Source organism: Mesoplodon densirostris, chromosome 13 (genome assembly GCF_025265405.1).
Source record: "Mesoplodon densirostris isolate mMesDen1 chromosome 13, mMesDen1 primary haplotype, whole genome shotgun sequence".
Classification (NCBI taxonomy): Eukaryota; Metazoa; Chordata; class Mammalia; order Artiodactyla; family Ziphiidae; genus Mesoplodon; species Mesoplodon densirostris.
Window position 1 is genome coordinate 71,961,398 of NC_082673.1, and position 72,089 is coordinate 72,033,486.

A 72,089-nucleotide genomic window follows, 5' to 3' on the forward strand; every position below is an offset into this window, starting at 1 on the left:
CAACTCAAAAAAATTCCCCAAATGCTGGTATAACTGGAGATGCACATGGAAAACTAGTGCCATCAATGGGGTGACATTATGGAGAGGAATGACTTCTATCACAGTGGTTCTTGAGGCTTGGGAAGCCAATGTGGCTAGGATGCTGGGAAGTGCAAAGCTTCCTGCTCCAGATTTTGCCAGGTGGTTGTGCCCTCTTTTAATTTCAACTGCAATTATAAGGATGATAAAATGGAAAAACAAATATTTGTGCAATGAATGGGAAAAGCCAATTAGTTCTGCACCAATGAGAAATAACGCAGAACTCCTCGCGTCTTATAATAAAATTGGCTCTTTCCACATACATTTTTAAAATGCATATATACTGTCCAAATGTACTTAGAAATTTAAATAGCACTGGGATAAAATATATTCTGCAAGTTTTTTTTTTTTTCTTTTTTTTTGTGGTACGTGGGCCTCTCACTGTTGTGGCCTCTCCCGTTGTGGAGCACAGGCTCCGGGCATGCAGGCTTGGTGGCCATGGCTCACGGGCCTAGCCGCTCCACGGCATGTGGGATCTTCCCGGACTGGGGCACGAACCCATGTCCCCTGAATTGGCAGGTGGACTCTCAACCACTGCGCCACCAGGGAAGCCCCTGCTAGTTTTATTAAAAGAAATCAGCAATAAAGTTTCTGAATTTTAAGAAGAAAAATAATTATAATAGGATCTAGGTGTATAATAATTTAGTAAATGTCAGAGTTGTGTTTTTTTGCTACCATAATATGTTCTCACATGATCTTCTCTTCTCTCTTGCTGTCTCCACCCGCATCCAAAGGAAGCATAGATATATCTAAGACTTAACCAGTTAGCAGTGCAATTTCAAGCTTAATACCCCTGCCAGCTCCATTTTTTTCTTTTTTTTTTTTTTGCAGTACGCAGGCCTCTCACCGTTGTGGCCTCTCCCATTGCAGAGCACAGGCTCCGGAGGCGCAGGCTCAGCGGCCATGGCTCACGGGCCCAGCCGCTCCGCGGCATGTGGGATCTTCCTGGACTGGGGCATGAACCCGTGTCCCCCGATTGGCAGGCGGACTCTCAACCACTGCGCCACCAGGGAAACCCTCCAATTTTTTTTTTTAAGGTAGGGAAGTCCAGTCTATTATAGCTTTTTCTCCGACTTAGTTGAAACTTGACAACTAGATCTGAAAGTACTTTGTGTTTTTTTTTCATATTTGATAAGACAAAAATTTCCTATGTGACTACAGGCTGGTTTTATATATGAAGTATTAATGTGGATATCCTTTATTTACTAAACAGTTACTATTAGCTTTATATGTGAAATTCATTTTATATAAATTATTGCATTTAATCTTTATAACAGTTCTATGAGAAAAACCTAATTATCCCCAATTTACAGATAACAAAACAGGTTCAGAAATCTTATGATAACCCAGCTACTGAGGAGAGAGATACACAAGTCTACATGAGTGCAAAAGGTTTACTCTGATTCACTAGTAAGTACATTACTCTGAATGTAATTCTTACTAGTATCTTCTATCCACCCATCCATCCAATCATCCATTCAATCATTCCTTCATTTATTAATTTCTAAAAATTGTATTATTCACCCATGATATACCAGATACTGTGTACCAAGAACTGGGGATACAACAGTGTGAAACAGCAAAGCCCCTTCCCCCAAGAGCTTACATTCTTATAGGAATAGGTGAGGCCAGAAACAAAAAACAAAGAAGGTAACACAGATAGTGATAAGGGCTCTGAAGGGAATGAAGAGTGCACCATGGAGGAGAGAAACTGGATACGGCTGAGACCCCGCTGCTTTTCACAAAAAGATCTGAGAAGGACTCTCTGAGGAGGGGATATCTGAGCTGAGACCCTCAAGATGAGAAGGTGGCATCCACATTCAGGGCCAGAAGGAGGAGTGTCCCAAGAAGAGGATACAGTCTTGGGGAGGTGCCTAAGAGGGCCAATTCCAGGTAATGGAAGCTTCTCTTTTAAGCGCCTATTTAAAAAACCAGGTAACTAGTTCAGTGGAAATGATCCACAATCAATACCACACCATGCTGCTTTCTAGAAGAGAGGTCACTGGACTAGTCCTCTGGTTTCTGTTGATTACATTAAGGCCAGTATTACATCTTCAGGTGTTCATTTTAGATAACTCTCAAGTCTATTTATTGTATGTACCACATTTGTTTTTGAAACTTAGGAGAAAGGAGTCTCATGTGCAAGTTCTTGGGGAAAATGATGGGCAAGTCACACTTCTAATTAGTCTTTTCACATTACTTAATGTCTTAGTTAAATTACTTTTTTTTGGTATCCTTCCCATTTCCTCTCATCTACTGAATAATAATTTGCTGAGTGTTTGTAAACACTATGCTGAAGAGTAATAACTGAAATTCTCCATAAAAGAGATGTGCAATGTAGAGTGACAAGGATAATTTGGCCCTTAGGGTGTTGGAAGAGATATTATATCTTGTGCACTACCATTACTTCCGCAATAAGACTAAGCCAGACGAGATTCACCTTCTTGTGACATTTCCCTGAAAGACAGGAAAATATCTGGACTCATATGACAAAGTAAGCATTTCATTTTAAGTTGTCTAACTCTTCAGAACAACGTTATAAGCGTCAGTGTCTGTAATTTCAGGCTCCAGAGAGTGAGATTTTCTTTTAAAGCCGTGAGCAACTGTAAGATAACACATGATGTGTGATACTGTTTTTGATTGACAGAGCCAGATCTGATAATCCAAGGGGCTAAGATAGGAGTTCTAATTTTTAATGTTGGCATGGAAAGTGACTGGGGCTGGTGATATTCACCTTAATATTCACTCTGTTCAGGTTTTGTGAATAAATGCTATATATATTCTTCAAGTATAAATATGTTGGCAGTCCTGGGACATGTTTGCTGGTTTGTGATGACCTATAGTATGTCACCCAGTACGGTACCGAATGGATTGCTTTGCAAAGGCAGTTCTACCCTCGATTATACATTCACAGAGAGTAGTAATTTGTCTGTATAATTCCCTAGAGCTTAGGATAAGCTTGGAGCTTAGCTATTAGCATCAGGAATTTCATCAAGGCTTGGGAAGAGGGGAGGATGAGATGGATGCCAAATGTTGGGTTGAACAAAAAGCTGAGGTATCTCGGAGGGCTTTTTGCTTTCTTCTTTAACTTTCCTCCCAACGAAAAGCAACTGCTGGGAATTTTAGCCTGTTCAATTTGCTGTTAAACAAGACATGAGGTGGGGCATGGACCTGGACCTGCTGACTTGTGGAGGTCGTGGGACAGGAGCCACAACCATCGAATCATCTTGGTCCAGTAGGTGGAGGACAGGGCTGGCAGTCTCCCAGCAAGAGCAGAAGGAAGGAAAAGAGCTTTATTTTGATGCTACCTTAGGATTCACCAGACAGCAACCTCATAAAAATCGGGCAAATTTGGTGGATAGAGGTGTGTGTGAAAGAGTTTTTAGGTCAGTGAAACTACTGTGTATGTTACTATAAGAGTGGACACATGTCCTTATACATCTGTCCAACAAGAAAGATACAACACCAAGAGCGAGCCCTAATGGAAACTATGGACTTCGGGTGTACTACAGATGTATCACTCTGCTGGGGATGTTGATAATGGGGGATGCTACAGGTATGTGGGAGCAGGGGGTATATGGGAAATCCGTACCTTCCACTCAATTTCTCTGTGAACCTAAAACTGTTGTAGAAAAGAAAGTCTATTAATAAGTAAGAAATGACATGTAAATAATTAACTGTTGACAGGCTTATAAGTCATTCCTAAAATACACATTAAGTTGGACTGTAAAAAAAAAGTTCGTGCATGTCTGCCCATAAATGCACAAAGAATTCCATGAAGATATTCAGGATATTCTTAAAAATGGTTTATTCCCTGTATCTTAGCCTAGGATCTTAGGTAGGAGGACTTACTGTCCATGTCTACCTTCTTAAATTTTAAAGATATTTTGCTGTGGATATATGTTACTTTTTAAATTAAAAATAGGCTAGAATTTTTATGTAGGTGGTATTCACCTTAAGGTATGTTTCTTTGATTTTTTTTACATAAATGACTGCTCAATACTTAATGTGAGTATTTAACAATATTAAATACTTTGGAAGTGCTTTTTTATATCTGAAAGAGGATGGGGATTATTTTTACTCAGAAGAGTCTTCTGAAGTAGCTTAGTACTGTCATTCAACATTTTCTGGTTAGGAAATTGGGGAAGAAAGACGCAAAAGTATTCATTGACACACTGAAAATTTGTAAAAAGGACAGAATTAGAACTCGCAGCAGCCAAATCACAAACTGGGCGCATTCAGCATGACAGCATGGTCAGTGTAGCAGCAGCATCAGTTAAAAACGGGCGGCTGGGCTGGATGCAGGTGTCAGATAAGCTAGCCCTGAGGGGCAATATCCTCAGACAAGAGTCCATCACAGGGAAGTATACCATGCTGTCTAAGCCATTAGGCAGAAATTAAATAATTGCATCTTCCTAGCAAAGAGTTTGAATTAGTAACAAATGACCATGTGGATTAGAGTGGAATGCCTGAGGCCTGTAATCTGGCCAGCCAATAGTGGAAAGGGTATATTTGAGCAGACAATGAATCCAGTGTGTTCAAATATTAGGTCTAACCAGTCTACCTCAATTTAGTTGGGGGCCTGGTCTTTATTAAAAAGGAGAAATGACTATGTATGATAAAGCAGATTAAAAAGAACTATTCCTGATATATTTTGGATAGTAACCCCTTATTGGATATATCATTTGCAAATATCTTCTTCCATGTGGTAGGTTGTCTTTTTGTTTTGTTGATGGTTCCCTAGGCTGTGCAAAAGTTTTTTAGTTTGATATAGTCCCATTTGTTTATTTTTGCTTTTGTTTCCCTTGCTTGAGGAGACGTAGCTAGAAAGATATCGCTAAGACATGTCAAACAGCATACTGCCTGTGCTTTCTTCTAGAAGTTTTATGGTTTCAGGTCTTACTGTAGCAGTGTTTACAATAGCTAAGATATGGAAATAACCTAAGTGCTCATCAGTGGATGAATGGATAAAAAAGATGTGGTACATGTACACAATGGAATACTAAGCCATAAGAAGATGAAATCTTGCCATCTGTGACAACATGGATGGAAATAAGGGAAATAAGTCAGATGGAGAAAGGAAAATATTGTATGATTTCACTTTATATGGCATATAAAAAACAAGCAAGCAAACAAACAAATGAACAGACCAAACAAAAGCAAACATGTAAATACAGAGAACAGAGTACTGATTACCAGAAGGAAAAGGGGGCAAGGGGAGGATGGAATGGATAAACGGGAACCAACTATATGATGCTGAATAGAAACTAAATTTTTGGTGGTAAGCATGCTATAGGGTATACAGAAATCAAAATATAATATTGTACACATAAAACTATATAATGTTTAAACCAATGTTACGTCAATGAAAAATAAATTGAAAAAAGAACTATTCCCCATCTGCTGGCAGCAACATCCATAATAACAATGTTTCTAAGAAGTGGTGGAGAACTAGTACTCACTGGGACATTACATTAATCATAGAATGGATTTCTCCTTCTGTTTCCTTCAGCTGAAAATGGCCAAGGGGCATTTGAGTTTACTATTTACCAGCTTTCTTGGAAACTAACTTGTGACTAGGAAATGCAGGTTATGACAAATCCCATTCTAGCGAACTTGTATCAAAAACTGTTCGTACTGTTTTGTCATGTTGATTTTTGTTGCATAAATAATATTTAAAATATAGGAGGACATTGATTGCCAGTGTCTGTGTCTTGGGGATCATTTTTGTAGCAGTTTAATCTGAATGTTTATACTGTTTAAAATGAAATGCTTATTCAGTGAATGATGAAGTATCACAATTCTGGTGAAGACTCAGAAAAATCTTAGTTTCAGATTCTGAAGGGTAAAGAGGAATATTAGGCACATAAAAAATCTGTTGCCAAACAGAATATTTTCAATGATGTGTTATGTGTTAGCTTGTTATAATTAAATATTTTTCTTCTCTTTCAGAGTTAGCTGACGGTGGAGCAAATGGAAATTCCCATCTTTTTCTCACTGACCAACATCTGGGTGACTGAGAGTCTTGGGGTGCAAAAGGTAATATGATGCCTCACTTGTCTTACTGGATGCAAGTTCAAAGAACTCATCCCCTGGTGGTGGTGGTGAAATTTGCTACAGTTGGATTAGCAGCATTTAAAAATGTGGACTGGGCTTCCCTGGTGGCGCAGTGGTTGAGAGTCTGCCTGTTGATGCAGGGGACACAGGTTCGTGCCCCGGTCCGGGAAGATCCCACATGCCGCGGAGCGGCTGGGCCCGTGAGCCATGGCCGCTGAGCCTGCGCGTCCGGAGCCTGTGCTCTGCAATGGGAGAGGCCACAACAGTGAGAGGCCCGCGTACCGCAAAAAAATAAATAAATAAATAAAATAAAATAAAAATGTGGACTCACTGGATGCAAATTCACTGATACCAAAAGAAGAGATGAGTTAGCTGTGATGTCTTGTGGTTGTGCTTCCAAGCAGAAAACCCTGCTGCTGTCCTCTGATGCACTTTGGGTTTGACATAAAAAGTGATGGCTCAGCCTTTCAGAGGAAAGCTTCGAGGCAGCTTTTGTCTTATCTCCTGGACTGTCTCCTGAGGCAGGCTTGTCAGCTTCGAGTCAAATAAATCCAGGCTGTGAGATTCGGAGGAGAAAATGAGCTATGCCTTTGCTCTCTTGGCAGTCATCTGGGGACTTGCTGTGAAAATCCTTTGCCTAAGATGAATTATCAACCCCTCAAGACTTTCACTAAAGGAAAGTAAACTGTACTCATGAAAATTAAATGGTGGCATTCCAGATAATGACAAGAGGGTGCTCTCTCTCTCTCTCTCTTTTAAATTCAGGAATTCAGTGCTTTGGTTTTCAGTGATGCTCTGTGCATTTATAGATCAAGGAGCTGGAATATTAGGAAGAGTGTTTTTGTCTGCCTTTCTTTTTTTTTTTTTTTTTTTTTTTGCGGTATGCGGGCCTCTCACTGTTGTGGCCTCCCCCGTTGCGGAGCACAGGCTCCGGACGCGCAGGCTCCGGACGCGCAGGCTCAGCGGCCATGGCTCACGGGCCCAGCCGCTCCGCGGCATATGGGATCCTCCCAGACCGGGGCACGAACCCGTATCCCCTGCATCGGCAGGCGGACTCTCAACCACTTGCGCCACCAGGGAGGCTCTGTCTGCCTTTCTTATTCCAATGCCTTAAAATCATGGCTTAGGTCCTTGGAACCTTTTCCTGCTTGCCAATGTAAATAAAATAAAGAAGAGAGACACATACTGTGGTGAGAATATGGAGTCAGCAGAAAACTGCTTTGGAGTTTGCAAGACACAGTCAACTATATCTAGCTCAGAAGGTGCATTTAAGGGTTAATTAGTTTAAGTTGCAGAATATTTGGAAAAGGAAGCATGAGGCATGGAGACTAATCAATAAAATATACACTTCGTAAACAGTTTAACCACCTAGCCCCAATATCTCTCCCCACCGAAACAGTTTATTTTTATATTATTTATTTGCATCTATCAGCCTTAATAAAATATTTCTTTTATTGATTTAGTATCGATATTTTATCAAGTCTTTCTTTTCTCAACAAATACAAGCTGTATTTGCACTGGAACATTTCTATAGATCGATCTCTTTAAAAATAAAAATGCCCCCCCCAAAAAAAGAGTTAGTGCCAATTTATCAAGAAGAAAATAAAACTCAGATGGCTTTCAGTCCATTTTCAAGTAAAGTATGAAATATCAGGAGATGGTTTGTGTTTTATACATGTTCACTTTAGATTAAAATGAAATTTTTATAATGTTCTTTAAAATACAATCCAATTAAATTTCCAGTGTCTTTGTTTACAAGTTCCTAGATGGAACTTTTGAAAAGCTCATACTGTAGTAATAACCATAAAGCCACCTTGCTAAGAAAATGTTACCCAACTTAGAAATAATGTCTTTATAGTCTGTGTGGGAATACGTAAATCCAGAATCTTTAGTAGGTGGTTATACTGATTGAGTCTGCATTTTCTCTTCTGTTGTGTCCTCTTTATTGAGGACACATTCTGAATGGCACTCTACTACCAAGTGGGGAGCATAAGGCAGGCACAAATCTATTATTTGAGAAAGTTGAGCCCTGAGAATTTGAGGCAGCTATTCAAAGTCATACAGCTGATGGCGGGTTCAAGTTCCCAGGTCTTGTTTTCAGAAACCTCTACTTCTATTCCTTGAGTAATTCTTAGCCTCTACTAAGGCTGGGGTCAATTTCTCAGGGACAGCCAAGGTATTATACTTAGACTGGCCAAGTACATAGCAACTCACATCTAGATAAAATTGGTTACATGGCAGATACTATGCTGAGAACTTTTATACACAATATCTCTTCTACTCTTCACAAGAAGTCTGTAAGATGGATTCTATTAATGTCCCCATTTTACAGATGAGAAATTGAAAACAACAGAGGTCAGGCAACTTGTTCAAGGTCATATATGTAAGAAAATGGCCAAACCAGAAACTGAAACTAAGTCTGTCTGTACATTTGAAAGTCCATACGTTAAACCACTCCACTCCATGGCCTCTACACATAAACAAGAAAGATAGAAACCGTATGAAAATCCACATTTATTATTTAAAACAAGCACATTTTCAAATGTCTTTTTAAGGAATAGTCATATGCAAACAATGACAAGATGAAGTATTCCTGAAATACGAGTTTAAATTTTGGGAATGCAAACAGTGAGGACTCAGTACTTTAGTGTGTAGGGATGATTACAATGGTTCTGCATAAATACACACATCCTTTCCGCAAGTGAAATACCAAACTATGTGTAAGACGTGTGTAAATTATTCTTGCATACGTATTAGCTACCACTTGTAAAATCCTATTAAGAAATTGTTGTCGACAATAGCCAGCACTGGGGAGCAGAACAAGGTCTTTGGGTGTGTCAGTTATGTTCTCGTGGCTGACAGACTATTTATTCCCAGAGTTAACTGTTATAAATTGTATGTTGCCCCTTCAGTTGCTACAAGCTTGTGATGGAGAGTGGGCAGAGAGGACAACCTGTAATTCAGGATGGTCTGGAAGCTGGTTGCCTAGGAAACTGGGATGAGCAGCAAATGCCCACCAAAACTGACTTGTCAACAAGATAGGGGATTTTCTTTTTTGATCTGCATTGCTTTCTGAATACAAATTTTGTGACTCATGTGGAGTCTGATTTGGGCCATTAGCCCTTGGTGGGCTGTGTATGCTGAAGTGGGCCAAAGGTTAGTCAGGCAGGATGGGAAATTTTTCATAAACATTGTGCTGACAAAGTACTGGGGGGAAAGGGCATGATGGTGCAGTTAAAAAGGGGTTTATAAGATAAGCTAGTCAACTAGATGAATATTTTACATAACATGCTTACAATTCTTACCATAACTTTACATCTAAATTTGTAGTAGCAAAACTTACTTTTCTTTAACATAAAAGTTTTATTTGTTGTAATCCACTGTTCCCTGCTCTTATACCAGAAGCTTTGATTTATAGTAAAGTAGTTACCTCCAAGGGTAGCATTTGGAAATTCACAAAGCTTTGAGGAAAACAGTATCTAATTTCCCTATAGTTTTAAAGCATGCACACTTTATTTTTAAATGTATCACACATGTACACATATACATTTTATAAGTATGTATACAGGTGTGCATATATATTTAAGTAGAATCGCATGAAATTGCTGATTTTAGACTATATTGGGTCTACAAAAATGGCAATTATATATATATATATATATATATATATATATATATATATATATATACTTCAAATTATAAACAGGAGAGATCATAGAATACATTTTTTTTCTTGTCCTTTTTTGCTTGGGGTCCCATTTCCTCTTTTCCCAGCTCCACCTTACCCTGTCTATATCAGCCCTATCCTGCCCTTCTCATATATCCTCACTCTATCCTTGCCTCACAAACAATTCACATTAACAAACTATCCCTAGTATATATCTTCATAGTCATAGAATCATAAACATATGTGCAGCTATATACAGGCTAGCGACCAAACTTGTGGTGTGGAACCTCAAACTTCCAGATTGCTTTTCCCCTGTTGAAATCTATAGCCAAATATTCTCTTTCCTGCATTTAAATAATACTTATCTCCTCTGCTTTGCACTAATCTTTAATGGATTTCAGCCTAGTTTTACGTAGTTTCTTCACTTTTTGACACTCATTCACTTGAATTCTTTTTCTATTATGTGCTAGAAACTACTCACAATTGATTCAAGCTGTAAAGTATGGCAACACATCACACGATAGATTAGTAGTTGTTTTCTGGTTTCTTACTTTTGCCTCCACAGAACAACCTATTATTTTGCAAAGTTAAGAGTAAGAATATAAGAGAAGGAAATACTTTACTAGACCCAGAATTTCTCCTGCAAAGAAAAATGGCCTCCCAGAGCCATTTCTACAGTTTCCATCTGTCACAGCAAAGTTAATGACCAGGTAGGCAATGGGGACATATGAAAAGACCTTAGAATTTATGTTCCAGAGGAGAGTGTTTGAAATCTTAAAATCGACAAGAGGTACAGCTTCACGGCGGATATGACAGAAGACCTGGCGTTCTCACGCTCAGCCAAAGGTGACTTCTCCCCTCACTGCCTACAGCCATTGCCAGGGAATCCCATTTTCCTCCAGGAGATAATATTTATTCTACTAGGTCATTGTGGGCGATCTCTGCTCAGCCGTATGGGCAGATTCCCAAGATGCTGAGCCCCTGGACCACTCCAGGACTACGCCACTCTGAATGCTCTCCCTAGGGAGTTAGTGTCAACAGGTGAAGAAGGAAAGGGGGACTTCGAGGGGGAGGGTCTACGCCCTCTTCTCCTCTCTGCACTCGCCTGCCCCTGCATGCATCTCTATAGGTCTTGGATGCTCTCTGGCCCACATGTAAATGCCTGCCGTGTGACGAGGCTGTTGTCCTTGGACTACAGTCCTTTCTCTTATTTGGAAAGGGAAGTTCTTTGTAAGGAAATAAAATTCATAGGAGTGTGGGGGTTGAAGGGCTCTTGGGATCAACTCAGAAGAGCCCATTTCTAAGAGTTGTGATGGGTTTGCCTGGTAGGGGTTCCTTGGGCTGGTCTTTTGTCCTCAGCAGAGGGTACCCTGGCCAGGGAGAACACAGCTCATTCTGGCTCTTTTGTGCTTGAGGGCTGTTATTTATTTAGAAGCTGAGACCGCCCTTCTCCCGTCTGTCAAAAGGGTTTCAAAGCTGCTACACCAGGAACTGTTTCAGATTAGAGACTTCAGTAACTAATGATCCATGTCCTCTTCACTAGTGAAATCCCCAAATGGTCCTAGGAGAAGAGAAGTAAATCTTGACAGCTGCTTAGAGGGCATTTTGGAATTAAATCCTAGGAGAAATGCTTTTAGGTTCAGAGACAGACCTCCCCACCCACCGCCAAAAAAAAAATTAAACAAAAAAGAAAGTTAAAGAGGAGGGAAAAGATATTAGTGTACAGAAAGGCAGCTGTTTGAGCTCGCCCAGGTGTGCTCTGAAGACCAAACCCCTACAGCAGCAATTAGGGGGTAACCCTTGAGCTCCTCTACCTCCTAGACAGCACAGTGGAGTCAGATGGCGTGGGAAGTGTGCGCACACGTACACACACACGTCATGTGATCCTACCTGCAGGAAGGTAGTTTCTGTGGGTGAGAGAATGAAGCCAGGTAACATTCCAAACAGACTGTAGTTTTAGCAGATCTATCAAGAACATTGACGTGGGAGGCTTGTTATTGTAATCCCGGAAGGCTTTTCATTTTTTCTTTGGAAAGTGGTGTGAATAATCGTAATGCTGTTTGCTTCCAAAACTGGACAGTTAGTTAAAGAGCAGCAGCCGTCGCCACAATAACAGCACCACCACCACCACCAAAATCTTTTATCCTGGCCACCATGGAGTTTCTTGAAAGAACTTATCTTGTGAATGACAAAGCCACCAAGATGTACGCCTTCACACTAGACAGGTAACAGACATCTGATACTGCTTCACAATTCTCTGTGTCTTGAGTATTCACTAAGTCCCTAGATCCTACTGCTTCAGAATTGGAAAGTTTTGCTGTTGCAACTTGGGGGCGTTTTGTAAAATTTTATAAACTGTTGGCCAAGTTATATAATTCTTATCCTGAAAAAGGCAATACTCTGTCTAGTTGATTTGCTTCCTTAAATATCCTGAGTGTACGAAGGACATATTTTATTAGTATATTTTTCATCTGTAGACTTTCTTCTAAAAAACAGACATACACAATCTGATGTGTTTCCCTTTCTTTTTCTCAATTATTCACACTTTTAAGATAGATAGTAAATTTTATTAAATTATATTTAGAAAGAATTAAGGCTTTTCAACTATGTGGCAAATTGTGGTCACACTGATCTTAAGCTAATTGCTATTTTCTTAATTATATAATATCATTATCACATATACTCACCTATAATAAATATAGCTAAGCTTAATGTTCTACATAGCTCTAGTTCTTTTTACTATCTCCCACAGTTCCATGTGCAATATATTCATTCATTTCCCCCTTATTTAACAATAATTGATTGAACATGTGTATATATACTGGAGACTAAAATATTCCTAGTCCTATATCTCTGTCCTCTTGAAAGCCTGAGTCTAATGTGGAATGCATATAAGAAACAGGCAATTACAAAATAGCATGTGTGTTATTCTGGGGGTATACAGTAAGAATTTCTCAAGGGAACCTAGGTCTTTGCTGGACTTTGGGAGTCAGAGAAAGCTGTTCAGAATGATAGGCTGAGAACTGAAAAAATAAAAAGGAGTTAGAGTAGGGTTAGGGAAACCCTACATAGGAAGTAGGATTTAGGAAAGTTTTCCTGACTGAGATAATTTCCTGGTAAAGACAGAGACAAATAAGAACGAGACTTTGGTGCATTTGGGGAATTCAATCCAAGTGGGGAGCAAAGAGAAACAGACTCAGAATACATAGATAAATGAATGAGAATCTGAAATAAATTCATGTTAGAAGCAGAATTTAAGAGGATACTTACCCATTAATAATATGTGTAATGTTTTTGTGTGTTTCATGAAAACAAATTAATATCCCAAAGAGTAGCGGCATTGCGTTTGATAGCATCGAATGTTTAAGCAACTGCAAAGGGACTTTTTCTTAGGATATCTATAACTTTGCTTAAAAAATATATATGACAAAGAGTCTAGTACATCTATTATCTCACACTGTAAGAATTATTTTTCTAAGAAAATAATATTAGATGTGATTTATTGAGATCATAAATGACAAAGCCTCACATTAGGTCAGGCAGAAATTTTTTTTTTTTTTAATGGCTCACGAGCCCAGCTGCTCCGCGGCATGTGGGATCTTCCCGGACCGGGGCACGAACCCGCGTCCCCTGCATCGGCAGGCAGACTCTCAACCACTGCGCCACCAGGGAAGCCCCAGGCAGAAATTTTGAACCACAAATTGTTAACACTGTGGACACTATTAATAGAGCATCTCTACGTTATTAAAATAGCAGGATTTCCCTTCTCATGAAACTAGACCATTAGCACTCTGTTATGCAAATAAAGCCAACTGTTTATGGTTATAGGGTCTCATTCACCTCATGAATTGGTATGGTTTTCAGGATACAGTGATGATAAAAACTGTCAAACTAATTTTTATTTTTTTTCCAAATAAAAACAATTGAACCTAGATGAGATTATTTATCCTGATTCCTCATTTCACCAGTTAGGAAAGTGAATTCCAGAGAGACTAAATGCCACTTTAAAGGCTGGCTGTCTAATTATGGCAGAGTTGGGGTGTGGACCACGCCTCCTGTTTGTGAATTTTGCTCCCCTCCCCATCTCCTGCACACACACTTTCACCATGTGGCCTCCTGGGTCCTTAATCTCTTTCCTCCTGAGCTCATATGAACCTTGATCCCCTCACTAATTCACTTTTCCTCACCTCTCCCAATCTCCTTTCTCATATATTTTGTTCTATCTCTATTTCAGAGGTAACTTTGTCCCCTGAAGGTCCTTCTCTTTTCTCCTTCCTTCTCTTTTTTTTCTACTTATCATCAGCTTTCTATTTAAGTTGTTATCATCTGTTAAGAAACTTATCTAGAAGGAATCTGTATTCTCTAATTACACAACAAGAGTGCTTCAGTTATCTATTGTTGTGCAAGAAACTACCCCCAAAATGTAGTGGCTTAAACAACAATCATTTTATTAATCACAGTTCTCGCTCCACGTGGAGTTATCGAGGTTTGCTTGTGAGGCTGCATTCTGCTGGTGTCTGGGATGTGCTAGAAGGTCAAGGATGGCTTCACTTACTTGTCTGGGGTCTTTGTGTTGGCTTTGATTGGTCTTTGTTCTCCTTCCCATGGCTTCTCTCTCTGTGTGGTGTCTCATTTTATCAGATTAGCTTGGACTTTTTATATGGCAGTTCAGGGGAGAAAGAGAGCAGCAGTGGAATCTGACAGGTGTTAGACAGCCTAAGACCAGAACTGGCACAGCACCATTTTTACCACATTTGATGGGTTAAAGCAAGTCCCAAGTCTGAGATTCAAGGGGTGGCACAGTGGATTCCATCTCTTGCTGGCAGGTGCATATAAGAGGACAGGAATTGTTGGACATAATTTTAGAGACATGTTACCACAGGAAGTAGTAATATTAGGCCCTGTAGGTACTACTGTGTAATCTCTCCCCCACCAATCCCTCCAATTCCCTTTCCAGTGATGTGATTCCCTATGCTTGGGCTCATGGTAGCAAAGAGGTAGTTGTATAAAGTTGACCTACATACTCAATATGGTTTTCTTGGTACTGGAAACAAGCTTTTCTTTTTCCCAAGTGGTATATTAAAGAAGTGCAGGGAATGTGAGGGCAGGACCAGATGGTAGGGACAAAGTACTGGAATCTTTTCAATGTGAAGCCTTAAAGTGTGTGTGTGTGTGTGTGTACGTGTGTGTGTGTATGTGTGTTTGGGATGGCAGGACTTCTGGAATGGTGGTGTAAGTAGCTCAACGGACCTCCTTCTCCGGTGAAACATTTTTACCATTTTACTGATAAGAATGATACTAAAAAAAACTCCAACAGTTTAGTCTCTGGAAATTGTCTTAAGGGCATACAGCAAACTGAGATTTATTCAAGAAAATCTACTAAATCTCTGTAAAAAGCAAGAGTCTGTGGCATTTGAGCCATGATCTGCCCCACTAACCTCTTTCCCCTCCAAGCTTGTTGTGATGGAAGTTCTACTCTGGTTGGATGTGGCCAAAAGACAGGGATCTCTCTCCTCCCAGCTTCCAACTGGGGCTACAGTTCACCCCTAGAGCAAAGGGCTGCTGGAATCTTTAATTGCCCCAGCTCCATATTATAGAACCTGTATTCAATGCAGACATGGCCAAGAGGACTGGGGCCCCCTTCCTTCACCCAATCCCTACTCATAGTCCAGGAGCAGCAAGCTGCTGAACACCCCTGCCCTGGCTCACACATAGGGTGAGGTTCTTCACCACCCACTTATGGAGCAGAGGTGGCACTCCAGGATAAATGGGTCACTGTTCCTTCTCTCAGTTTTGGGGCAGTGATGCAGAGGTTCTGCCCATGGGAGAATCAGGCTATAAGAACAGGGTGTTATGCATCTTTCCCTTAGAGGACTGATGATACATCAGCTAAAAGTTTATTTGGAACAGAACATGGGATATTTCAAGCATAAGGGCACTGTCAAAAACAATGAGGATTTTGCTGTTGAGCAATCAAGAGCAGGCTGGTTGCTTCATCAGAGCAATGAGCTAAATGGTAGACCAGTTAGAAGTTTAACAGAAACAGCTAGGGAAAGACACGTAAAAAGAGCCCTCCTGGAGTTGGCACAAGCCACAAAGATTAGCCTCAAATACTATCCCTGTAAGGAGGCTCTTATGGACTGAATGTTTTTGTCATTCCACAATTCATATACTAAAACCCTAGCTCCCATGTGACTATACTGGAAACAGGACCTTTAAGATGATTAAGGTTAAATGAGGTCATAGGGTGAAGTCCTGATAGATAGAACTGATATCTTTATAAAAGAGGAAGAGATACCAGAGAACTCTCTCTTTCTACCATGTGAGAACATAGCAAGAAGATAGCCATCTACAAGCCAGGACCACCAAAACCAGAAACCAAATTTTCCAGCACCTTAATAATGGATTTCTAGCCTCCAGAACTATGAAAAAATAAAGTTCTGCTGTTTAAGCTACCCAGTCTGTCGTATTTTACTATAGAAGCTAGAGTAGACTAATACATGGCCCAACTTTAATTGGATAATATTGTAATTTATGCCTCAGGATACTGTTGAAAACATTAGAACAATCAGCAAGTGATTAAGGAGGACAAGAGCTGAGTGTGATACCAACACAGGCAGAGCAGCCAGAAGTTTAACAGTGATAGCATGGAAAAAGACAGTCAAAGCAAACATGATTAAAATGATCACCATCCCTGGGAAAGGGGGTAGGGGGAGGTAAGGATAACTGTGCACATGCCCAAGGCTGCACTCTCTGAGGAATGGCAACAGAGGCTACACAGCAGGGAAGGTCAAAGAATATACTCCAATGAACTAGACAAGCCAATTCACTAACCAAATAAAAAAGCAAACAAGTAAGCAGCAACAATAACAAGCCCACTGGGGATCAGTATTCAGAATTGCTACAATATATTACCTAAAACATCCAGTTTCCAGAAAAATATGACAACCTATGCAAGGAACAGGAAAGAATAACCTATAAACAGTGTAAAGAGCAGGTAATAGAAACTGCCTTTGAAAGGGCCCCCATGTTGAACTTAGCATTCAAAGATTTAAAGCAGCTATTATAAATATGTTCAAAGAATTAAAGAAAATCATGTTTAAAGAATTAAAGAAAGGCATGATGACAATGTCTCATCACATAGAGAATAACAGTAATAATAGATAGAAATTATAAAAAGGAAGCAAATTCTGAAGTTGAAAAGTACAATAAATGGGGGATTCAGCAGTAGATATGAGCTGGCAGAAGAAAGAATCAGTGACTGTGAAGACAGGTCAATAGTTATGCAACATAAAGTACACAGAGAAAAAGGAATGAATACAAATTAACAGAGCCTCAGAGAAATGTGGTACATAGTTAAATGTCCTACCATATACATAATGGGAATACCAGAAAGAGAGGAGGCAGAAAAGGAGCAGAAAAACATTCAAAGGAACACATTTCAAAATTTGGTGAAAATATTAATTTATACATCCATGATAGTCAACAAACTCTAAGAAGAATCAAGGCAAACAGATCTATACTCTGACACACACATCATAGTTAAAATATTGAAAGCAAAACACACAGAAAAATCTTGAAAGCAGTAAGAGGAAAAAAGACTCATCGTGAGCAAGAGTTTCTCAGTAAGATTAACAGCTGACTTCTGTCAGAAACAAAGGAGGCTGGAAGGCAGTGGGACGGCATATTTAAAGTACTGAAAGAAAAAACAAACCCTGCCAATCAATCAACTTTTATCCAACAGAACTATCTTTGTAAAATGAAGGTGAAAAAAAGAAATTCCCAAATGAATAAAAATTGAGGGGCTTCCCTGGTGGCGCAGTGGTTGAGAATCTGCCTGCCAATGCAGGGGACACAGGTTCGAGCCCTGGTCTGGGAGGATCCCACATGCCACGGAACAACTGGGCCTGTGAGTCACAACTACTGAGCCTGCACATCTGGAGCCTGTGCTCCGTAACAGGAGAGGCCGCGATAGTGAGAGGCCCGTGCACCACGATGAAGAGTGGCCCCCGCTCGCCGCAACTAGAGAAAGCCCTCGCATGGAAACAAAGACCCAACACAGCCAAAAATAAATATAAAAATAAATTTTAAAAAAATTGAGAGAACTTTTTGCTAGCAGATTCATTTTACAAGTAATAGTAAAGGAAATTCTTCAGGCTTAAAACAAATGACACCAGCCATGAACTGGAGTCAACACACAAAAAAATCAAACAGCATCAGTAAAGGTAATTATGTAGATAACTATAAAAGACAGAATATTTACTCTCCTTTTTTCTCTTAATTGATTTAAAGATAAATCACATACAATAAAATGCATGTAATCTTTGATGAAATGGAAAACTTCATAGAAAGGTATCAGCTACCAAACTCGAGAGGAAATAGAAATCTGAGTAGACCAATAACAAGTAAAGAGATTGTATTAGCTTCACACAAAGAAAGCCCAGATGTCTCACTGATGACTTCTACCAAAGATGTAAAATAGAATTAATATCAATTCTTCCAAAAAATAAAAGAGTGAACATTTTCCAACTTATTCTATGAGTTCAATATTCCACAGATAGAAAAACAATAGAAATGAAAACATAAAATAGAAATGAAAACATACTTCTCCAAAACCTTGTATACAAATTTTCAAAGCAGCATTATTCATAACAGATGAAAAAATGTAAACAACCTAAATGTCCATCAGATGTATATCCATACAACTGAGTATTATCTGGAAATAAAAAGCAATAAAGTACTGATGTACTGATATTTGCTATAACATGGATGAACCTTGAAAACACTATACTAAGTGAAAGAAGCCAGTCACAAAATCTAAATAATGTATGATTCCATTTATAGAAAATGTCCAGAATAGGCAAATTTATAAAGACAGAAATGAGATTTGCGATTTCCTGAGGTAGGATTGTGTGTAAGGTGACTGGGGATTTACTGGGTATGGAATTTCTTTTTGGGGTGATGAAAATGTTCTAAATTAGATTGTGGTCATGGTTGTATGACTTTGTAAATATGCTAAAACCCATTAATTGTATACATTCAATGGGTTTGTGGTATATGAATTATATTTTAATAAAGCTGTTTAAAAAAGGGTGGAGGGCTTCCCTGGTGGCGCAGTGGTTGGGAGTCCGCCTGCCAATGCAGGGGACATGGGTTTGTGCCCTGGTCCGGGAAGATCCCACATGCTGCAGAGCAACTGGGCCTGTAAGCCATGGCCGCTGAGCCTGTGCGTCTGGAGCCTGTGCTCCGCAATGGGAGAGGCCACAACAGTGAGAGGCCTGCGTACCACAAAAAAAAAAAAAAAAGGGGGGGTGTGGAACATTGGATAGTGGGTCTGGGACAAGAAATTACACCTGTTAGGTGAACATTTCTATTCCCCACTCCCTCATAACATTTAATCAAATAAACGGTCTCCATATTTTGCTCACTATACTCTAGCCTTCCAAGCAACAACCAAAATGATCATTTTAGAAATGTGAACCACATAATGTTACTTCCCTAGTCAAAACTTTCCTACTTCCTCCTTTTACATTTTGAAGAAAATGAAACCCTTTACAATGGCCCACAGAGTTCTGCATGATCTGACTTCTGCCTACTTCTTTGACTTCATCCAATTTCACTCTCTCTTCATGCTACAGTGGCCACTATGTAGTTTCCTTTCTGTTCAAGACAAGCTTCTGAACAAGACAAGTTCTTTCTTGCCTTTGGGCTTTTGCACCAGCGATGCCCTCTGCTTGTGATGTTCCTCCTTCCTGTGGGTCTGCTCCTGGTTATCTTTTAAGTTACCGTTGAGGTATCACCTACAGAGGTGCCTTCCCCTACCACTCTATTTCAGGTAGACTCACCTTTCCTCTCCCAGTCACTGTCCATGATACTACACAGCCTCTGTTACTATCAGCTGGTTCGCTGTGTTCCCCTCTGCTAGGATATAAGCTTCTTAGGTCAAGAACTTTGCTTGTCTCAAAGGCATGGTATCATTAGCACCTCTGATGGTGCAGGCATACAACACATTTGTTGAATGAATGAATACATGAAGTGTTGGAAATGCATGGCGGGACCTAAGATTTTATCTCCTCTCCCAACAGGAGGAGTGATTTAAGGCTCTTGGGAAAGGTAATGTGAAAGTACAAAAACAAAGTGATTTTATATAGTCAACATGTGAAGTAAGAGTGTGAAAAATATTACCAGCTCCACTTAAGAGATATAGAACCAAAGGGGTTTGACTTCTACCAACAGACAAAAATATGATACAAAATTTTTTTAAAAAATGCTTCTCCAAGATCACAAAATAAAGCTCCATTTTCTAATTCTTATTTTAAGGGATGAACTCTAAGTTCTAGGCTATTGACATCAACTTTTGTAATATTTCCCTATTTTTCTTCTCTGGTTCTTCCCGTTTTTTCTTTTTGATGCTACAGTAAGTTTCTTTGCTCAGTCGTATTGTTCCTACTCTTCGAAGCGTCAGCCATATTTGAATGTGTGGTGACCTCTGGTGATTTATTCTTTGAAAGTAAATTCACATTTCATATTTTGATGCATTCTAGCATTTGCTTTTTAGAACCTTCGTTTTAAAATTCTTCTTAGAATTTGCATCACTTTTCAGATCAAGAGCCTGTACTGCATCTAGAGACACTTAGACCACTTCGCTCTTATGAGATGATGAGGAATATATTTTAACTTCAGTTTTTTAACTTCTTTTGGAATCATAGACTCTTTGGGGAGCCCAGCGAAGATGGTGGACTCGCATCTCCCCTCATAAAACACATACATACACACATGTGAACGCACTGTATCCAATTTCAGTCCTGTTTTGGATTTCTGGCTTAGTGCTTCAAGGAACAATCTCAGCTCAAAATGTACCCAAACTGGTTAATCTTAGGTCTAGGACAAGGTAGCAGCATTTAAAAGTAAAAACTGGCCAGGTTTCTTGCACTTTTCCTCTTGTGGCATTGCTCACAGGCTGTTCCCCTGGTGGAATTCCTGCCTTGGTCTGCCTTCTAAACTGTTCCAGGATAAGTTCTCTCTCAGTCACTCACCACCTGGTTTTCTCTGCCCACAAGATTCATGAAAAATAGAAAATAAAGTAAAGCTTCATATGGCCAGCGTGGTCATATGAACAATGCCAGAATATTTGGTGACCCTGTTCTGCTCATACTGCCTTCTCAGCATAAGGAAAAAGGAAACCTCCACCATGTTTTCTTATTAGTTCTCTGGCTCCTCTGCGTCGATGACCATTGGTGACTAACACGACTACCTTATATGGTTGTTTATTATCAGGGTATGTATCACATTACAAAGGTGAAAATTTATAGGTATGAGTACTCTATGTGCCTCTTGACAAATAGTTCTTATTCCAATATGAAGATTACTTAGAATTGCTCAAAATCCTGGGTGCTATTAACATCATCGGCAAAAACATTCTGAAGCCAATTTGGCAATATACATCAAAATCCTTAAAAATGCAGATACTCTTTTTTTAAAAATAAATCTATTTATTTATTTATTTATTTTTGGCTGCATTGGGTCTTCGTTGCTGCACGAGGCCTTTCTCTAGTCATGGCGAGCAGGGACTACTTCTTTGTTGTGGTGCGTGGGCTTCTCACTGCAGTGGCTTCTCTTGTTGCAGAGCAGAGGCTCTAGGTGCTTGGGCTTCAGTAGTTGCGGCACACCGGCTCAGTAGTTGTGGCTCATGGGCTCCAGAGCGCAGGCTCAGTAGTTGTGGCGCACGGGCTTAGTTGCTCCGCGGCATGTGGGATCTTCCCGGACCAGGGCTCGAGCCCATGTCCCCTGCATTGGCAGGCGGATTCTTAACCACTGCGCCACCAGGGAAGCCCAAAATGTAGATACTCTTTAGCCAAGTAATTCCCCTTTCAGGATTGCATTTTAAGGAGATAATAATATATTTAGCAAAGGATAACTATAAGGATATGAATCACAGTGGTGCCAAATAATTGGAAAAGAGTCAATTGTTCAATAATAGAAAATAGTTACTTATGTTGTGACATATCTATACTAAATATAATGCTCTCTGTATGTTAAACTAATAATATAGAATATTTAATAAGTTGAGAAAATGTTAACAATATATACAGCTAAAAATTAGGTTCCAAAGCTGTATCTTTGGTGGAATCCTACTGTGACACTGCCATTTAATCCACAATCTATTCCAGCCCATCCCCACTGAGTTGCAGTCATGTGATTTGGGTAGCATTTACCCCCCTCTCAGCTCCAGGAGTCAGCGTTGTTGGGCTTAGCCAATCTTCTGGCTGTAACAAGGTCTAAGCCAATTAGCACATCCATAGTCCTCTGGCTACAGAGGCTGGCCAAATCAGCATGCAACTCAGGACTCCTGTTTTGCAGTTGGGAGAATGAACACTCTTTCTCGCTGTATAAGAAAAAACAAGTACACAGTCCTGATTAACTTGGGCAACTATTCCACTACATGAGGAAAACCAGCCTGAGGCTGAAGAGCAGTTGAGAACTGCAGAATAATGGATCTGGAGCTTTGATAAATCAGGCTGAAGCCTAATACTTCTAGATGTTTTCAGGTGCAGAACCAATAATTCCCATTTGTTAATTTATCTAGCATGAGCTTTGTTTTCTGTACTTGCTATCAAAAAATCCTAATTAATATGGACTCTAAGTAAAAACAGTATTTATTTATTACAAAGCTAAACAAAAAACTATCAATAATAGTTGTCTCTTGGTGGTAATTTATTACTGATTTTTTTCCCTCTGCTTTGTGCCTTTCTGTAATTCTAGGTTTTCTATAATGAATATGTATGTTATTTTATTCAGGAACCCCCCCCAAATATAAGGATAATTAGAATTGTAATAATAATCATCATTTAAGCCAAAACCATCAGATCTTTTTGTGGATGGTGATAAGACAAAGTAACTCTTCAAGTGGAGGAAAATAATTTATTCCCATTTTTATACCTTTCAGAGTCATGAATGTAAAGTTCTTATTCCTAAGAATCTTATTAATGTCTTCTAATAAGTTTATTAAAAAATACAAATCTAATTAGTTCAAGATCATGGCATCAGTAAAAATTGGTTTTAGGTGTACTGATGTTCAGGTAGAGAGGCAGTGTGGGCATAGTGGAAAAAACACTAGGCTTGGAGTCCCAGCTCTCCCATTTCCTGGCTATTTGACCTCAGGCAATTACTTAACCTCTCTGAATCTTAATTACTTCAGGTGGGTTGGACTAAATGTTATCTACAATCTTTGCATTTGTGAAATTCTATATTTCTATAAATGGCTCTATATTTCTATAAATGCTTTATATGTGAATAGAACTGATAGGCACTGCCTGCTTTGGGAAGTATAAGTAGGTTTAACTCTCATTACAACTTTGATAGATTGGTAGAGATTTCTGCAAAGCTGTGTTAAGAAGGTTTCTGAGGGTTCATATGGAGTCAGCAGGAAAAAGTGCTATGATCTATTAACACTGTTGCTGTGCAGAAGAAAGGGAGAGTGTTGCCATGCAATAGTGAGTGTCTGAATCACCAGGCTGGCTCATACGCACATTACTTGTTAATAATAATAACCTCATTACTGCTCCTTTAAAAATTTACAGCAGTGTCCAAAATGTTTTCAAAGTGAAGTGACTGTGAAGGAAAGGCACCAAAATGTATCTGCTTCCTTTCTCCTTTTCCTTTACTTTCTTTTAATCACTGGTAGCATAGACTGAATAAGAACTTGCCTAAATAAAAGCAAAACTCTTTTTGTAGTTGAGAATTCAGAAGGAAATTTCTCGCTTGGTTCCTTACATTTGATATTTCTTGTAGAAGGAGCCATGAATTATAAGTTGCTAGCTAGTCAGCAAATGTCCTCATAGCAGTCCTGATAATGGGTAGGGCTGTCAGTGAGAGGTTTATTTGCAACCATGTTCACTTCTTGCTTCTGTTAAACTCATCCTCAGCGTGGAACTCCAGCAGAAACCCTTAAATAAAGATCAATGTCCTGGAGAGAAGCCAGAGGAGCCAGAGTCAGGAGCCATGTATCACTGCCACAGCAACTCCAAGGCCACAGAGAACAGGGCAAAGGAGCAAGCCTATGCCAAGTGGAAACTCTGTGCTGCTTCAGGAACATGCTTAGTTTTCATGATTGCAGAAGTCATTGGTGAGTATTTCTTAAGACTTCTCTGATTAAACAAGCAAACAAACAAAACTCTGCATCATTACAGGAGAGTTGCCTAAGTTCTTTTAAAAAAAGACTGAATATTTTCTGTAAATATAAAGTAACAATATGCTCATTTTAGATAAGTTGGAAGGCAGAAGGAAACAAAATAAAATTAATTACAATCCTACTTTTGAGTGATAATCTTCAGTAACATTATGGAGTATTTTTCTACAGTATATTTTCTATTCATAGCTCACAATTTTTTTTTAACATAACTGAGAGCACACAATGCTTTTGGCCATGCCATCAAATACTCTTCAAAAACATTTCTATGCCTGAACAATATTCTATAATATGCTCTACTGTGATTTACATAACCATCTCTCTATTGTTAGAAATTTAGGGAGTTTTTTCCTGCTTATGGACAATGCTGCAATGAAAAATCTGGAATAAAACTCTGCTTGCTTTTCTGGATAATTCCTTCAAAGAGATTCCTAAAAGTGGAAATAACTAGTTGAAGGACATGAATAGTTTTATTATTTCTTTATGCACATTGCCAAACTGATATCCAGAAAGCTTGAAACAATTCCTATGTCTGCCAGCTCTACATGAGAATGATTCTCTCTCCAAATCTTTCCCAGAACTTATTTTAATCTTTCAAAAATCTTTGCTAATGTATAGATGAATATGCTTTATTTTAATATGCATTCCTTTGTTACTATTAATATTATTTGCATGTTTATTAACGATCTGTATTTCCCTATGTTAATGCATTTCCTATTTGCCTCTTAATATCTGTGGCTCACTTGTTTTTTCAGATAATTTGTAATTCTTTATATTGATCTCTGGGAGCTCTTTATATAGTTATTAAACTTTTGTTATATCTGTTATAAGTACTATTCTAGTTTGTTGTTTACTTTTTAGTTTTTAAGTTTTGGTTTGACTTAGAGAAGTTTCAAATTTTATAGAGGTAATTGTATCAAACATTTCATTTTGAGCTGATTTCTTTTACTACTCTTTCACTATTTTAGTGCTTAGTAAGCCTTTCCTATCTACTGAGAAGATAAATATCATTTTGTTGTAGTTCAATTTTTTGCATTTAATTTTAAATCAATGTGAAATTATCTATGCTCTTAGCATTGAAATTCTCTTTCTAGAAAAAGAGCTAACAAAGATTTACACATCATTTATGGAATAATTCATTATTTCTTCCATTGATTTTTCTCCATATTACTTTTATCATTTATCAATTTTTGTGTGTGTGTGTGTGGTACGCAGGCCTCTCACTGTTGTGGCCTCTCCCGTTTTGGAGCACAGGCTCCGGACGCGCAGGCTTAGCAGCCATGGCTCACGGGCCCAGCCGCTCCGCGGCATGTGGGATCCTCCCGGACCGGGGCACGAACCCACGTCCCCTGCATGGGCAGGCAGACTTTCGATCACTGCGCCATCAGGGAAGCCCACTTTTATAACTTTTGAAAACTGGAAGAAAGCTTAGACCCAATCCAGTCCAAGATGAATCCAGAGTTGGTAAATAACCTTCCAGCTAACATTAAAAAAAAAAAAATTGATACCACAGAATTTCTAGAGCCAGGGTGAGTCTTTTGAATGAATGACTTAATAGCTTGATAGAGCTGCAAAGAATTTACTTTTAGCAGCTCCAATCTGGAAAACTCCCTCTGGAAATCCATTGATATCTATACTAGAGGGGCATTCTTTTTTATTATTGAAAGTCACGAGACTATGGACAATTTTCAGTTGCTCACGTAAGAGATCAACAAAATGGAAAATCTAAAAAACATAATCTATTTGAAACATGATTTGAAAAGCTGATGTTCTGGACATTCATAGCCTTCCAAATAAAGTACTGGCACAACCCCAGGCAAACACAGGTCAGCAGGATGTATAAACTGGCTTGTTTTCTGCACAATTTTCTTCTCTTGCTTTTCCCGGAAATCATGTGGATGCTGAGAATAGACGCATATTCTCCCCAGCTGATATCTAATTAATATTCTGAAACGAGATGGCCTCCCATTCACAAAACTCAGTTTTCTCCTTGTACGTTTCCTTATGACCTGTCAGTTTGTTTCTAAAATTTTTAGAGGGGAAATGGGAAGCTATTCACTTGGAGTGAGCAAATCAATCTCCTCCTTTCCTTCTCATTCCTAATAATCAGTCTATGAGTTCAAATCTGGCTTTAGGGTCAGAAGAAAGTGATGTTGTCAGTAAAGGAATTAAGTGGATACTGACAGAAAATCATTTGGAATTTGAGCTGTATTGATGTTGAGCTAATTTTCCTAAAACATTGCTCTCATCATGTTAATTCTGTTTTCAAAATTCTTCAGTGGCTCACCTTTACCATTTCAGTCCTTCACAACCTTTTCCCCATCACGTCAAGCATAGGAAATTTTACTGAGCACAGCGGCAAACTGACAAGTATTCTTGTAGCAGAAAGAGGCTGGTTCAGGGGCCCTCTCTGCGGTAGGCCCTACTCAGCTGCACCAAGTGAAGAGAGATCAACATATTGGAAAACTCTGGCATCCTGCACAAAATGAAAAATTCTTACTTTGGCTTTCAAGTTATTCCACCATTTGCCTGCCAAACTGACTATCAATCTTTTTTTTTTGCGGTACGCGGGCCTCTCACTGTTGTGGCCTCTCCCGTTGCGGAGCACAGGCTCTGGACGCGCAGGCTCAGCGGCCATAGCTCATGGGCCTAGCTGCTCCGTGGCATGTGGGATCTTCCTGGACCGGGGCACGAACCCGTGTCCCCTGCATCGGCAGGCGGACTCTCAACCACTGCGCCACCAGGGAAGCCCCAATCTTTTTCTTTTACTACTTCCCTATATGACTCTTCTTCTGTTTCAGCTACTTATTCATTCTATGCAAAATAATTATTGCACTTTAAGGTCTCTGTAACTTTTGCTTATGCCTTTTGATTTACATGGAAAACCCTCTCATTCTCCATGGTCATCAAAACCCTAACCATCATTCAAGACCCCGACCCACAACTCACCTCCTTCCTAAAACCATTTTTGACCATGTCAGAGAAAGCAGGTAGTATTCTCAGATGACTTTTGGGAATTTGGGAGGTCCTCCTGCAGGATATGGGATCTGAGCAAAGCCTTGAAGGATAAGTAGGAATGGACAGGTGACTAAGAGGGAGATGAGAAGGGCCTTTCAGATGGAGGGGCTTGAATGCAGTCCAGGAGTTAGAACGTATCAGCCTTACCTGGAAAGATTTTTGAGTTCTTAGGTCAGCAATAGGACAAGAAATCTGTATTCTTAGAAGGAAAAGCTTAAATACAGATCTGAACATGTCACAACCTTGCCTCAAAATCACAAAAAAATCCCTTTGTCCCACAGGATAACATTCAAATCCTTTAGCATTACGTGTGACACCATACACAAGGGTCCCCAAGCCACCTTTCCAGTCTCATTTTCCGTTATTTCTCCAACACATCACACCTCCTACTTTTCCACAAAGGTGCCCTGTTCTTTCACTTCTCTCTGTTTTTGTTCTTGCTCTTATCTCTTTCTGAAAAACTCTTCCTTTCTAGCTAATTCTTACCCCTCCCTCCTGTGCAAAGTTCTTCAGGGCTCCCAGTGAGAGTGGCTTTCTGATCCCGTAGCCCATGATGCCTGTTTTCTATACAGTGAGTGTTAGACAATGGGATCATTGAAGAGAGGAACTGTGCTTTGTTTAACTTTGTTTATTTTTGTATACCCTATCCCTGTGATGTGCACAGTAAGGTCTCAATACATCCTGGCTGGATGATTGAATTAACTGTCGATAATACCCCATGCTTTCAGAAGCAAATGCAAATTCAGTCACAAGACTACCTCTTACAAACAGTTTACTCCATAGGATTCAGCATGATTCCCCACAGTGTTTTGGATTGTTCTTATAAGCAGCTTGGATGGTTGCAGAATGCTTCTCAGTTCCCGGGTCTCCATATAAACATGCTTCTTCCAAAGCAAACCCTTTTTCTTTCCCAGTTACCTCCTGACTCAGCTGAGCCTGTTGAAGAACCCCTGTAAGATTTCATTTCCTTGACTTAAGCTACAATTTTAGCCCAGCATACCATCATCCATCACCATCATTCACTGCTAAGATTGCGGCATGCTGCTTATCTGCATGCAGTCATTCCCTGGGCAAGAAATAATGCATTATTAACACAGCTTTATTATCAGGCCCAAGTTTGGCAGACAGAGCAACATTAGAGGATAATTGGAAGGACAGCTGATTTGTTAGCAAAATGTTGCTTTTTGGCTAATGAATCATTCTGATTTTTGCCCTGACAGCTCAGTAACAAGCTTGAAGACTACTTTGCTTCAGACCATTAAACTTTGACAAACCAGATATTAACTATAGCTAGAGCCAGCGATCTGTGGGGTTTATTGCAATTATGAACCTTATATGCAATTTTTAAAAATCATTAGTTGAGACAAGGTGAGTCTGATGATGGAGGGGCTGATGACTGACAGTCTCTGTCGCTTTGCTGCACACAAGGCAATAAACAGCTTCTGGGAGGACTAATCAGTCAGTGGAAGCTCTTTGCTGGGAAGATGTAGTAACAACAATAAAGGTTATTGCACTCAAACAACAAGCCCTGTTCGAGAAGGAAAAGACAAGCTTGTCCTTTAGGCTTCTATTTTAGAGGCTGGAGGTCTTTTCACAAAGGAGAACTAGACAGAAGTACAGGGAACACACCAGATGGAGAGAAAAACAAGGCAGGTGTCCTATGGCTTGGGTTCTCTTCCTGTGCTTTATTGGACTGTTGGTGCATTCAAGATTATCATACTAAGTGAAGTAGGTCAGACAGAGAAAGACAAATATCATATGATATTGCTTATATGTGGAATCTAAAAAAATGATACAAATGAACTTATTTACTAAACAGAAACAGATTCACAGACGTAGAAAATAAATTTATGGTTACCAAAGGGAAACAGGGTGGGATAAATTAGGAGTATGGGGTTAACATATACACACTACTATATATAACATATACACCCTACTATACATAACATATACACCCTACTATATATAACATATACACACTACTATATATAAAATAGATAATTAACCAGGGCCTACTGTATAACACAGGGAATGCTACTCAGTATTCTGCAATAACCTATATGGAAAAATAATCTGAAAAAGAATAGATACATGTATATGTACAACTAAATCACTCAGCTGTACACCTGAAGCTAATGCAACATTGTAAATCAACCATACTCCAATATAACACAGAGATTTTTAAAAAAGAATCTCATTGGAAGGTACCTGCCCTTTCTTCTTACTCCTTCCCACTATTCATAACAGCGATCTCAAAACCAGGTGGATAACATAAATTAGAAGAGCAGAAGGAAGTGGTAAAGACTATGGTAAAATTACAAGTCAAATAACAGCACATCAGTGGGCCAGATTGTGTCATTTGATTTACAGACCAAAGTCCAGGTCCTCAGTCTGGAGACCCTTTCAATCTGGCCTGCACCTCTCCAGCCTCCTCTTTTTATATTTCTTTTGAATCCTCATGCCCCAGTCTAACTGGGATGTTCTTCAAATGTTCCCCACATTTTCTTATCTCTGTACCTTAGCTCTCCCAGGAATGGCCTCTCTTGTGCAATTCACTTCTACATGTTCAAAGCCTAACCACTCTCTGGATGTTGGTTTCTTTACTTGTCAAATTGGGGAAAAGAGGTGGATTAAATCAAAGTTAAGACCCTTTCTCGTCTTCAGTTCTGTGAGTCTGTGGCATTTTCACCAACTGCGGTTAGTATGATTATGATCTAACTGCAGTTAGATCTAGTTGCACGCTGGGGCCCTAACCCCATATCCTATTCTGCATCCCCTAGGTGGATACATTGCTGGGAGTCTTGCTGTCATCACAGACGCGGCCCATCTCTTAACTGACCTGACCAGTTTCCTGCTCAGTCTCTTCTCCTTGTGGTTGTCATCGAAACCCCCCTCCAAGCGGCTAACATTTGGATGGCACCGAGCAGGTACAGTTCATCAACTGAGCATTGACACAGAGTAATGCTGCAGAGTCAAACCGAGGATAAAAATGGAAGCGACCGTGCAAAGCCTTGTTTGAAAATCCCTTAGAGGCACATCTCTGGTTCACAGAGAGAAAGAGATGTGTACGTGGTAATGTGTGTTCTCAGTGCTAATTCTGCTAACAGCCAGATCAATGGTGCTACCTCTACTCCAATGGGACAACAGGAACACATACATCACTTTAGCAACCACCCCAGTCCAAGAATCTCAGTGTGTGGTAACAGCCATGATACTATTCATTAAATGACTCGGCATCTGGGAGAGAGGGTGGGTGAAGCTTCTACCATTTTTGCAAAGTAAAGCACAGAGAGCCCAAAAGAGTTGGAGAGATTGAAGAACTTCTTATAGGGGAGTTGGGAATAGAATATGGACTTTCCTGCTCACACAGCATTTAGCCATTCAGTGAATGGCTCAGCTGGATATCTTGTTCAATCAGCCATCAACAACAACAAGAAAAGGAGAAGGAAGAGAAAGAAGTGGAAATGAAAATTTATTTTTCCTCTTTCCTAGATCTGGTTCTTTGATGAGTGATGGCTTGCTCTTGTCTAGGAATAGGCCCAGGTATGATGAGGGTTTACTACCTGGGAAGCTTTTACTTTGGCTCATTTTTACAATCCACCCCTCTCTCCAACACATACTGTCACTCCACTTCTCCTCCTCTGTATTATTCCTTATAGCAGCTGGAGGAGCTACTGGCTGAATGTACAACTCATGTGTACAAAGAGTTACAATTCCCTATTTTCACACCAGTTGAGAAAATCATTGTGGAGGAGATCTGAGGGCAGAGCTTTGGGCAACATGCTAATATGGCCAGCCTTCACTGAAAGGTGCCAACAGACAGAGACCACAGCTTGTAGGCTGACAATTGTGGATTGTGGTTTTTCAAGTTTAGAATGATAGGAAGTTCTAATTTCATGTCAAACAACTTATCAACACAGGTGTTTTGGATTGCCTTTCCTTTAATACTGAGTGAGAGAGAGAGAGAGAGAGAGAGAGATGAGGCAATAAACATCAATAAAAAGACTTGGTGACAATGTGATTTAAAGTGCTTTTCAGTCCCTGAATAGGGCTACACTTGGAAAACACGTACCTTTGGCTGAGCACCCATCATTTATCTGCATAAATTTTTACATGTATTTTACCCTTTCTGATACCATTGGTTAAAGCTGCTTTGTAAACACAGGGAAGACTCAGAATTTAGATTGCTGCTTGAACTCTCTCATCCTGGTGATGGAAGTCCATGAGCACTGACATTGTAGAAGACCAGAGCTGTTCAATAGGGCTTTCTGCTTCAAGGGAAATGTTGTATAATAGATAATACAATGTGGTCATGGAGCACTTTAGATGTGGCTAGTTCTACTGGAGAACTGGATTTTTAATTTTACTTATTTTAAATTTAAATAGCCACATGTGATTGATGGCTACCATATTAGGCAACACCTCCATAGACATATAGGTGAAAATCAACTAGCACAAATCAACTAGCACATGTTTGTTTACATCAAACATGTAAATTCATGGATAACTTTGTTTAGGAAGAATCTAAGTACAGAAAGTGAGTTTATGTAAAGATAATGGTAATACATGCACCCCAGTGTTCATAGCAACATTATTTACAATTTCCAAGATATGGAAGTAACCTAACTGCCCACCAACAGCTGAGGGGATAAAGATGTAGTGTATATATATATATATATATATATATATATATATATATATATACACACACACACATACGTATACATACACATACAATGGAATCCTACTCAGCCATAACAAGAATGAAATTTTGCCATTTGCAACAACATGGATGGACTTGGAGGGCATTATGCTAAGTGAAATAAGTCAGAAAGAGAAAGACAAATACTATGTGATATCACTTATATATGGAATCTAAAAATTACAACAAACTAGTAAATATAACAAAACAGAAGCAGACTCACAGATGTAGAGAACAAACTAGTGGTTACCAGTGGGGAGAGGGAAGCGGGGAGGGGCATGACAGGGGTAGGGGATTAAGAGCTACAAGCTATTATATATAAAATAAATAAGCTACAAGGATATATTGTACAACACAGGGAATCTAGCCAATATTTTATAATAACTATAAATGGAATATAACCTTTAAAAATTTTGAATCACTATCTCATACACCTGAAATTTATATAACATTGTACATCAACCACACCTCAATAAAAAAAAAATAGAGTGTTAAGTGGCCAATGAGACGGGGTCATGTGAATATGGTAAAAATCATGAAAGTGTATGTAAGTGACTGAAATCTGAGAAATAATATGTTACATTGCTCTGCTTTAAAAGGGGGAAGGTCGGAATTATGAAATGTGCCTGACCACTGACTCACAGAATGTTTCTAGAGCCTTGTAGGCTTTTAGAACCTATTTACAAGGTTAAGTGAAAGATCCAGGTAAGGTGTAAGGAACTTCTAAGTGAGCAAACATACTTCACTTAGAGGGAAGCTTGAACACTATCTTATTTTAAATGTTCATGTAAATATCTCCACTCTGACACTTCTTTTCCTTACTCTTGCTTGTAAAATGCAGTTAGAGTGTTGATATACCTTGGAGTTTGCCTCTGTGTTTACAATATGTTGGGTTGGCATATGAAACTCATTTTCATTAAGTCTCTGAAGGCTTCCCTTTTTACTATTTTACAGTGCTGGCAAGTTGTAAACGTTTTATGGCAAAATTAAGAGTTTCTAAACACATTTTACTCTTTGTGTCCCAATATTTCATCTCCTAATAAGTTTCGATCATTTTAGCACCTGTTTAAATTAAAATCCCTCAGGAAAATAGCAAGGGCAGGCAGCCATTAATATGCTTTAAAAATTCACTGAAAATTACTTAGTAATATGGAGCATAATGAACTCAGATACTGGTGTTTTATGCATACAACATTAAAGTGTCTTATCTTAGTGCTAAAATCCATCCACACTTTTGCTCTGCAAATCACTGAGTGAGCTAGTGTGAAGCCTCTCTTTTTTGGGGGTGGGGTGGAGCATTAAAATCTTATGACTCTTGGGGAGGTTAAGGTGATTCACAAATTCTTTGTGTATGCATGTCTGTGTGCTTGAATCCCTAGAGATCCTTGGTGCCCTGCTGTCCATTCTGTGTATCTGGGTGGTGACTGGTGTGTTGGTGTACCTAGCATGTGAACGCCTGCTGTACTCCAATTACCAGATCCAGGCGACCGTGATGATCATTGTTGCGAGCTGTGCGGTGGCGGCGAACATTATGTAAGTCACCCCACACACTGCCCATGAAGCTTGTCTGGACATAGATTTGTGGGTTTGTTGTTGTTGTTATTGTTTGTTTTTAATTCCTCCACTTGTGAGGATAGTAGAGACCTGAGAGAGTGTTCAAATGGCTCTAAGACTGAAAATAGGGCTGGTTGTGCTAGCTTAAGTTACAGTGTGTTTTAATATTGGCTTCTAATAGCTACCATTTTGAATGCTTCCTATGTGTCAGAGACAGTGCTGAGATTTTCTGATCTATTTACGTTATCAAGCTCAATGTTCACAACACTCATACCATATAGATTAGGAAATTGAAGCTCGGTGAGGTTAAATAAACTGCCAATGAGGCAGTGCAGAGCAGGATTTGAAAACAGACCCACCAAACCCAGAATTGAGCTTCTAGCCATTCTACTCTCTCACACAAATTGATGGTTCCATGTGGGATGTGACTTACTCCTACTCTTTTTGTTACATGAACACATTACGAGTTCCCAGAAACCTGGGTTGGAAGAGATCATGAATTTTATTTACTTCACTCCCCTTTCTACTTTTGAATTCTCTTTTGCAATATCCCCATAAAGTGGTCATTAGTTTCATATATTTTAACAGAATAACAGTGAATTTATTTCTCTCAAAAGCAGTCTATCTTATCTTTGCATCATTATGATTGCATGAAAACTCTTAAGCTGTGCTAGCTAAACTCTGTCTTTAGTTTCCATCTCTTGGTCCATTCTCTCATCCAGGCAGTCTTAAATCATTCTTAGAGGAAATGTGATCATGCCCTGCTGGACATGTGACCATTGCCATACTGGTCTGGTCTTCCCAAATGAACTATTTGATTGCTCATGATAATGCGGAGCTGAAGCCAGGGCTTTGATCCTTTTGGGTTGATTTGATCTTTCCTATTTGATAGTCTGATTTTGGGCAACCTTACTTAAAACTCTATCTATCTATCTATCTATCTATCTATCCATCCATCCATCCATCCATCCATCCATCCATCCATCCATCCATCCATCCATCTACCTACCTACCTATCATCTGTGGTAGACACAATAATGGCCCCTCAAAGATTTCCACATTCTAATCCTTGGAACCTCTGAATATGTCAACTTACATGGTACGAGGAACTTTGCAAGTGTGGTTAAGGATGGATCTTGAGAAGGGGAGACTATCCTGAATTATCCAGATAGGCCCAATGTAACCACAAAAGTCCTTATAAGAGGGAAGTATGAGATCAGAGGGAAGAGAAGATGCTGCATTGCCAGCTTTGAAGATGGAGGAACGGGCCTGGAGCCAAGTAATGTAAGTGACCTCTAGAAGCTGGAAAAGGTAAGAAAATGAATTCTCCCCTAGAGCCTCCAGAAGGAATGCAGTCCTGCACACTCATTTTAGACTTCTGACTTCCAGAACTATAAGATAATAAATTTATGTTGTTCTAAGCCACAAAGGCTTTGTGGTAATTTGTTACAGCAGCAATAGAAAACCATCTATGTATCACCTGTCTGTCTATCTTGCAACGTAACATGATACATTCAAGGAGGTAAGTTCACGAGTGGAAGTGAAGAAGACAGTGATGAAGAATGGCATTTTACACAGCGTTTTTTTGTTTTTGTTTTTTGAGAGCGGGCACAAAGGAATCCCTGGAATTAGAGGGTAGTCTGTGTGTACTTTGAGTAAGTTCCTCCAGGTGCTTTCATGTCCTTAGCTTGTACCTGCCTCAGTTCCTCATCCCTTAGTTTGGGACCCATTGCTCAAAATCTCTAAGCTAAACAATTAGAAGAGTGGTATCTGATCTGCTGTCACTGACTAGATCACTATTTCTACCCAGTTAACTTGAAAATGTGTTTCATATTGGCCCTGGGAGAAAAAGTATGGGAAGATCAATGCAAATCTATCACTACTAGGAGACAAATAAGCCAGACCACATGTCCTGCTGACTGGGAGTCAATATCATCATCTTTGCATAAGAAGAACAATATGTCCCCAGGGCAGCAGGAACAATAAAAATGTTAATAATTTCCCGAGTCATATGTCACATAGGTTGTGTGTATGCTGCATAAAGATGAAGAATGCACCCAGTTAACTACCACATAAATCTGGCACCTTGATGACCAAGTGTGACTTTCTAAATAGATACCATCCAAATTCTCTTTTTACTGCAACTGCTTTTGAACTTCGACCCTAATATTGCATGTGCTTTTCATGCTTACAAAGACCAGGGAATTGAAAAGCATTGACTTCCCTGTGCAAGCAGGCAGTTATTTATGGATAAGGATACTGAGTGACTAAAATGTTTACTCCCAGAACTGGGATTACAGGTTTCAAGTTCTGCTAGATGCTGTATTGTCTGACCACAGAGGTATCAGAACCATAATTTGGGAATAAATCTATTCCTCGGGAGCCCAAAATCAAGGTAGAAAGTTCTAACAGAAGTTGCTCAGGGATTCTCAGATGAAGATTATTGGCAGCGCCTTAAGGCTAAGTTTTTCTCTGCCTGCAACATTTCCTAGACTATTTAACTAGCCTATTTAACTCTAGTATAACCTTTCAAATCCAACTCAATTGCCTTGTCTGTCTAACTAAGAGTCCCCTGTTGTACTATCTGTAGCACCAGTTCTTAATAGACTTAGTATAATTAGAATTTTCCATTTATGTGTGTCTTTCTAAAATCTCCATCTCCATCATACTTAAAGCTACAATGGGGGAGGGACTAAATCTATTTTCACCTTTATGCCCCAAGCATTTAATACTGCCTGGCATATAAGAATCCCTAAGTAAGTTTTTTTTTAATATAAAATGGGTAAAAGAATCAATAACAATGTGATGAGCATACATGGCAGACTTAGAAAGAAAGTCTATTAACTTCTTTCTAGGTCTGCCATGTATGCTAGGCATGTTAGGTTGTCTGAAGAACTTTAAACGGTAACTCCTAATTGAGGGTGAATTTCTGCCCAAACACTGACAATCTAAAAACTGTAAATTATGTAATATTCACATCTTGGTGGATAGCAGTCTCTCCACTTTGTGATGATGGCCTGAGATTTAACAGACACTTTACCTGCAAATAGACTGGGATACATGGTACTGAAAAATTATTTTTTTAAACCTTTGTTCCAAAATGTACAGAAAGTGTTTCTAGGCAAAACATAAGAGATATTACTCCTAAAGTTGTGGATAAATAGAATCAGGTACATAATTTATAGGGCCCACTATTAGTCTCTTTGACTTGGATTGGAGCTGTTAAATTTTGCAATATGTTATATATACATATGACATTTATATACATTATAATACATTAATATACTTCAGTCTCTTGATAAAGAGCTACATATGCATAAGCACAGTACTCTCATCATTGGCCATTAGGGAATTTTTAAAATATCCAATTCTCATGGAAATGAACAAAATTAAGTCAAATAAAAGATTAAAAAATCCAACTTTGATGAAATTCACTATTTATTTTGTTTTATTGTTTTCTGCTGCTTTTTTGCATTTGAAACCAGCACATTTAATGAAGCTCCCACCAAAGCTCAGCTTTAAGCCTAGCTCAGTGTCTGACATTCAGTAGACCCTCAATAAATGATATTTCCCCTCCTCATTGTCAAATACTTGGCATTTACCTAAGAGGTGATGGTTTCCAGTTTTAAAATGAAACAGAGTAGCATTAATTAGATGGAAAAGAAAACTGGGGTGAATCTTCATTGTCTATCCTTGTGTGAAATATTTTAAATTCCATGATACCCTTGTGTTCAAAATTAGTTCAAAATAGTCCACCATAAAGCATTAATGTTTCAACTCTTTGCCATTTTGGGTCATACATGCTGTCGTCAACTCCCCTGTTATGCTGCATAGATTTTTAAGGGTTAATCTCGTGGGCCAAGGACATTGTGTTTTCTTCCAGACTAAGTGTGATTTTGCACCAGAGACACCCTGGCCACAATCACAAAGAAGTGCAAGCTAATGCCAGTGTCAGAGCTGCTTTTGTACATGCCCTTGGAGATCTACTTCAGAGCATCAGTGTGTTAACCAGTGCACTTATTATCTACTTTAAGGTGAGTATGTTTGAGTTTACTCACTGTCTTAGTGATTTTATAGATTAGGTGGTACAGAAGCTGACCCTCCATTATTAACTTAAATGAGGGTGGACAGCCGGGTTGCCTACACAAACTACTTTACAAGGTTTAAACAAAGAAACGTGCAAAGCTTGAAACCTTAGACTTTCCAAATTCCTAAGAGCTATGTCTTTAACTGTAGGGCTGCCAGTCTTTCAAGAAAGTAGTTTCTTCTGTTCTGCGGTTAAGATAGATTGCAATGGAACCATGAATAACTTAGGATTCTTGGGTTGTAATCAACAGAAAAGATCTGTAGCTCACTTAAGCAAAAAGTAGACTCATTGGCTGAAATTTATTGGATGGACTCCTCTACAGAAATCAAGGTAGAATAAAGAGCAAATTTTGGTATCTAGATTTCAGAAACTATCCAACTTCTGTCCGAGGCACCATGCTGAAATGAATGTGACTCAACTAATTTCTTTCCTGTTCTTGTCACTCTGCTGAGGATTCATATTTCTGGGAAATGGAGCCCAATTGACCTAGGTTGAGTCTTGTATCTGCTGTTTGGCCGGGGAGGGTACAGCACCTGACTGACTCTCCCACCATGGGAGGCAGGTAACTTATTTCCAAAAAGTCAGGGTGTCAATTGAAAGTTGGAATAGATCCTGAGTGGGCCTCTGACCCCAAACAAATATTCACTACAAATCTCTATTTGGTAATACCAAGAACCAACAGAGCTGGGTAAGCGTGGAGGTAGGGGGGCAATGGAGGAGAGGAACGTATAGCTCTGTCTGTTTGCATCACGACTGCCCAGTTAGCAAGGACTCTATTATTTTTACTGGAAAATGAAAACATGTAAATAAAAAATTACAAAGACATGTCTGAATTCAATTGAGCAAATCCTCACTAAAAGCTTTAAGTTTAAGACAAAATCGTTCAAAATTGTAGGGTGAGTGAAGTTTGAGAGTACTCTTACCAAGGTTATTCTTGCCAGGTGTCTTAGAAGTAATGAGGCACAGATTTTTCTGTGGCACAAAACTTCATCAAGGGCAGAATAGCAGGTGTTTTACCCTGAGGCCAAGGGCTCCAGTGGTGAGAAAGCACGAGAATGAGGCCTCAGTACATATCCTTTGGACTGTATCAAAGATGCCTGCCTTGACTATGTGTCATATTTAAGAGGGAAAGAAGTAAACTAACCCAGTCTGCCAAGACCAAGCTCTGGCTATACCTTGGTTACATGCAACCTCTGCACAAAAGATATCCTTTCTTTTCATCATAATTAAGGTTGAAAAGTCACTGACTGTCGTACAAATGTGTGCATATTTTCATCACATTCTCTGTACTTCTATTAATTTGAGAGAAGTTAACTCAGGCCTTTTGAGAGAGCACTCAAGGATAACTCTCTTTTTACTTCTTAAATTGTGGGGAGAGCATGTCCTATGGTCTCCCTTTCTTGAGTCACTGAGAGCTGAAAGCTTAGAAGAAGGACTGGGTCTTCAGGAAGTCTTGCCTCTGAGTTGGATGTTTAGTGTCAGGAGGGTGAATGGGTGACAGGGCGGGAAGGAAGCGTGAAGCTTTACTTATTTTATCTATCAGACTTTCCGCATGGGAGGCCTGGATTCAATTAACTGAAATCCCCATATTTTCCAGCCAGACTATAAAATAGCTGACCCGATCTGTACATTTGTCTTTTCCATCCTGGTTCTGGTCAGCACCATCACTGTCTTAAAGGACTTCTCCATCTTACTCATGGAAGGTAGGAATGATTTTCTTATTATTCCCAGCATCCGTGTTTTCTCTTCCTTATAATCACAAAAGGGAATGGCCTCAAGGCATGCTCACTGTGAGTTTGCATTATAGGGAAAATGTAAACTTACAAGAAATTTTTGTGAAAAAAATTATGATTTTTATTCAAATGGGAATACATAAATAAAAAGGATTGGCTTCTGTTTTCTTCAGCAACTGTTAAATGATATGGCATAGTATAAAAACAATACGTACAAACACTAGAATGAGTGATTCAGTGAGGGAGATACAGCAAAAATATAAATGTATCCCTAAATATGTGGCAAATACCTAAGAAATATTGAATAAATCTATCCCTCAGGCAGCATTACAGCTACTATGAAGGACTTGCCTAAAATGCTCATTAGACTAGGCCAGCAGTTCTCAGACAGTGGCATCAGAACCACTTGGAGGGTCTGTTAAAACACAGATTGCTGGGCCCACCCAACAGTTCCTGGGACAGTAGGCCTGGGGTGAGGCCTGAGAACCTGAATTTTAACAAGATGTTGATCCTGCTGGGTGGAGGCCCGTACTTTGAGAACCACTGGACTAGTCTCTTCATACCCCTGAAAGGGTTCTTCCATGAGGGCACTGGGAGCGGCGCTTAGAAAATTCAATCACAACCAGAGGTTGGCATCTTATCAAACATTCAGATGATCAAAAATAGCCATACGTCGGCTGAGCTTCTCTTTCCTGTCTGGCACATTTTGACCGAAGGTAGACACAGTCTCAGAGTACAGCTGCCTTCACGACAGCTCACCCTTCCCTAGCTTAGCATTCACTGCCCAGTACACCTTTAAAGGTTTTGTTCTCAGAGGGCATGATAATCGTTGGTAGGTGATAATGTTGATTGACCACAGGGAAACAGAAAACGGAGTCAAACATCACTGAGTAACAAGTGAATGTCCTCGCTCAGAAGGGGACAATGTTTGATTTGTCAAGTCACAGATGCATCCATTTCCTTTCCTGAGGGCCAAGTGCTGAGCTGCAGCTGTTACTGCTGTTACGGAACTTACTGACTTGACGGTGGAGAAAAGACAAATGTGTGTACAATGTGAGATGACTATATTCCACTTTATCTCTCAGTACAGACCTTCTCTCATGATTATCTTTTTTTCAATTTAAGGAAAAATGTAGCTAATTATTGAAACTGGCAGGTAACTCCTATCTGGAAGATGCTTAATTTTTAAATTAGGTTTTCAAATTAGGTTAGCATAAAATAATACTTGTACTTGGTAAAATTTTTTTAAAAAGATGGAAAGGTATAAAATGATAAGAAAAAGTCTCTCCATTTTTCCACCTTTGAATTCTCAGTCCCATTATTCAGGAGTAACACCTACTAATAAGTTGACATATATCTTTCCAAAAATATCTATGCTTTTACATATATATAGGTACATGTAATATACATATATACATGTGTGTATATGTGTGTGTATATATATAGTGTGTGTGTGTATGTGTTTTTTATACAAACTGGGATTACATACATATTTTGTTCTGCACCTTGCTTTTTTCAACTGGAGATCTTTCCATATTAGTACATACATAGATACACCTCATTCTTTTTCATGGATACAAAGTATTCTATTCTACTGCAAGCATGTATCGCAACACCTGCTTATTGACAGACATTACAAATAATGCTGCAATTATATTTTTAGCACTTGTATATCTGTGGAATAATTCCTAGAAGTGTATTGCTGTTTCAGAAGTTATGTGCATTTAAAAATTTGATAGATATTGCCCTTTCTACCAAAGATACCATATCAATTTCTTTCTTACCAACAGCCTATGAGAGTGCTCATTTCCTCACATCCTCACCATCACTGGGTATTGTCAAACTGTTGATTCTCTTCTAATCTGATAGGTGAATATTATCTTATTGATTCCATACACAAGTCTTTAATTATGAAGACTACTGAGTGATTTTTCATATGCTTATTAGCCTGGGTAATTATCTTTTTGAAAACGAATCTGGGTATTTTCCTGGATGCATTAATATTTTTGCAGGCTCTCCCCCAGAAAGAAAAAGCTTTCTAAGGTGTGATGAAACATTGAGGCCAATGGGAACATATCCTTTTGCTTGTCAATATTATTTCATAGAGTAAAATAAGTAACAGTGGACTTGCATTCTCCATAAAAGTCAAGTGATCAAGGAGGCAAGAGAAAAAGAGGTCGTGGGATCATGACTTTATCTCAAGGGTCCTAGATGAATGACAGCAGGTCTTCAAAGGGTCAAATGAAACTCTCCAGAGATGACACATTGGGCATAATAGTCAACTTTGGGTTACAGTATGTGGAGTCTAGCATTTGCATGACACTCCACACCCAGAGCACGTACCTTAGAATCTGACATCCCACCTACCTATGTGGCCTTAGCAATTCTTCTTAACCTCTCTGACTCCCACTTTCTTCTCCAAATAGGAGTTGTAACACTCATTAACTAGTTCTTAAAGTTCTTACAACTATTAAATAAAATAATTACTATAAATAAAGTACTCAATACAAACCTTGACATGTAGCTTCTCAATAAAGGTGTTATTATGATGATGATGTAACATTTTCACCCATGACGCCATGCACATTCTCTGGCTAATCTGAGACAAGAACTTCTTTGTTTCTAGTATCCTGAGCTTTGTGCAGCTCACAGAGTAAAAAACCATGGTGACAAGTTCTATGAAATATGAAGTGGGACTAAACTAAAAAACTGTAGTGAATTTTAAGTTAGCCTCAAGGAGGAAATCCTCATGAGCAAGGTTCTTAAATCCTGAAAAAGGAGAGTTAAGGATTCCCTATTCCTTTTAAGTAAGTGGTTCTCTACTAGCTGCTCATTACAGTCATCTGGGAAGCTTTTAAAAAATACTTATACCCAGGCCCTCGACCCAGAGATTTTGATTTAATAGGGGCTGGCTTTGATGTTCTTTAACATGCAACCAAGCTTGAGAACCACTGCAAGGTAGAGCTGCCCAGTAGCTGGTAAATATTAGTGTAATGGTCCTCTACCTTGACTCAGTTAGAATCACCAAATGAGCTAAGCAAATACTGATGCTGGGTCTTATCCTCAGAGAATCTGACTTAATTGGTCTTGGGTGTAACCCAACAAATCATTTTAGAAATTTCTAAATTTCCTGATCATTTTAGAAATCATCAGGATTTCTAAAAGCCCCGGTGACACTAATGTGCATCCAAGGTCAAGAACCACTATGAAAGCATATAGATTTCAGAGCCTCATCCATAGAAATTTTCTTCAGGAGCATTTTAATGGAGCCAAGGCATATTTATTTTTAACAAACACACCAGGTGTTTGTGATGTATGTATACAATTGAAGTGGAAGCTAAAAAGTGTTTACCCTTAGAAATCTCTTCTACAGCATCCTCTTTGCATCACTTTTAGTTGACAAGGATTCACCTAAAGCATCAAATGGCTTTACCACGTTTGTACTAGTTGAGTTGATTTTTTTAAAATTCTTATATCAAACTGATGTCTTCTATGATTTTAACCAACCATTGACTCGGGCCCTTACACTTTCATATCCTGTCATCTTCTATGTGACAATCCTTGCAATGTTTGAAAACAGTGATCCTACTTCCCTTAGCCTTCTCATCTCGAGGCTAGAGACACCCCAGTTCCTTCAGCCCCAAAGAATAGCTGATTGGCTGCCAGACTTCCTACCTTCCTGTGTGTCCCACACTGTTCTTTTAGAAACAAGGATGAAAGTCAAACTACTACATTCTGTGGCCCTAATATTAAACCCTAAGATACTTAAAATAGCAGAAATTCTACAGACTGAATAATGAGATGGTATTACAACATTAGGATCCCCTATTAACACCACTCACTAAGTGACCTGTTGGATAACTAACACTTGTATAGCAGTAGAGTTCACAAAGGACAGATATGTTCTGAGATATTTTGAGTCCCCAAAGGACTCTGTTAACTACATATTTTTCTTACCATCCCTATTTTACTACAAATGTTCTAAGGATTAGACACGTTCCAAGAGTTGGGTAAATTCACAATAGTTGTCGTCAGAATGCCAACCCGTGATAATTTGATACCAAATCCCATGTGATTTCCTTTTGCTTCCCAGATAATTTCAAAGATAACTGGGTAAACCATACACTCTGAAAATGAAGGGTGATGACTGTTGTTGATGATTGCCTAGTAAGATCTGCAAATATTCTTTGTGAACCTGTGATTGATGGTAAAACCTCTGAAATAGTCAGGTGAATCTGCTTTGTAAATATTTGAAATAAGAAACCATAAATGGAGAGGACAAGTTAATATTTTACTAAGGACTTTGCGTCCTCAATTGGCCATTGTGCTGAGCTGTATTTAGTGAAATAATAACAGCCTCCCACTCTGTCCTCTTGGCAGGTGTGCCAAAGAACCTGAGTTACAATGGTGTGAAGGAGCTCATTTTAGCGGTGGAAGGGGTGGTGTCTGTGCACAGCTTGCACGTCTGGTCGCTAACAATGAACCAAGTGATTCTCTCAGCTCACGTTACTGCAGGTCAGTGAGTTTTGTAAACACCCTGGATGAAACTCAGTCCTTGTCCTGTAAAGTCTGTAGTTTCCCTCCTTTTGGTAGAGGAGCCCTGAGTGTCTGTTGCCCCTGCCCAAACAACTGTAAAGTGTTTTGTGGGACCAAGGGCCTTTGGAAAGCGTCCCCCTTGCCAGTGTCATCATGGCAACACTGATACTTATGACAACCCTGGAGGCTGGCTGCAGAGGGTTAGAGAGGAGGACAAAAGGCTAAAATGCCACTCAAACTTCAAGGCCTTAAGCTCCGTTTGACTTGATGTCCTATCAGTTGAATAAGAGGAAGAATTTAAGAAGAAATCTTCATTGAGTATCTTTGGTGTGTAAGATGCTTTGCCTATCACCAAAGAGAGAAAGATGGTCCCATCCTTAAGGTTCTAAAAAGTTAAAAGATATTCTCGTCAGGGTTAATGGTGGTTCCTTTCCTGAATGGTTAGAAATTCTGTAACCATGTGAGATAACTCTTAGGATTTGGGGTTTATCCTAAAAACTACTTTTTCAAGTAGAAGGTGACTTTGTTCATGATATATCCTAGGGCTGAGAAAATGGGCACTGCCTCGGGAGACAGCTCAGGCTAAGGATGACGTATTAGGCTGCTAAGAAATCACTCATGAAGTTACTTAGAGGCAGGGAACAGAAGAGTCATCTGAGGGCTGTGCTTTCTCAGACACCCTCATCTTTGCTGAGAAGCACGGATCTGGCTGCAGGGAATTTACAGCCTCTACTACACCAATGTTTCACTGCAAATGGAAGAATCTAGTAAACAATCAGGTTACTGTGGAGGGAACGTTACAGCCTCCTGATACCTTTTGGGACAAGAGAAAAGATGGCGGTGAGGTCTGCTGCTCTAAATGCTTCCTGGCTCTTGTCACTCTCCTTGATATAAATTCTGATTAGCTATAAGGGTGGCAACCCAGAGAACCCAGGGAACTGGTGAGCAGGGCTGTATAAGAAATAATCGTTTTGACTTGGCTTTTTCATGGCTTATCTCCACTTTCATACTCAGCTCCTAGGAGCGCCAGACTCCAGAGAGGCTGTGGGCGAGAAGAGTTCCCATAGTGACAGGGTGCTTTGCAGCACGAGGATGTCCCCTGTCTTGTCTGTGTGAATGTAGCTGATTGTCAGAGCCATCATGGCTCCTTCTGAGTGCACTGCCTGTGCCCCGCCCCACCAGGTCAAAGACAAAAGCTGGAGATGAGACGTCACCCCTGTGTGTACAAATCAGTGCCAATCTCACTGTGGTTCTTTATCAACAGCAGCCAGCCGGGACAGCCAGGTGGTTCGGAGAGAAATTGCGAAAGCCCTCGGCAATAGCTTTCCTGTGCACTCACTCACCATTCAGATGGAACCTCTAGCCGACCAGGACCCCAACTGCCTTTTCTGTGAAGATCCCCGGGACTAGCTCAGTCGCACTGCCAGCTCCCCACGTTTGACATGCTGCTCTGCAGTTTCTAAGAAACCAAAGGAAGAAGTTTGAGAAATTCATGATACAGTTCAATGCACATTTTACCCTTCTTTATTTAGCTCCATCCACCATGAATGAAAATGCATTTAGATTCATCAGTCCATTGGATGATCAACCCATCAGTAGCTGTGTTCAATTCCAGGAATGTGTGTATAGATTATTCCTGACTGGGGCTGAAATAACAGCTGTTTGTAACCACAGGTGATAAAAAGTTCACCTCCTTTCAATAACGCATCCCAAGGCTGAGTGGGTAAAGTTGAACTCACGAAAGTCTTATCAGGAATCAGTGGCAAGGAAAGAGTCACAAATTTTTTCCAAAACACGAAAAGCAAAAATGACAGGAGCCAGGCTTCCCTGGTGGCGCAGTGGTTGAGAGTCCGCCTGCCGATGCAGGGGACATGGGTTCGTGCCCCGGTCCGGGAAGATCCCACATGCCGTGGAGTGGCTGGGCCCGTGAGCCGTGGCCACTGGGCCTGCGCATCCAAAGCCTGTGCTCCGCAACGGGAGAGGCCGCAACAGTGAGAGGCCCGCGTACCGCAAAAAAAAAAAAAAAAAAAAAATGACAGGAGTCAAGTCAGGGGTAAAAGGGAATGTGGAAGTCTAGTACTCCCTTAGAGCTTGACTTTCCCCCTAAGCTGTAATATAATTGGGGGCATTATCTTTCTACTCCTTATCAATATCACTATTCACTAAATGGGATAGAATTCCCTCTCTTTATCTTGCTTGCACACTATGTTGTGATATGTCTGAAACTGCTGAACTATATTTTACTTCCCTGTATAAAAGGCACCTGTACAAATGAAAAATGATGAAACTGCTGCTTTTTGAGTGTTTTCATACGGTGTGGCCTAATAATAAAAGAAAACGAGGAGGCACAGAGAGGCAGAGTATTTACCCCAAGTCACATGGAAAATAATTTAGTCAAAGAGTTAAGATAAGAGCTCCCAGGTCTTGAATAATATTTATGGAGCACCAATTATTGTCCTAGTTGGCTCTTATCTTATACTGGGCTCTTTAGATATGTCCTCTTATTTCATTCTAATGATACCTTTAAAAAGTTCAAATTAATACCATCATTGTCTAGATATGGGTGTAAACGTTAAGTAAAGTAACCAATGTCATTTATTCATTCATTTAAAAATACTTTTTTGATGCAGGCTATGGGCTGAGCATTGGTTAAACCAAGCTGACATGGCCTTTGCCCTCATAGAACTCTTTCCCCTATGTGGGGAGCCGGGCATTATACTAATAAACACCACCTAGAATGTACTACAAATAGCAGCAAGTGATGTGAAAGAAGAGGCTGATTGAGATTGGGGGAGGTCACTGGAGGGCCTCTCTGAAGAAATGGCATCCAAGTTGAGACTTGAACGAAAAGACAGGTGATAGCCAAATGCATTGCAGAGGGAAGCACATTCTAGAAGAAGCCAGAGAACGAGTGGACACCCTGAAGAAAGAACTGGGTGCATTTGAGGAATTGAGGAAGGTCCCTGTGGCTGGAGCGTACTAAGTGAAGGATGAGTTAGAGACGAAGGACCAGAGCAGGAGGAATAAGCAAGTCCAAGTGAGAAAGTAGCTGAAACCAGATCTAATTTGGCCACAATCCCATCTACACTTTCTCTTTGAACACTTTTTTTTTGACCAAGTAATCTGCATTGACAATCAACCATTATTTCAGAAGTGCCTGCTAAAGACGAGCCTACATTCCTCCAAGAATGGGATGAATAAATTGCTGAGTTTAAAAGTAAAGGCATGACACTGCTTCTGTAATGTATCCTGTCTTAGGTAACACTAAATTTGTATCTTGTCTACACAAAAGTCTGGTGAAAGAAAGAGGAAACCTAAGCTAATGGAAGTGGTTGTAGGCTGACCTACCAAAAGACCTTGCCCCCAGAGACCCTGAATTATACCAGTGACAATGGGGACATGAAAGGGAGAGAGGAGTGACATGGTGGAAACAGGGGACTCTGTGGTGGAGGGATGAACGTTGAGAGGGAATTAGAAACCCTGGTGTGAGTCCCTTTCTGCTGCCTTCCAGATCTGTGACCTTCAGGGGCTACTCCATTTCTCTGAGCTTTTGATTCTTCATCTGAAAATGGGGATTATATTTTCATCAATGGGTTTGTGTTAGAATTACATGGCATAATTTCTGTTAGAATTACATGGGATAATGTAAAGAACAAGGTTCTTGGGACATCCCTGGTGGTCCAGTGGTTAAGACTCTGAGCTCCCAATGCAGGGGGCCTGGGTTCAATCCCTGGTCAGGGAACTAGATCCCGAGTGCCGCAACTAAGAAGCCCGCATGCCGCAACTAAAAGATCCCACATGTGCCAACGAAGATCCCATGTGCTGCAACTAAGACCCGGCACAGCCAAATAAATAAATAAATATTAAAAAAAAGAACACGGTTCTTTGTGTGGTAAAAAGTGAGTGTTCCATAGATATTCTTTCCAACCCAGGGTTTCTCAACCTTGGCATTATTGATATTTGGGGCTGGATCAACTCTTTGTTGTGGACAAACTGTTCCAACACAATAGCAAAAAGTTGTTTCTGTGCATCATAGGATGTTTAGCAGCATCCTTGGGCTCTACCCACTAGCTACTACTAGCACTCTCCAACACACACACACACACACACACACACACACATACACACACTAACACACACACTTATAGACTAAAAGGGAAAATACAGCAGGTGAGTGGGGCATGGAGGTCTTGGCCCTCAGGATGGCTGCCTTTTGACAAGAAGCCAATGGGATAAGAGGAAGTAATTTCAGGCTGCTCCTTACATTCCAGGTCCACTTCTGTTCACTTTCCAGATCCTCCAACAAGGGGACAGGAGTATTTAACATGATTTGTCTGAGACTAGGACGTTCTTTGGGCTGTGGTTTTCTCCTAGACAGGGTTACTGTGTCTTAGAGCCAGGGACACATGATCTCATTTTTCCTCTCCTTGCCTCATGGTAAATAAACCCAGGCACAGTGTGTCTCCTTGGTCCAGGCCAGGCATGCTTCTCTTCTTTTCTTTTCCAACTCCCCTGAGCAGGGAGCTGAGTGGGTAAGTTAGGCCAAGGCCTTTTGTGCAGATCTGGCCATCCATCTTTCCTTCCCACCCCATCTTTGCACAGGGGGAATTGAATGTGCTGGTCTCAAGATTTAGATGTAAGTAGTAGGAAGGAAATGGAAGGCTCACTTCAGCCTCTAGCTGGAGCACTGTGTTCTGAGTATGGAAACATTTCACTAGGTTATTGGATCTTGCCTCAGATATTAAGGACGTACTCTTTTGATTTGTATTCTGCTATTATTCTTCGTGTGGCTCTCACTTGTGGAGAGTAAAATAAAGATGTGCAGGCCTCAGTGGGTCTGGTTTGGAACCTGAACTTCTGTATTTTTTAACATACCTGGAGATGATTCTAAAGAACAGCCAGAGTCTAGAAGAACCTCAGCCAAAGGAGGTCACTAAGTGGGGGATTCCGACACATACCCAGATACCTATAATAATTTCTTAAGTTGCAGCCATGTGGATGGGGTACGAAGGGAGCATAGAGTGGTGGGGATTGCAGTGTGGACATGGCCATTGAGACTTCATGCCACTGAGCTGTCAGCCATGCTAGACTTTGAGTTATATATGGAGGTCCTCCAGGCAGGTGAATAAAAGGGCATCTGAGACAAAGGGAAGACTATGCGTAAGTCATGCTTGTGTTTCTCTGCTGGTTTTTAACTTGAAAAGCAGAATATATGTGGCAAAGAAAACGATCAACTCTGTGATGTTTAAAATGATGTAATGTTTGCTACTTTGTCATTATTAATATTGAGGAGAACAGGAGTTCTGCCTTTGATGATCTTTATGTCATTGTCAGCATCTAGCAGGGTGCTGGAAACCTAGCAGGCATTAATAAGTGCTGAGGCAATGACTCTGGGGCTATATGTGAGCCTTGTCATTATTTTTCATTTACATTTGTATTTTTCTGAAACTTTGAGGGCCAAGAAAACATTGACTTTGACTGAGGAGGTCACATCTGTGCCATCTCTGCAGATCAGTCAGCACCGCTGAAAGAGCTACTTAGCATTCTGCTGACGGCTTGCCCTCCTCAGTGGAGACAAACAGACATGTCCCACACCCCAGGAAGCACGCTTAGGCAACCAGAATGAGGGGCACTCAGGTTCCTAGTGGCTCCTGCCTCAGCTGGTTCTCGGAACAGAAGGGATGGTTCACGCCAACTCATGTCTCCTGTCTGAAGGGCCGCTGAATGGTTTCGCTTTTCTATATTTTGTACAGGACAGAGTTCTAAAGGACAGATGACCTGGCAAACACACAAGTTCTAGTGGCATTGTCTGCTCTGCTTTTTTTCTGAAATCGTGTTAATCTTCGATTTTATGTCAGAGACACATTGAATGCCAGGTAATCATAAGGGAGATGGACTTGTATGTCAACCAAAGGAATGGCCCATGGCTCCAAGCCATTTCTACTATTCCCCTGAAATTCTACTTCTTTAGTTGACTAGATTGAAAACTCTGGACGGTAGATGTTTTTGTGTTAAAGTCAAGACAATCTGCAATGGGGATTTTAAGGATTTGAGATGAAAGAGCAGCTGCCACCAAAGGACTTCACGTGCCAGGCATCACTGTTGAAGGTCTGTTGCTCCCTTTTCCCCCTCCTTGGCATGGTCAGAACTCCAGGCCATTGAAGTTACTGGAATAGTGTAGTAGAATTCTTTACTTCGTGGCATTGTACTCTCTCTGGCTCTTGAAACATTAATGATCTTTCATGACTTTCAAAGCAACATGCTTTGTTCAGCAGAATACTAAAATCAGGCCAATTGTACGCCCGCCCCCCTCCATCCTTAATATGCTTCACTGTCATCCAGTACCCGGTCAAGATTTATCTAGGACTCTATGGTGATGTTAGGGCCCCTAAAAGAAATGTATGGGTTCCATATGTTTGGTTAGAGATGGAAAATGGGAATGCTGAAGGACACGAAGGAAAGAATGCTTATCCTTTGAACAGCAGTTCCGTCAACTGCCTGAGTTTGAATCTTAGTTCTTCCCTTTATTAGCTCTGTGACCTCAAGCTAGTTACTTAAATGCTCTGTCCCTGTTTCCTGATCAGCAAAACTTCCCTATTCAGAGGCATGAGAATTTAATAAATGAGGACACTTAGGAAGTTGCATTTGAGCATAGCAGGTAGTTAGCACTCAGTAAATCTTAACTGTTATTTATTGTTATGTACAAAATGAGTATGTATGCATGTGTGCACAGAGATTTTTTTAACATCTTTATTGGAGTATGATTGCTTTACAATGGTGTGTTAGTTTCTGTTTTATAACAAAGTGAATCAGCTATACATATACATATATCCCCATATCTCCTATATCATGCCAACTTTTAAAAGGTTTTGAGTCGTCAACACACTCCCACAAGAGAATGGCCAAATTATTGGTGAGAATTAAACAGGGCTTTCTCTCACAGGGGAGCGACTGAGGCTTGCTGAGATGAAGCCTTGTCTGAGAGAGTGTTACCTAGTAAGGGAGTCCTGGATTCATTAAAATAGTTAAGTGCCTTTGAAAACTTCTACTTTTATCTTTGAAGTAAAAGCTGAATGAGTCACTCAAAGTGCGTTTGTTAGCAAAGTCTAACTGTCCAGTTCAATGAAGGCAGAGTCATAGACCCCCTAGACCTTGTACCCTGTTCCTATGAAACATCACTTCCTTGCTTTCTTGGTGTCTCTTTCTCTCATGGAGTTGAGACTTGCTCTAACCAGGTGCATTTCCTTCTGCTGGTCTTTAAATTGTCATTGCCATATTTAGATCATTTACTTACCTGTTAAATTTTGCAAGCCAACAAAGGCCTTTAGCACTCTGGTGTCAAAAAAAAAAAAAAAAGTGCTCCTGGGCATATACATTTTCTAGGTTCTTGGAGAATGTTGCTCTCCTGCGCCACCCCCACCCAATGAAATGCAAGCCAGAGAACCCCGCAAAGAGACAGACCTCATTTTCTGCAATTAGCTTTCAAGTACCTTAAGGAAATGATTTTCTCAGCTCATCTCCCTGTACTCCCTGTTTGGGATCACAGGGCAAACTGCTTAAATGACTAATTACAGAAATCATTAAAGGCACCAAGCAAATGTTGTCTTTGAATACCCACCTCCCCAGTTTTACAAGTCCTGCTTGGCCTGAAAGTGATGAAACCACTTAATAGTCCAGCGCAGGCGGATGTTAAGAAAAAAACGGTGACCATATGTGGTTCAGTTTCCTAACTTTCAGATTTCACACTTCATGTTTGTCATTCTGTTACTGGGCATCTGTTTAAATTCTATTTTAAAATGTTAATATATGTTTAAAACAAAATGAGGAAAAAGAGAATTTGGGTTAAGTCATCACCTTTTGATCACTAAAATCATGACAGAAAATGTTTCTCATGACACCAACAGGACTGTATTGAGAATACACACATCCACTCTCAGTCTTTTATTGGAGGGAAGAACCCATTTGAGGAGCAGATTAGTCTAAGAGAGATCAAAGGTGACCTAAGAATCAGAGGCACTTCTGAAATCATCCTGGTCATTGCTATGAAACCCCAGTGGGGGAAGAGGATGGTGGTCAGAGGTTATGGTAGCCCTTGACAGTTGTAAAAAATCAAACACACTTGTGCTTCTTTAACCATAAAGGCCAGGAAGTGATGAGAGATGTCAAACTGAATTGCACCCTTTTCAGGTATGTCAAGCAAGACCCAGGAGATAATGTATCAATATAATTGCCCTATATTTCCTTTCTTCAAAGGGGTACCCATTCACTGAAAACATAATTGTCCTATTTGCAGCCATTAAAACCACGTGGTTGATGTACACAGTCCAATGGCACTGTCACATGCTATTTCCCTAGACCTGTAGAGTCTAGGAGTGTTTTGGGGTACTACAGAAGAAGAAAGGGTGCCAGCTGCGCGGAAGATATTGTAAACCATGGTGAGTTAACCTGTACAATGGAATCAGCTTCAGATGTGACCCTGGGGTCTTCTTTGAAGTTGAACCGAATTCTTCAAATGGGATTCAGCAGGAACTTCATAAACTAATACCCTGTTTCTTTTCCATCCCCTCCCCTATTTTTTTTTTTACAGAGATGAATAGGGGATTTTATTTGGCCTCTACAGGAAATTTATCAACAAGAATTTCTTTTACTGTCCCATTCTCCACTCCAAATGTGTCTCTGACATGGCAGAAGCCACAACCAGAAAAATATGAGTACTCTGTGTTGACGTTTCATTAGAGCAATACCTTCTATGAGTAATTAATAGCCCAGAAAGATGAAGCCTCCTTTTTTGGTTTCCACTTTCTCATAGAGTTCAGCACCTTGTATGAATCTGGATGAGGAAAGGACAGTTCAGATTTCCCCGGCTCAGTAAGCCCTGAATTCATAAATAAGACGCAGGTTCTTTTTCCATTCAATCTCTAATCCTTTATAAACAGCAAACCACAGAGAAGGTTTCTCAGGATCCTGGATGAGATCATCTTTAATGTTGACTAAAGACAAAATTCTGAAGGAGGCACGATGATCAAACATACCTGATGAGAATATGTAATTATTTTCCTTCTCCTTCTCCTTCTTCTCATAATTAATATTATTTTGATAGCTTTTAAACACCCTAGACTTTACTACTTATACCCCAACTATGGAGGATGTTTTACCTGGGTATAAATATTTGCACAATATATACTGCAGTATATAGATTTTTAAAGAAAACTTCTAATTCCCTACCCTGAGACTTTTCATTAACTCATTAATTCATGTAATTCATTTTTTCAACTGATTTTACTAATACTTATTGATCAAACACATGTCAGGCACAGTGTAAGGGAGTATGATATTGGTCAGATACATTTACATTAGTCTAGAAGACTTTTATTTATATCAAACATTAAGAAATGACTGAATAACTAAACCCTGGAGGTCCTGAAAAAATCCTAATACTCATATGCTAGACATCAACTCTCCATTGCTTTGCCCTTAAAAAATGTATTTTATGAAGATATCGCTCAGGTGCAATCAAATCATGAAATTAGTCACATTTCCTAATGAAATTTTACTGACAGTTCTAAAACTTGGTGAAGTATTTCACTTCACTTCCTTCTCCAATTACTGAGATATCAGTGTCTCTCACTGTACAATAACAATTATCGGGCAATGACTTGAGGGTTAGATAGGCTTGGAATGTTAGTGCTGGAATAAACAATAATGAAACACTTAGGAATAAATTTAACCAAGCAGGTGAAAAAATCTGTACCTTAAAAACCATAAGACACTGATGAAAGAAACTGAAGAAGACACAAATAAATGGAAAGATATCATGTGTTCATATATTGGAAGAATTAACACCGTTAAAATATCTATACTACCCAAAGTTATCTACAGATTCAATGTAACTAATATCAAAATTCCATTGCAATTTTTCACAGAAATAGAAAAAGCAATCCTAAAATTCATATGGAACCACAAAAGAGCCTAAAGAGCCAAACTAATCTTGAGCAAAACAAAGCTCTAGGCATTACACTTCCTGATTTCAAAGTATATCACAAAGTAACAGGAATCAACAGTATGGTACTGGTATAAAAACAGACATTTGACCAATGCAATAGAATAGAGACCCCCGAAATAAATCCATGTATTTATGGTCAACTGACCTTCGGAAAGGTACCAAGAACACAAAATTTGGAAAGGATAGTTTCTTTAATGATATTGGAAAAACTGCAGATTCACATGCAGCAAAATAAAACTGTACCTTTATCTCACAGTGTGTACAAAAATCAACTCAAAATGGATTACAGACTTAGAGGTAAGACTGGAAGTTGTAAAACTACTTGAAGAAAACATAGGGAAAAGGCTTGACATTGGTTTGGGCAATAACTTTTTTGGATATAACCTCAAAAGGAGTTATAATGCAAATCTGTAGGACCTGACAATATTTGGAGGGTATTTAAGGCAAATTGCATTGAGATAATGCATCTAAAATGCTTAGCACAGTGCCTGTTTTGCTAGGGCACTAGCCCAGATAATAAGTATAAATTACTTTCCTATTGTGCACAGAAATAGAATAAACTGGGAAAGTGGAGATATGTGGTGGAGAATGGGATATGGTAGAGAGAAGGGTAGGAGGTTGAGGATAATAGAGTAAAACTGATTCATAAGTTACACATATCCTGGATGGAGGACATCAAACTAATGTGACGCAAGTGTAATAAAAGATGGCTGTTACCCTCCATTCTTAGCAAAGTCAAATAGAAATTGGGGTACTTTAAATACTAATGCCAATGTAGGGCAGAATTTAAGTCACCTAAAACTGCCTTTGCTTTTTTATCCACTTGTTTATTTAATGAGATTTTAAGGGTTAATACGTGCCAGGCTCTGTGACAGACATGGGAATCCAGGAGGGACGATGATCCATTCTAGTAGGGGATATGGACAATAAAGAAATAAACAAAGACCTAAATAAGACATTTTTCAGATAGGGGTAAGTAGTAAGAAGAAAATGAAAGCAGATGATATGGTAATGACTGGTGTGGGATAGAGGGGGGCGGTTATCTATACAGGGTGATCATGTAGGTCCTTTATGAGTAGATGACATCTGGGTTGAGCCCGGATGTTAGGACTGAGCCAGCCATGCAAAGTGGTGGAGGAAAGGGGAGGGCAGCATGTGCAAAGGCCCGAGGCAGGAAGAACTTGGCACGTTTGGAGAAAAGAAGTCAGTGCGCCTGAGCACATGAGCAAGGCCAGGGAAAGAGGGACATGCTGGGCTGGACTGTCAAGGAAAAATAGCTGGAATTTTAGTAAATGCAAAGATCTCCACTGGATGGAAGGGGGAACTACACCAGAAACTTGGTCTGCTACAGCTCTGTAGCTTTGCATTTTGTGTTTTTGCAAACTACATTTTCAGACAAATTCATCAAAGATTTACCAAGTATCAAAAAATCCTTTGTAAAGAAATGCTTCATTTTTAAACACACACACACACACACACGGAGAAAGTGAAACACTACACTCAGGGAAACACACCCCAAGATCAGTGTGAGGAGAATCATCAGGTGGAAGCGGGAGACAGGATGACTAGATGACTAGTAAAACTCCACGCTCCAGGGATGCATCTCTCCTTTGGAGCTTTTCTCCTATCTGCCTTCACCAACATTTAAACAAGATTATGATAAAATAAACCCAAAGTTGGTTTTCTTTTTCTCTTTGTTTTGATTTGTTTTGGCTTTTAAGGCACGAATTCCTCCTCTGGGTCTGTAGGATCTGTCCCTTTCCTTCACGCAGCCACCAAGGAAAAGGCACGGTACCCAGACAAGCCCCACCATTGACTTCAAGGCCCATACCTTATCCATATCTGATCTGGGACAATCTTGGCCTTTCTCCAGAGAAGGTATTTTAAAGTTTATTATTCACAAACCTTGTTGCCTTTTAAACAACTACATTCTGAACATATACATCATACACAGGGTTAAAAGCTAGACTGCTCAGTTGAGGTCATCTGGCCTGATTTCACCTTCTAGTTTCATCTCTGATCACTGTTCACAAGTATCCTATACTGAGAGTCTCACCTGTTCACAAGCAGGCTTTCACAGTTCACGGCTCTATGCTTTGGCTCATTTCCCTTCCTGAGCTGCCCTCTCTTCCTTTTTCCCTCCTCCCCCAAAATCTCATAGTCTACAGATTTCCAGTTATAAGACAAATAAGTTCTGGGGAAGTAATGTACAGTAGGGTGACTATAGTTAACAATACTGTATTGTATATTTGAAATCTGCTAAAAGAGTAGATCTTAAAAGTTCTCATTACAAGAAAATGTGACGATGTTGATGTTAACTAAACTTATTGTGGTGATCATTTTGCAACATATACATATATCAAATCATTATGTTATACACCTTATATTTATAAAATACGGTATGTCAATTACACCTCAATAAAACTGGAAGAAAACCACCACAAGAAAAACTCTCCTATTCATCCTCCAAAGTCTTGCCAAAGATTGACTCTGAAGTTTCTCTGCCTTCCTCCTTCAGACGTTAGTTCCTCCATCTTCCTTGTTTATTCAACACTTTGTAGGAACGTATCACATTCCACAAAAAATATTTATTTACATAAATATTTAAATATTTAAATTTTGACTTTCCCAGTTAGATTTTGAGCCCCTCAAAAGCAGTGATCTTTACCTTATTTAGCTTTTTATCCTCCCCTAGAAACTGTCATTGTGCTTAGTTATCATCTAAGTAATCGTGGGATAGCTTGTCAAATGAATAATAATGGAATATATCAACTTCTGAAACGTAGGAGCAGCTCAGGATCTCTGATCAAGCCCTTAAGGAAGTGCAGGGTAGGAAGCAGATGAGAATAGGTGACAGGAAGTGTAAGAGGACAGGTGTCAACAGAGCCAGTTCTGTCCTTGTATATTAATCACAGCTGACTCTGGAGTTCTGTCTCCCCACAAGTAAAACGGGAATAAGAATCTCCCTTCAGTTGTTACAGAGACCAAATGGGATAGCGTAGGCGAAAGCACTTTATGAACTGTAAACCATCATATAATCAGCAGATATTCTTCTTATTATTATTATTACTAACTGCAGTGGTTACTGCATGGCACTCTATTGTAGAAAGTATACAATAGATTTACCTGTGTCCACAAGGGTATAGCTGCCTCCCCTCCCCAACCTTCAACTACCGAAAACACACACTCACATACACACTTTTTGCTTGTCTGAGTTGTGGAGAATCGCTTATTGAGATCTTCCTGTAAGACTACTTGACTGAGGGGCTGCAAATACAAATCCATGGAGGCTGAGAAATAATTCTTCTGGTAGTAACTGTTGTTCTCATTTCAGCAAACATGGACCGAGCAGCTTTATACGCCTGGCACTGTATCTGGGGAACTAAAGGTAATTCAATGGAAAATAAGGCAGAGTCATCTCAAGTCCCCCGGCTCCTGCCCCAGCACTGTAGGCCAACTTTATAATACAGGGTTTTATAATATGAAGGTCCTGCTTAACTTTTTGTGAGCATGTTGGCACAATTAGACTTCTCTGAATGCCATTTACCTGGCTGAAGCAGGTAATGAAGTAAAGAAAGCAATTACAGGATGCATTTTGTGACTTAGAATAGAATCTTATCACTAATAAACATGATAGAGGAGACAGTTTCTGTACTACTGTTATGTTGAAATTCAGGACACCCTTGGCCTTCAGACAATTTTTAGAAGTGTTGGAAGTCGAGAGCTGGGTGGTTCTAGAAGGTACGATTGGTTCAAAAACCCTGACCACTTTCCTAACAAGAAAAGGAATCTGGCATCTGTTCCAGGAGAAGTATTATTGGAGTGACAAAGCCATAAACAGCCAAACGCATCTCTTAAAGTGAGAGTTTGGCAGTGGTGTTTATTCAAATTAGGGCTTTGCTTTATTATAAAGGAAAAGTCTCTGTTTTCCAGTGGATCAATCCAGCTGACAGGAGTGAGATGAAGCAGAAGAAAAACCTGCATCCTGATTGATGTGCACGTCTATATACCACATACCTCTTTAGGAGGAATTAGCATCTTAGACAGGAGGGCTGGGGGACTGTTAATGTTAAGTTGATTAGAAGCCAAATAACTTGGCTTAGTCAGAGCCCCTACAGGTTTCCTGAGAGCCCTGACTGCACTGGTCCAGATGGTCTTTTTTGGCTGTGCTACCCTCAACCACACATCCAGCCAGCTTCATGCTCCCAGCTCAACTCAGAGCAGGAGAGGCTGCCCCTACCTCCTCATGTGCCCCACAAATACTGCACCATCTCAGTGCTCAGTGAATATTAAATAATGAAAATAGCAATAACAGCCCAAACTTGGCATATCCCTTCAAAAGTCTCGGACAGGGGACAGGAGATACTGAATTGACAGCTGGAAGGAGAGAATAGGGTCCAACCTTTTCCTCATTATAAAGAATAATCATAATAGTGATATACTGTTGATATAATATAGATAATGACATTAATAGGGCCTGGCAAGGTGTCAGGTACTGGGCTAAGAAATTAAATACATTTTCTTATTTGACCCTTAACCAAATTTCATGATGCATGTATGATAACCTCCACGTTACAGATGGGAAACAGCCCAAACTGTATGAGTGACCTTCCCAAACCTAACATGTAATAGAACTAAGATGCAAACCCAGGTTTGTGACATTCCAAAACACATGCTCTAAAACTTTACTTTATAACCCTCCCCCCACCCCAGCTCATTATGGCTACATGAATAACATGAAAAATGACTTGAGGGTCAAGAGGGGGCCTTCAATCCCCTCATTTGTCACAAAAGGAGCAAAATTTCTCGGTGAGGTGACGAGATGGGGGCTGAAGTGAGCAGACTAGAAGCGAAGAAAGTCAAGTGATGCTATTTTTTTTTTTTTTTGCATTCTGTCTCTTGGACCCACTACCCTGAGGGGTAGTGAATTTTGCCTCATTTGAGAATGGCAATTATACTAATCATAATGGCAATGATGATGACCACATAGTTTCAGAGAAAACTTTCTCAGCTGTCGAATAGTACTCAAAAGATTATCAAAGTTCATTAGCTATAGAATTATAAATACAACTCACACATGCAATGTCCTGAGAACACTGAATGTCCTAAGAAACCAGCTGATCTTGAATATGCCTCAATTTTTCTATTTAAAGAATGAGGAACTAGAATTTTGTTTATGTACATATGTATATACATATATGTATTTGGATATAAATATATACGTATAATGTTTCAGTGAGATGGGTGGGAAATTGTGTTTGTGTGAATATATTATTTATTTAAAAATAAACTTTGAAAACCAGTCACTCTCAATAGTTTGAAGTGCTAAATTAAAATACACTTACATCTGTAGAGTTCTACATCTATTGTCTGTCGACTTTCTGTATACAAAAATACACAAAACAAAATTAAATGATTAGCTTTTTCTACTATTATATTCCCCTTGTTTCTCATACTCAGGGATTGGGTGGGATAGAGTTTTACCTAGAATTTCAGAAAAGGCACATTTGCCTGTGAGAGTGATTATCACTGCTCTATTGCACAGTTCATTTTGGGGAAAAGAAAAGCTCAAAACTTTCAATATTTTCTAGCCTTCATTAAAGATTAGGTACAGTTGCTCAATGATTCACAATCACCCAAGGGCCCAAGATCTGGGTTTGACCTTGTGCATCTCACATTAAAATTATTAGACTGTGATAGGAGTAGAATGCAGGATGGTTGCGCAGCTGAGAGGGGAAAACTCTTACTGAGTGAAAAAGATCTCATTAATCCAAGGTCTGCGATAAGGCGGGGAATGCAGGGAAGGTATATGACAGCTTAATGGAAGTTGCTGAAATATGGACTCTACCTCTCATTTTTGCAGAGCCTCTTAAGTGCAAAATGTCTAACAGGCACAGAAAGTACTTGTGCTAGTGATGGTTGCATTTGTCAAAAGGCCTCCTGCAGCTGTATGTACCCAAGGCAGATAGATGACCAGTGATTTCTTCTTGAAATCTTAGTCTACTCTTGTTTGCTCATGTATCCCACTGATGACTGATGAATGGAACACGCTTACCGATGACTCCCCTCTGAAACACAAAGCTAATCATTAGAGGCCGTGTCAGGTAACAATTCAGCTGGGCTCTAGAGCTAGACTGCCTTGGTGTGAATCCAAGTTCTCTCTGAAATTCTCTAAGGCTGAGCTTCCCCAGGTATAAAAGAGAGAAGATCAGATTTCCACCTGTAGAGTTAACGTATATAAAGTGTCCTTAGAATAAAGTCCTATGTCAATCATAGAATAAACTACGGTTGCCAATGTCTTCCATGACCCATATCTTCAGCCTCAACTGGCACCTCTTTTCTTTCCCTCTCTCCAGCCATATTTCTACTCATCCCAGTTTTCTCCTTCAGGGACTTTGCATATTCTATTCCTTTGCCTGGAAGATTCCTACCTTCTTTCTTACAAAAAAGGGCTAAATTCTCATCCAAGTCTTGATTTAAATGACACACAATTAGGCCTGGTATAGATCCCCCGCACTACCTTCCCATAGCATCCTGAACTTCTCCTTTGCGGCACTAATCACATCTATAATTAAACACAGACTTTTAAAATGTCTGTTTCCTGCCACCCTGTGTTGACTGTAAGTATACACCAGTGACGAACACAGTATCTGACATTTAACAGAGGCTTGAGAAATATGTATTGGCTGAATAAATAAATGCTATTTGGCTATGGTTGGTGTTATGCAATAATAAATATAGTTCCCAGTGTATCAATATGGGCCTGTTATTACAAGTATTTGGAGAAAGTTTTTGAGATTATAGATAGCTTTACTACATAAATTGTGGTGATAGTTTCTTCGGTGGACACTTATCTCCCAACTCACCAGGTCGTATCCATTAAATATGTACACCTATTCGTTATGTCAACCATAACTCAAGAACGTGGTTCTTAAAAATTCAACTACAATACCTCTACCATGCTTTATAGATCCCAGTAGTTGTTTATGTGTCTAACTCCCCAGTAGATTCTATAGTCTTTAAAGACAGAAGCCAGTGGTGGAAACATATTGAATCTAACATAAAGTATGCAAAAAGTATTTAATGAAAAATAATAAAAGGGTTGGTTATGCTTTGTTCTACACAGCCACCTGGCCTAGTGAACAACAATCACAGCTATGAATGCATGTCTAATATGCATGATCTCAATTAGAAGTTGACACTTTGGGGGTGTTGTGACTTACAATGATCTGAGTGCTGATAGCGCCCAAGGCGAAGAGTGTGGCACCTGACCTACCTACGCCACATTCCCGATAAGCAGCCATGGCTGCTGTGGCATGTCAACTGTCACTTTGTTCTGCTCCTTTGCCCTAGTAGCTGTGAAAGTGCTTTCCACTCAGAGTCAGCCTGGCTCAAGTTTCCACACACTCCAATGTGTCTTTCTGCCCAGGCGTGATCTATGCTCCATTATGGGGCTTCCTGCCAGGTGTGTGGCTCTCCTTTATCCATGTTGGGCCTGCCCTCGTGTCCTTTCTGTTCCCTATGAGCCACAGCTTGAGCATCTTTAGGTAAAACCGCCAATAATCTTGGTCCAGTATGTCAGCTTAGCACTTGCGCAAATGCAAATTAGCATGATTTTTGTCTCTCTAGGAACAACACAGAGAAGGAGTTAAGAGCGTGAGATGAACCTGGGTTCGATCCTGCCTCTACCATGTGTTAGCTCTATGGTTTTGAAAAATCAGAGCCAGTTTCTTTGGCTTTTAAAACAGCTATCTTACGGCTTGTCAAAAGCGTTTAGTGAGACAATGTGTATAAAGGGATCAAGATGGTGGTGAATGTTATTACTACTATTACTATTACCCTTACTACTTCTACTACCACCACTACTACAACTATTACTATGTACTATGATTATTATTATTTCAGGTTAATCCTGAGCTAATTGGATTTCACCGATTGATACGACATATGGCAGGTGTCCAGAGACCATTGTCCTACAGTTAAAAGTACCCTAAAATATCTGAATAGACGGTTCTGTACTCCTTAGGGAAGCCTTCAGGCAATTCCTCAGAAACTTCATGCTGATGGAAATGCTGTGGTTCAAATAACGTTGAAAGGAAGAAGGGCAGATAAAAAGTGAGGACAGATGAAAGACTTGTAAATTGAAAGTTATACTTGAGAATAACACGGAAGCCCTTGCTGTCTATTTTGCAAATTACTTTGCTTTTTAAATTTCCAAAAAGCTTAGCTCCCCCAACTAGCAAGTCAGCAGGAAGCAAGATTTTGGTGAATTTCTTAGGGATACTGCAATTTCATAAGTATATAAACACACATATGATATATCCTTCTGTACAAATATCAATATATAGGCTCCTATATGGGGGTTGATTTTTTAAATTATCATTTGTTAGCACTAGACAACTTTGCCCCAAGGCTATTGGGGCCAGCGGAGAACAGAGACAGAGGCATGGTGGCCTTCTTTACATGTGGTTGTTACCCTCCCCTCCTGTCAACTCCCGACTTGTAGCTTTCAAATGGAGGACTTTCCTCTTGGTGACAGGGTAGGTCCGAGCAGCCCTTTAGGCTCCTAGGCAAAGGAGCCACTAGTAAGGGTGTTTCTTGTGGGATTTCAAGATAGAGAGGCACAGAGAGAATTTTCCATCTTGGATGGCTTGTTTGAAGCTTTCATCTGCTCAGCCGGGCATGAGTGTGATGGTAAAGTGACCGGCTCAAGGGCTGAATACCTATTCCAGATGTGAGACTCAGGTTAGGGTCAGCTTTACCTTACCAACCTGTGGGGCTTCCCTGCTAACCTTCCCACCATCATGCTGATTTGTACTTAAGCTTACAGATAACTTTTAAGTCAGGTTGTACTGTTATAAGCACTCATGTCAAGAACAGTAGTACTTGGAGGCTAGAAGCTGTTGGTTTGGTTGAGAAGTTGTCTCTCTTAAGGGCCCTGGCAGTCTGATCTACTGTGCTTCATCTGAATCTTGCTTAGCACAATCAGGAAGCCCCACTCTGGGATCTAATAAAGTGTGAGCCTTAGGGATTTGTTAAGTCCCATTCTGAAAAGTCACTCTGAAAGTCAAAATAAGCTAAAATGTTTCAATCTCTAAATAAAAGATGCTTGTAAAGATTTCCAGTATACAAAAAGATAACATTACCAACTGTAGCACCTATCGATGGCTTATGATAACAATGCCCTTTGCAATGAATCTGTTCCAACTCTTCTGTGAAGAGGTGGGGTCTCTTCCCCCAGTCCTTGAAACTGGATTGACCCTATGACTTGATTTAGTCAACAGAATGTCCTGGAAATGTAGAAATGCTAGTTCCAAGTTTAGGCCTTAAAAGGTCTTGTGGATTTCTGCTCTCTTTCTTCTTCCTTTCCCCAGGCTAGTCTTTTAGAGGATGAGACACATGGAGCAGAACAGCCAACCTGGTTATCTCAGTGAAGCACTGATCACGTTAGAGAGACCATTCTAGATCAGAGGTCCCCAGACAACCTACCAGGTAACTGCAGACTCAGGGTGAGGCCAACCACCATCAGCCAAGCCCAGAGAGAAATTCCCAGATGATCCATAAACTTGTGAGAAATAGTAATGCTTGTTTCGAGCTACTAAGTTTTCTATATAGCATTATTGTGGCAATATTGATATATACAAGTGTATAGAAATTTGGAGAAGGAGCTATAAACAAGATAGAAAATATAATTGTCAGTGGGGTAGCTGATCATCAAAACCCTGTAATTTTCTACTATGTTGAATGTAAAACAAGAGAGGAATGTGGGTACCAATAACTAAAGTTACTTTTAAGTCCTACCACTTTCAAAAATGGGCTACTTGGAATATGATCCAACAATTCCATTCCTGGGTGTAAACCCAAAGAAAATGAAAACACTAATTCGAAAAGATATATGCACCCCAAAGTTCATATTGACATTATTTACAATAGCCAAGATATGGAAGCAACCTAATTGTCCATCAACAGATGAATGGATAAAGAAGATGTGGTACATATATACAATGGAATATTACTCAGCTATAAAAAAGAATGGAATTTTGCCATTTGCAACAACATGGATGGACCTGGAAGGTATTATGTTTAGTGAACTAAGTCAGACAGAGAAAGACAAATACTTTGTTATCATTTATATGTGGAAAGTAAAAAAATGAAACAAATGACTATAACAAAACAGAAAGAGACTCACAGGTATAGAGAACAAACTAGTGGTTACCAGTGGGGAGAAAGAAGGGGGAGGGGCAATATAGGAGTAGGGGTTGAAGAGGTACAAACTATCATGTACTGTATAAAATTAGCTACAGCGACTTCCCTGGTGATGCAGTGGTTAAGAATCCACCTGCCAATGCAGGGGACACGGGTTCAATCCCTGGTCCGCAGAGCAACCAAGGAAGATCCCACATGCTGCAGAACAACCAAGCCTGTGTGCCGCAACTACTGAGCCTGTGTGTCGCAACTACTGAAGCCCATGCGTCTAGAGCCCATGCTCCGCAAGAGAAGCCACTGCAATGAGAAGTCCGCACATCGCCAACGAAGAGTAGCCCCCACTCGCCGCAGCTAGAGAAAGCCTGCATGCAGCAATGAAGACCCAACATAGCCAAAAATAAATAAATAAAATAAAGTAAGCTACAAGAATATATTGTACAGCACAGGAAACAGAGCCAACATTTTATAATAACTATAAATGGAGTATAACCTTTAAAAAATGTGAATCACTGTATTGTACACCTCTAACATAATATTGCATATCAATTATATTTCAATAAAATAAATGAATAAGTGAGTAAATAAGCTATAAGAATAGATTGTACAACACAGGGAACACAGTCAATATTTTATAATAACTTTGAATGAAGTATAATCTATAAAAATATTGAATTACTATGTTGTACTCCTGAAACTAACAATATTGTAAATTAACTATACTTCAATTTAAAAAATTGCACAGGAAAATATACGTTATAATACTAAGGAAAGTGAAAATATGGCATGAAATTGCACATACAGTGTGCTCCTAATGGTGTAAAAATATGTAATATAATTAGTAAATTTTTACTGATTGCTAAAAAAATAACAATAAAATTAAAATGGGCTACTTGGAGAAGCAATGTCTAATGTGTGCTCCATTCTGTGATTCTAAGAATTGTCTATGATTTGGTGTATGTACCTGCCCACTGTACAAAACTCAGACACTCTCAAAAACGTTCATGCTAGAGCACAGGCCATGAGAGTCTCATGGGGAAGTTAATGTGTGTTTGACCAATTGCTCAGAGGGATACATGATTCTGATGACTGAGAAGTTACTTTCTTGGAAGTCAGAGATTTCTGATACAGTGGAACACTCTTCACGTATAAAATAAACACCAGAGAGGTTATTTATTTATTACAAATTCAATAAAACATGGTTAAAACCATTTCAAACCAAGATGGGGAAACAGAAGCTGCTACACAGTGGATTAAGCCCACTGGGGCCTGGAGTCATTACAGCTTGGCAGTAATCAGAAAGCAAGCTCTAGACTCCCCGCCCCACCATCATAACTAGGGAGATTCAGGCCTCCACTTTGCCCCTTGTCTCACAAATCCCACTTGGAGGCTGTCTGTGCCAGGGGTTGAGGACAAATGCAGCTTTTCTACTTCTTGGCTATAGGGTAGGAAAGTGATGTCTCCTAAGACTGCAAGATGTGTTCTCTGTCCATTTCTTCCATCAAGTTTCCTGGCCAATTCCAGGACTCTCAGCTATTTGTGACTATTAGGATTCTGCTTTTTCAACCTCAGAAGCCTTCTGTGGATTGATACTTAGAAGTTTTCGGCTCACTAAATATGACTTCTGCTGTCTTTGCTCTTCTGACAGCAAGCAAAGACAACGTGTTTTGGTCCAGATGGTGTCAGTTTACTCATTGGCACCTAATGTAGCATGATACACTAGTGTTGACCTAATGTACATGATGGGTAATTTTCTCAGATTTTGCTTTGGAAAGGAGAATGCAGAACAGTTTGGAGAAAAAAAATACTTGTAGTAGTGTGAAAATCTGATCTAAGATTTTTATTTTACTTTTCTTTTTCTAAACTGGAATTAAATATACATATATTATTAATGTAAGTGTAGTATTAATCTTTTGTTAAAAACCTGAAATGTGCTATTAAATGTAATTGTTTATTTTATTTACTTTTAATTTTAAAAAGTTTATTTTCTTTTTTTTACAGCTTTACTGGCATAAACTTAAATATACAAAAAATTGCATATATTTAATATATACCTATTGCTGAGTTCAGACATAAGCATACACCCATGATAACATTACCAAAATCAAGGTAATAAACATATCTATCACCTCCAAAAGACTTCTTGTGACCTCTTGCTTTCCTGGTTGTGTGTGTGTGTGTGTGTGTGTGTGTGTGTGTGTGTGTGTGTGTGTGTGTGTGTGTGTGTGTGTGTGTGTGAGACAATAGTACTTAACATAAGATTTACCTTCAACAAGTTTTTAAGTGCACAACACTGTATTGTTAACTACGGGCACCATGTTATAGGACAGCAGATTTCTTGAATCTTCCATCTTGTATAACTGTAAACCACTCCCCATTTCCAAACTCCTCCTGCCCCCATTCTATTCTTTGCTTCTATGAGTTTCTATTTTAGATACAGATGGGATCATGTAGTAGGCATTTTTCTGTGTTGGCTTGTTTCACTTAACATAATGTCTTCCAGTTCATCCGTGTTGTCACAAATGATAGGATTTCCTTCTTTTTTAAGGCTAAAAAATATTCCCACTACATATACACCACACTTTCTTTATCCATTCATCTGTTGATAGACACTTAGGTTGTTTCCATGTCTTGGCTATTGTGAATAATGCTGCAATGAACATGAGAGTACAGATAACTCTTCAAGATCCTGATTTCAGTTTTTTTTGGATATATATCCAGGAGTGGCATTGCTGGATCAACTGGTAGTTCTATTTTTAATTTTTTGAGGACCGCTATACTTGTATCAAAAGTGGCTGTACCAACTCACATTCCTTCCAACAGTGTATAAGGGTTTCCTGTTTTCCACACCCTTGCCAACACTGATCTTTTGTTATTTTGATAATTGCCATCCTAACAGTGAGAGGTAATATCTCTTGTGTTTCTGATTTGCACTTCTCTGATGATTAATGATGTTGAGCACTTTTTCATATACTTCACTGTATATGTCTAGGCCATTTGTATGTCTTCTTTTGAAAAATGTCTATTCAAGTCTTTTGCCCATTTTTTTATCATTATTTTTGAGTTGTAGTTTTTTATATATTTTGGAAATTAACTCCTTTTTTTTTTTTTTTTTTTGCAGTATGCGGGCCTCTCACTATTGTGGCCCCTCCCGTTGCGGAGCACAGGCTCCGGACGCGCAGGCTCCGGACGCACAGGCTCAGCGGCCATGGCTCACGGGCCCAGCTGCTCCACGGCATGTGGGATCTTCCCGGACCGGGGCACGAACCCGTGTCCCCTGCATCGGCAGGCGGACTCTCAACCACTGCGCCACCAGGGAAGCCCGGAAATTAACTCCTTATGAGATATATGGTTTGCAAATATTTTCTCACATTCCGTTACTGTTGAGCACATCTTCTTGCTCATGGCTCTAGGCACCATCATAATTATTTGCTTTCTTGCATGATATCTGATTGAAATTGAAATAAAAGCTCCATAAGGGTGTTTTAAAGCCTTTCTGTTGTTCATCACTGTGTCCCCAGCACCAACTATATCAGGTGCATAGCAGGCACTAAATAAACAGAAGTTGACTAAATGAGCATCTTACTTTGTTTAATATTCCCAGCAGCCCTAGAGGAGAGCCAGTCATTTTCTCTGGTTATAGAACTATTAAATGTGTCAGAGTCAGAATTCAAACCCATGTCTACCTGGTTATCACACCAATTCTCTTTCCAGGAACACTGCTTCTCACAGAAGGAAGGCTCAGTTGGCTGTTCTCAGAAGTACTCTCTATTTCAGGGCATGGAGGTCATGACCTGCATCAGGCTAAATGATCTGTTTGTCACTTCCACAGCAGCCAAGGATGACTGACATTAGCACTCCCCCGCAAAAGCCAGCTTTTCCATTTGATTCTCTCAAGAAAGCCAGAAACCAGGATGTTTGTCATTACCCTTGAGTGAATTCATCTTCAGTGATGAGAAATTAACTTCATTCTGCTGATCAGTAAATGGGAAACTCCAGCCCTTAAAATACTTATTAACAAAGCGTTTTCACCCCAGAGATAAGGGAGTTATTTTCCTCAGAGTGAGGACTCCCTCTAGACTCAAGTTAGTTGTTTCTAAGCATGATGTCTAAATTACAGTTGAAACCTGATTTGTATATAAATCTTGTTTATGAGACCCTCTCCTGATACAACTTGTATCAAAGAAACTCTTCACCTGGGTCTCTAGTCCTTAAAAGTGACTCAGACACCAGAAATGAATTAGCTGCCTATCTCACCCGCTCAGCACTTCAAGACTTAGGCCTCCTGCACACTAGAATATTTTCATCTGAGTGCTCTGATTGTGTTCTTTTTTCCTACTCAGGAAATTTCACTCTACATCTGGAAGGTTTTGTTATTGCTGTTTGTTAATATGTTTGTCTGTTTCTCTGTCAGCCATGCTTCTCTCTTTGCTTCTGCATGAATTACCACTGGAAGCTTCTTCCTTTTGCCCTTTTTCTGTGTTAAGTTAATAGGGATTGTGGTTGGTTTGTCTCCATGACAAATGCTGTTGGTTTTCTTCCTCAGTTGTTAATCATGGATACTCAGAGACAGCCATCCTCCACAAGAAGTGTTAATTTTTTGGCCTTAATTGTCATGCCCTTCTAGTTTGGGTCAGGTGCCCCTCTTACGTGAGGTCACTGCACTCTTTCTTTACCTCTGGTCTTCATCAGGTGAAATAAAACCCATATCACACTTGATCCACACTAGACAGTACTCTATCTCCTGCTCTCTATCTTGATCATATAAATAAATATTAGTGAAAATAAAAAATAGATGAATGGATTGCCAATATACTTGTCTTACCCCATAGGAAACTGGAAAAAGTGTACTTGACACAGAAATAGTATTCAATAAAATAGAAAGCTTGCTTTGCATCATCTCTGGTGAATGAATCCTCATTTTTGCTACTTAATCCCCAGTTATTTTGTCTGTGGCCTTTATCTTTTCATCAGTCTTGACATAACACTCAATGAGATCATTTAAAGGCCAGTGGGTAAATCAAATTTTTGTCTCCAATTCAACTCATTGAGCACTTATTTTGTTAGACACTTAAGAGAATACATGGATGAGAAAGACGCACTCCCTATCATTTAAAATCCAAAAGATTAGAACTAGACAGTCATATAGCAATGCAGGTGGAAATATAGTCAGTGCTATAAATCAAATAAAAACTAAGTAATAGGGGAGGAGAAAACTTCTTTTTCCTAGGTGTGGATTAGGAGAAATTTCTTCGGCTTTAAAGATAAATAAAATATGATTTCCCTTTTCAGAAAAGTTAAGATGAAAAAGGGTGGAATATGGTGGGCTAGTTTATCAGGTTGCCATGTGTTGACTGGATCTTTCTACTACACCCCAGCTCCAGTTAGGGGAGTCTCTATTCTACTCAGCACTGGTAACCACCACTCACCTGCTGGAGACTGGGACTGGTAATGGCTCCCCCCACTTGCTAGTCTTGGGATTCTATACTCTCCCTTCCTAACTTCCTATATTTTTACCCTCACCTTTGTGGTATGTCCGATATTTAGACATTCCCCAGTGACTCAGTTTGATGTGCTACCTGTTTACTAACCGGGTAAAGCTGAAATAGTACTTTCAAAATGCCGGGCACTGCACATTTTCTGATTTAATCTTCAAAACAAAATTGTGGGTAGGAATTACAATCACTGCTTTAAACATGAAAAATATTCATTTCTGAAATGCTAATTAACTTAGAAAGTAGCAGGGGGCCCAGGTAGCCTGACACCCCGTTTTGAATCCTTTATCTAACCTTTCTTTGCTTCTAACTATAAAAAGGTGACTGCAGCATATTTTCTTTCTTTCCTTTTATTTCAGTACTCAAGGTTTATTCATTATTTTTCCTTCCAGGCTTTCCCACCCCTTAGTTATTTACACTACATATGTGCATTTGAGGGACTTTCCTGTCAACATTTTTATGAATAGTCTGTGAAAATGAAAGCACAGAGAAGGTCATTTCTCATCCACCCCAGGTATGTAAGAGCAAAAGAAAATAAAATTCAATTCTTGCAAGTGACAACCACAGATAATAGACACTATCAAGCCAGGAATTTGAGAGTGGGTTGTAAATCAAAACAATACAATATGCAATCAAACAGATAAGGAACAGGAGTGATGAGGGCTCTTTTCATCTATATATTTGTCCACTCTCAGTAAAAGGCTCTGGCTCTGGAGAACCTGAGCTCCTAGAAATGTCACTTCTAGGTGGGACACTGACACATTACTGCACACATCAGGTTTCAAGCTGCCAGTGTGGTCTCCATGGCAGAATCTACCCAACACCAGAGAAGGCTGTGATGGAGGGGTGCACATTTTCAATAATGGCAAGAAAAATAATAGGCCCCCAAATAGAAGCATCCACCAGAGTATACGCTGACAGATGCCTTTGACAAGAAAGGGTTGAAGCTGCTTTACTGTAATATCATGAGAAGCTGGATGGCACTTTTACACTATGATAGTGATAATGCCATTTAAAATTTACAAAGCCCTTTTCATTCTGAAGGAAACAGAGGGTGTGGAAAACCACAGAAAACACTTGAGTTTTGCTCATTTGGTGCTAGTTGCCCTGGCTACAAGACAGTCATGGTCTGAAGAATATAACAGGATTGTGTGGGGTATGTATCCTGCTTTTGGATTAGTCCTTTTCTGGTTCAGGAAAGATGGTAACAATCAATGGTATGGAGCAGACATTTGTTTTACAATATTCAGGCACTTGAAACACTTCACTGCTTTGTTTTCCAAAATCAAACTAAATCTGGTTCTGAGCACTCACAAAGCCACAATGGGATAGCCAATGTCTGTCATTATCGAGGAGCTTTTCTTTCTTATCTTAGCTGTTCTGGGTCTCAAATGGCTTATGCAATTCAATGAATCTGAGCAAAGGTGCACAGCATATAACTACTACCATACTCAAGACAAAGAACACTTAATCACTCCCCAAAGTTCCCTGGTACAGAGTTGCAGGGAATATACGCTCTATACTTCTTGCCCTAGGCAACCACTGATCTACTTTCTACTACTATACGTTAGTTTTCCTGTTCTAGAAATTCATACAAATGGAAAGAATATAGTATGTATTCATTTTTCTTTCTAACATCTTTATTGGAGTATAATTGCTTTGCAATGGTGTGTTAGTTTCTGCTTTATAACAAAGTGAATCAGCTATTCATATACATATATCCCCATATCTCCTCCCTCTTGCATCTCCCTCCCACCCTGCCTATCCCACCCCTCTAGCTGGTCACAGAGCACCAAGCTGATCTCCCTGTGCTATGCTGCTGCTTCCCACTAGCTATCTATTTTACATTTGGAAGTGTATATAAATCCATGCCTCTCTCTCCCTTCGTCCCAGGTTACCCTTCCCCCTCCCCGTGTCCTCAAGTCCATTCTCTACATCTGTGTCTTTCTTCCTATCCTGCCCCTAGGTTCTTCAGAACCATGTTTTGCTTATTAGCTTCCATATATATGTGTTAGCATACGGTATTTGTTTTTCTCTTTCTGACTTACTTCACTCTGTATGACAGTCTCTAGGTCCATCCATCTCACTACAAATAACTCAATTTCATTTCTTTTTATGGCTGAGTAATATTCTATTGTATATATGTGCCACATCTTCTTTATCCATTCTTCTGTCGATGGACACTTAGGTTGCTTCCATGTCCTGGCTACTGTAAATAGAGCTGCAATGAACACTGTGGTACATGACTCTTTTTGAATTATGGTTTTCTCAGGGTATATGCCTAGTAGTGGGATTGCTGGGTCATATGCTAGTTCTATTCTTAGTTTTTTAAGGAACCTCCATACTGTTCTCCATAGTGGCTGTAGCAATTTACATTCCCACCAACAGTGCAAGAGGGTTCCCTTTTCTCCACACCCTCTCCAGCATTTATTGTTTGTACATTTTTTTTTTTTTTTTTGCAGTACGCAGGTCTCTCACTGTTGTGGCCTCTCCCGTTGCGGAGCACAGGCTCCAGACGTGCAGGTTCAGTGGCCGTGGCTCACGGGCCCAGCTGCTCTGCAGCATGTGGGAGCTTCCTGGACCAGAGCACGAACCCGTGTCCCCTGCATTGGCAGGCGGACTCTCAACCACTGCGCCACCAGGAAGCCCTGTTTGTACATTTTTTGATGATGGCCATTCTGAATGGTGTGAGGTGATACCTCATTGTAGTTTCGATTTGCATTTCTCTAATGATTAGTGATGTTGAGCATCCTTTCATGTGTTTGTTG

General features: G+C 39.7%; 1 protein-coding gene across 1 annotated transcript; it reads left to right on the forward strand.

Moving 5' to 3' along the window:
* Nucleotides 1-11,956: 11,956 nt before the first annotated feature.
* Nucleotides 11,957-45,030, forward strand: SLC30A8 (solute carrier family 30 member 8). The gene is made up of 8 exons (XM_060116240.1): nt 11,957-12,027; nt 23,728-23,927; nt 29,789-29,935; nt 33,090-33,243; nt 37,148-37,298; nt 38,949-39,054; nt 43,465-43,599; nt 44,885-45,030. Exons 1-8 carry the CDS (start codon nt 11,957-11,959, stop codon nt 45,028-45,030), a joined length of 1,110 nt encoding a protein of 369 aa, XP_059972223.1.
* The last annotated feature ends 27,059 nt before the right edge of the window (nt 45,031-72,089 follow it).

Bases quoted from the DNA above. Each gene is read 5' to 3' on its own strand.
- SLC30A8 (XM_060116240.1), top strand. From the start codon at position 11,957: ATGGAGTTTCTTGAAAGAACTTATCTTGTGAATGACAAAGCCACCAAG. The intron at 33,244-37,147 runs GTAAGTCACCCC...GTTTTCTTCCAG, and splicing joins GCGGTGGCGGCGAACATTAT to ACTAAGTGTGATTTTGCACC. The intron at 37,299-38,948 runs GTGAGTATGTTT...CATATTTTCCAG, and splicing joins CACTTATTATCTACTTTAAG to CCAGACTATAAAATAGCTGA.